This window comes from Telmatherina bonti (genome assembly GCF_933228915.1).
Source record: "Telmatherina bonti genome assembly, chromosome: 24".
NCBI lineage: Eukaryota > Metazoa > Chordata > Actinopteri > Atheriniformes > Telmatherinidae > Telmatherina > Telmatherina bonti.
The window spans coordinates 27,283,681-27,355,769 of NC_136633.1; the positions used below are offsets into that span (position 1 = coordinate 27,283,681).

General features: G+C 46.7%; 3 protein-coding genes across 3 annotated transcripts; 2 read left to right on the plus strand and 1 right to left on the minus strand.

Moving 5' to 3' along the window:
- Positions 1 to 2,956: 2,956 nt before the first annotated feature.
- Positions 2,957 to 19,561, minus strand: map3k2 (mitogen-activated protein kinase kinase kinase 2). Its single transcript, XM_079263875.1, has 17 exons — positions 19,232 to 19,561; positions 12,716 to 12,788; positions 11,654 to 11,772; positions 11,505 to 11,545; positions 11,326 to 11,425; positions 11,105 to 11,218; positions 10,553 to 10,649; positions 10,348 to 10,478; positions 9,838 to 9,917; positions 9,693 to 9,757; positions 9,231 to 9,323; positions 8,916 to 9,152; positions 8,687 to 8,835; positions 8,477 to 8,608; positions 7,358 to 7,487; positions 7,113 to 7,290; positions 2,957 to 6,133 (listed from the first exon to the last, which is right to left on the minus strand). The coding sequence occupies exons 2-17, from the start codon at positions 12,768 to 12,770 to the stop codon at positions 5,914 to 5,916; spliced, it is 1,941 nt and encodes a 646-aa protein (XP_079120001.1). The 5' UTR covers positions 12,771 to 12,788; positions 19,232 to 19,561; the 3' UTR covers positions 2,957 to 5,913.
- Positions 19,562 to 20,417: 856 nt separating this feature from the next.
- Positions 20,418 to 29,939, plus strand: sumo1 (small ubiquitin like modifier 1). Its single transcript, XM_079263876.1, has 5 exons — positions 20,418 to 20,505; positions 20,857 to 20,931; positions 23,805 to 23,882; positions 23,969 to 24,040; positions 27,577 to 29,939. The coding sequence occupies exons 1-5, from the start codon at positions 20,494 to 20,496 to the stop codon at positions 27,643 to 27,645; spliced, it is 306 nt and encodes a 101-aa protein (XP_079120002.1). The 5' UTR covers positions 20,418 to 20,493; the 3' UTR covers positions 27,646 to 29,939.
- A 19,994-nt stretch (positions 29,940 to 49,933) lies between these two features.
- On the plus strand, positions 49,934 to 65,245 carry LOC306774164 (protein Shroom2-like; the record flags this gene model as incomplete). Its single annotated transcript, XM_079264144.1, has 9 exons — positions 49,934 to 50,028; positions 50,875 to 50,997; positions 51,425 to 53,573; positions 53,795 to 53,856; positions 56,410 to 56,838; positions 56,930 to 57,385; positions 57,746 to 57,920; positions 57,999 to 58,271; positions 64,973 to 65,245. The coding sequence occupies 9 exons, from the start codon at positions 49,934 to 49,936 to the stop codon at positions 65,243 to 65,245; spliced, it is 4,035 nt and encodes a 1,344-aa protein (XP_079120270.1).
- Positions 65,246 to 72,089: the final 6,844 nt, after the last annotated feature.

The window sequence follows — 72,089 nt, forward strand, 5'->3', positions numbered from 1 at the left end:
GTCTCTGAATTCATTGTTTCACTCAACGCTGAAAAGGCCTTTGACTGTGTTCAGTTCAGTTTTCTCTTTGCTGTTCTTGATAAATTCTTCCAATTTGGTCCTAACTTCTCCTCATGGATTAAATTAACGTACTCACACCCTATTGCATGAATTCGCACCAATAGCCAGCAATCAAAACCCTTCAGTCTACATAGAGGAACCCGTCAGGGATGCCCTCTGAATCCTATGCTCTTTGACCTAACCATTGAACCACTTGCTGCAGCCCTCAGAAGCTGTAAAAACATTCTGGGTATCTGAAGAAACAGTACAGAACATAAAGGTTCCCTCTATGCTGATGACCTTCTTCTCTTCATTTTGAACCCTCAAACCTCACTGCCTTTGGCATTATCATTGCTCAGTCAGTTGCTCACTCAGGGGATTACACAAATTTACCTTTCAGGGTTGTAGAGAATAAATTCACGTACCTGGGGATATCAGTCACAAGAAAACACAGAGACCTATTCAAAGAAAATTATACTCCTTTACTAAATCAGTATAAACACTTGCACAATGGTCACCTCTATCTTTGCCTCTTGTAGGGTGCATTAATTCCATTAAGATGAATGTCCTGCCCAAGTTTTTATATCTCTTCCAGGTCTTGCCTGTCTTTATACCCATTTCTTTTTTCAATCAGCTCAACTCAATTTTCTCGTCTTTCATTTGGCAGGGTAAGCGTCCCTGTCTTGGCAAAACCCACCTAAAAATACTTGGGCTAGTGGCGGTTTTGCCCTTCCAAATCTCTGTCTCTACTACTGGGCCGCAAATTTACGTTGTTTAGCATCCTGGTCTTTTTACACCAACTGTCCAAACTGCCATGACTGGGTAGAGATGGAAATACACTTGGACAGACCAATCTCCACTCTTGCAATCCTTTGCTCCCCACTCCCTCTTCCCACCACGTCCATCGCCAACCCAGTGGTTAAACATTCTTTAAGATATATGGGCACAGTTCAGGGCACACTTGAGTCTGTACGATTTCTCCCTTTTAAGCCCGGTGGCTTCTAACCACCTTTTCAGGCCCTCCCTCACTGACTCTGGTTTTCTGGAATGGCACAAGAAGGCCATCACCAGTTTCAAAAATCTGTTTATAGACAAAACATTGGCCTCATTTGACCAGTTGGGTAACGTTTTCGGACTTCTCAAATCTGATTTCTTTAGATACCTGCAAGTTAGGCACTACTTGTATTCCTTAAAGCCCGGCCTTGTCACTCTTCCGGACCCAGCAATTATTGAAACAGTTCCCTCTATAAATCTGTCCCAGAAAAGACCCATATCAGCCCTCTACAACCTCCGCTCAAACCTAAAACCACCTCCAGTGACCCAGATCAGGGCTGCATGGGAGGAGGACCAAGGCTTGTCTCTGTTGCACAAAACCTGGAATTTAAGATTTAAAAAGATCAATTCATCCTCTCTCTGCGCCCGCTACTGCTTAATTCAGTTTAAGGTAGTCCACAGGGTTCACCTTACTAAATCCAAGCTTTCACACATCTACCCGAACATCAGTGCATTCTGTGATAAGTGCAAAACCTCTGAAGACACACTCACATATGTTCTGGTTTTGCCCCAGACTTAACAAACTCTAGTGAGAGCTTTTCTCTACTTTATCTCTAAATTTAAAAGTTAGACTATGGCCGAATCCCCAGGGAGGTGATGCCCTTATCCTCAATAAAACATCATACCCTGTCCTTTGCTTCTGGCTAGACGCTGTGTTCTGCTCAAATGGAGGGACACTGTAAGCAATGGCTAGTGGATCTGATGTCCTGTTTGAAGCTTGAAAAGATTAGAAGGCAGCGCAAGAGAAGGAGGTTTGAGGACACATGGGGATCCTTTTTAAATACTTTCCAAAAGACATGGGAGCAGGATTTCTAGTGCAGCTTTAGGTTTACAACACAAACTATTATTTTACAAGTCTTGTATTCACTCTTTTTTCGGTTTAATATCAGCAACATGAGTAAAACTAAAACTCCTGATCCAGACTGTTAGAGCCATGTAAAAGTTATGTACAAAAAACATACAAAATAAGCATAACATTATAATGGAACCATATTTTGTTGTAATAAGTAATGTAGTATTTATCCTGCTATGGAAAATTTAGCTAGGTATTGTATAGTTTTAATCATATTTTTGTCTTTATATGTTATAGTTAAATTGACTATTTTAGGCTCCTTTTAACCATGAAGAGAGAGTGCGCGTGTTCAGTGGTTTTAGTAAATGGAGCAGGACGAGGAGCTACAGTTTTTCTGACCGTATAGAGGAAAATCATTTTCATATTTTTGTTTGTTAAAGTAATTGCAGTAGTTTTGTTGATGCAACACGCAAGTTTTTCTTTTTTATTGCTTGGAGATAATTTTGTATCCGTTTGCTTCGTTTTTGTCACGAGGCAGAAACCTCACGTCCTGCAAGAGTGGCCAGAACAGGTTCTATTACGTTTAAGTTACGTTGTCACTACACAGACGTTACGGAAAAAATCTAAGTTTCTGATAGTTTCGGAAATTATTTACCTTTCAGGTTGTTTTAGAAGAAACTGTCACCATAAATGTGCCGTTTTTACATATTAAAATATAAGTATGATGCCAACACGCGTGTTAGAAATGACAGATTTACTGAACAATGTTCAGAAATTTTACTTCCTTCTGAGTGTTCACAGTAAATATAGTTTGAAGTGGTATTTTTCTGGTTTGCAGATTAAAAGGAAATAACAGATTTAAACTGATTTTCTTCTAATTTTTCTGGTTTCTGTGGAGAAAAGAGGTCCGCTGGACTTGGTATGAAGACAGGACGTCTGGAGATGAAATAAATATCTTTTATTGGTTCCATCGCTCATAATCGTTGCCATTATGAACACAGCTGTTACTACGGCAACCATTCAACGGCACCGCTGCGTCTCTCAGGCCCCAACCATGCATAAAATCTCCCATAAAAAAAAGGAAAATAAAAAATATATATTAAAAAACTTATGCGTACCACTGATATACAGATCTGATATAAACAGACATGTTGGTCACAAACCAATCAGAATTATAAACATGGCTTCTGTCACATCACAGACCGAAGAGCAACGTGTCGCAGAGATTTAAATTAAAAAGAAAGGCCCATATTTTATTTTACAGATTTCTACACGTGTACAGCCTCGCATACAACACACACACACACACACACACACACACGCACGCACGCACGCACACACGCCAACATCCACCTGCAGGTCACAAACGCTGGAAACTAAGGGTTAATCCAGCCGGCGGTAAAAACAACACGTTACATTCAGTAGCGGTGAAGTGGACCTGCAAAACACACACACACAGTAAAAAAAAAGTTCTTTAAATGTGCAAAGAAAAGGTGGAGCTGCGGCGGCCGGCGAGGAGGCGGAGAACCATGGGAGTGGTGGATCCTAGTCGTGGTTTCCAGCTGTACCAGACAGTTCACCGCGAGCCGCCACAAACTCGCCATCTCGTCCTCGTAGCCGCGGTCGGACACCAGGAGTAACGGAGAGAGGAGGTGGAGTTTCCACAACCAGCGTGGATCCGCCGACGGACGTACCACAGAGCAACCAAGCTTCCCGCTAAGTGCCTTCACCTCCAGGCCGAGCGGCCAATCAGGAGCCGGGAAGATTCCTCCAACCGAAAACCAGCTTCCTACGAAGCATCGCCGACACATTTCATCATTCTGAAGCAAATAAAAAGCCTGAAACGAGCCAATAAATCAGCCGACTGGACCTTGAAAAGTCAGAAATCCTCTTTTGCCTACAGGTGGAGGGAAGAAGGTCCTGTCTTGGTCCGGCCCGGTTCCTCAGAAAGTTTCTGGAGCAGGTTCGGTGCTAGCCGACGACGACTGCGTGACGCTGCAACCGGCCAGGACTACGAAGCAGGATTGTGTGCAGCTGGCTTGTTGCCATGGCAGCAGATGCTACAAACCTATCATGTAGCAGTAAAAACACGTGAATTTATATTTCTTGAAGCTTATTTAATATTTAAGTATCTAATTGAAAATTTATTTATTGGTTTATATTTAGCTTCTTAACTTGCTGTGATCAGGTTTTCATGGCGGCTTGTTTTTGTACATACAAGCCAGACGGGATGCGTATTTTCTCTCCTGCTTGGACCTTTAGGAAAAACCGTCCCCTGAATCTTTAAAGCAGATTTCCCGCCAGCAGTCGACTCAGAGGGAAGTCGAAGCATCTCTGGGTTGCCTCTAAGACCTCCAGAAAGCACCTGAACACGTTCGACTAGCTGGAAACATCTCGTCTACTCGGACTCGGAGAAGTTTCTAATCCATCTGAAGCCTGGAGTCCAGGTTCAAGACGGGTCCTCCCGGTCCACTGTAAGGGCTGACTAGCTTAGCAGTGTGGATCCTGCTTCATAATCCCGGCTTCAGCCCAATGTGCACAATGTGCAGAGGGAGAAGGCGTTTGACTAAAGTGACGAGTTTTGCTGGATTTTCACTCGGCTGGAAAGCGGACAGCAGCACCGACTCCTACACCACATCCTGTAAACTTCGACAGGAGGAGAAGGTTAGATGCTGCAGATCACATGCTGCTCTCCAGCTTCAGAGGGAGAAGAACCAGGATCAACCTCCATCTTCACCTCAACGTTTGCAGCTTGTAGAAGCTCCAATGTCCTCCATCACTAGGATGCACCAGTTACCATGACGATAACAGGATCAGAAGAGATCCTCCATCACTAGGATGCACCAGTTACCATGACGATAACAGGATCAGAAGAGATCCTCCATCACCAGGATGCACCAGTTACCATGACGATAACAGGATCAGAAGAGATCCTCCATCACCAGGATGCACCAGTTACCATGACGATAACATTGCTGAGCTGCTTGAAATAATTGGTTTTATCACCCAGGAAGAGGAGGAGAACAACTTCATGTGATGAGCTGCAGCAAATCTAGTAAATCCTCTTTATTCAGCCAGACGGGACCCTGGACCAGAGGATCCTGGACCAGAGAATCCTGGTCCAGAGAATCCTGGACCAGAGAAATCCTGGACCAGAGAAATCCTGGACCAGGGAATCCTGGACCAGAGAAATCCTGGACCAGAGAAATCCTGGACCAGAGAAATCCTGGACCAGAGAAATCCTGGTCCAGAGAAATCCTGGACCAGAGAAATCCTGGTCCAGAGAAATCCTGGACCAGAGAAATCCTGGACCAGAGACTTGTGATAGAGAAAAGGCATAAAGTACTGCTGAGCTGATATCAGCTAGTGTGGACCAACGGTGAGAAGGCAGTTAATCTAGGAGGCTGAATAAGCATGGAAGTCCAGACTGGTTCTAGACTGGTTCCAAACCAGTTCCAGTCCAGTTCCAGAGTGGTTTCGATACTGTGTTTATAAACAGAAAAGGCACACGGCTCAGACCGAGACAGAAGAGGAGGGACGATGAGGTGAAGATGAAGTCAGGGGAACGTCAGGGGGACGGGTTCTCTTCAGGTTCTTCTTTAGCAGCGTGTCTAGGTCTTCACCGCCACTCGGGGTTTTGGCAGGTTACATTCTGGGGTCGGTTCAGCGGGGCAGTAAGGTTGAGATGGGGGGACAGCGGGATGGGGGGCAGCCGGGGACAGCTCTGAAAGGTTTGAAGACAGAAACCAGACAGACATAAAAACGGAGACATTTGTCCAACAAGTTTTCGGGGGGAAGAGCTCCACTGCTCCACCGTCACAAGTTAAGGTGCACGTAGCGGAGGAAAATAAAAAGTCATGTCCTCTATGGACGTCTCAGACAAACAGAGACAGGAGAGCAACTATCCCGCCCCCCCACTGAAAACCTTCTTCTCCTTTGTTCAGGTCCAATGTGGAGAAGGCAGATTGGGGTCTGTGGGGGACGGGGGACACCTCCAGGTAAGGCCGTATCTGGCAGTTTTTTTTAGGTTAATGGACAAAAACATGTCTCAGCAGGTCGTCTGCAGATGGACGCTGCCTGGTCTCCACAAAGATCCTCTTCAGGAACTCTCGGCAGTGGTCCGACACGTGGGGCGGGAGGACTGGATTTGTGGGCTGAGTCGCAATTTTAAAAATGGCCGCCATGGCCTCAAACTCCGCCCAGGGGGGCCGCTGAGTCAACATCTCCACCACGGTGCAGCCCACACTCCTGAGGACAGAACAGAGTCCAGATCAGTCCTCTCTGGTTTCACCATATGTGGACAATGTCTTAATTCAAAGTTCTAGACCCTGGTCCCAATCTAAAACTGGCTCACCTTGTCTGACTCTAAAACCAGGTCCCCTGGTAAGACTCTAAAATCAGGTCCCCTGGTGTGGCTACAAAACCAGGACCCCGGGTATGGCACTAAAACCAGGACCCTGGGTATGGCACTAAAACCAGGACCCCGGGTATGGCACTAAAACTAGGACCCCTGGTATGGCACTAAAACCAGGACCCCGGGTATGGCACTAAAACCAGGACCCCGGGTATGGCACTAAAACTAGGACCCCTGGTATGGCACTAAAACTAGGACCCCTGGTATGGCACTAAAACCAGGACCCCGGGTATGGCACTAAAACCAGGACCCCGGGTATGGCACTAAAACCAGGACCCCGGGTATGGCACTAAAACTAGGACCCCTGGTATGGCACTAAAACCAGGACCCCGGGTATGGCACTGAAACCAGGACCCCGGGTATGGCACTAAAACTAGGACCCCTGGTATGGCACTAAAACCAGGACCCCGGGTATGGCACTGAAACCAGGACCCCGGGTATGGCACTAAAACTAGGACCCCTGGTATGGCACTAAAACCAGGACCCCGGGTATGGCACTGAAACCAGGACCCCGGGTATGGCACTAAAACTAGGACCCCTGGTATGGCACTAAAACCAGGACCCCGGGTATGGCACTGAAACCAGGACCCCTGATATGGCACTAAAACCAGGACCCCTGGTATGGCTCTAAAACCAGGACCCCTTGTATGACTGTAAAACCCAGATACCTAGTATGGCTCTGAAACCAGCACCCCTTGTATGGCTACAAAACCAGGACCCCTGGCTGTAACCTGGATGCTGTTAACGGAAAACCTAACCGATGACCCACTAGCGTCCACAGGAGCACTGAGACCTGTTGGATGGGTTCCTCACCAGATGTCGGCCTTCCTCCCGTACCCCTCTCCACTGATCACCTCTGGACTCATCCAGTAGGGGGTCCCTGTCACCGACTTGATGCCCGTTCCCGACAAACAGATGGTCTGCAATCGCCTGCTGGCTCCGAAGTCTCCCAGCTTCACGTTTCCGACCGAGTCCCGCAGGATGTTGGCCCCTGAGGAAACAACATGGTTCAGGTTCTTGTTCGAACGTCTACAGCTTTCATCACTCATAAAACCAACCTTTAATGTCCCTATGGACGATCATGTTGCTGTGCAGGTAGGAGACCCCCTCCAGAATCTGCCTGGTGTAGCGGCGCGTCACGTTTTCCGTCAGCGCTCCGTAGGACTTCAACTGGTCCTTAATGGAGCCCTGAGAGACCAACATGGACAACAACCAGATCAACGACAGAAGAATGGACCTGAGAGTGACCGCCAATACCATTCAGTCCTTTGACCTTCGACCTTCACTTCACTTTGACCTGGTAGGGCAAAACTGGTCCTGGATGGACACTGTTCTGGAGGTTTCAGATGTTTCCATCTCCAACACACCTGATTGTAATTAAGAGTGGATTCACATTGGGTATTTACAAAGTCCCTTTCTTTGACCTGAATCGGAATTCGTTTGCCCATTCACATTTACCCAAACAAAGCGGACATTTCAAGTTTGCCCATTAATCTGGTTATTGTGTGCTGAAGCAAGAAACCTCTAAAAACTTCAGGACAGCATCCCTCTAGGACAGTATCTCCACAGGACAGGATACCTCTAGGACAGTATCTCCATAGGACAGGATACCTCTAGGACAGTATCTTCATAGGACAGGATACCTCTAGGACAGTATCTTCATAGGACAGGATACCTCTAGGACAGTATCTTCATAGGACAGGATACCTCTAGGACAGTATCTTCATAGGACAGGATACCTCTAGGACAGTATCTTCATAGGACAGGATACCTCTAGGACAGTATCTCCACAGGACAGGATACCTCTAGGACAGTATCTCCATAGGACAGGATACCTCTAGGACAGTATCTTCATAGGACAGGATACCTCTAGGACAGTATCTTCATAGGACAGGATACCTCTAGGACAGTATCTTCATAGGACAGGATACCTCTAGGACAGTATCTTCATAGGACAGGATACCTCTAGGACAGTATCTTCATAGGACAGGATACCTCTAGGACAGTATCTCCATAGGACAGGAGCAATTCAGGACCTAACCCTTCCAGGCCCTCGTCCCTTGAGGACCTCGTCTCTGCAGGATGTAACCCCTCTATGACCTTGCCTGTGCCCCTCTCTGACTGGAGGCTGTCCTCACAGGGTAAAATCTGAACAGTTGCATAAAAGCCAGACTCACTCCAGGCATGTACTCCATGAAGATGGACAGCGTCCTCTCCATGGTGTCCCGCAGGCAGCCGTAGTACTGGACGATTCGCTCGTGACATAAGTTCTTCAGGAGCTGGATTTCACACTCTAATGCACTCACCTCCTGCAGGAGTTGAGGGGAGGGAGCCATTAAAACCAAATATCTACACAATGTCAACATGAAACACAACCAGACACTCACCTTGCTGGTCTCCGGACTCTCTGGATCAAACTGGACCTGCTTGACGGCCAGTTCCCGTCCAGTATCTGCGTCGTAACAGAGGAAAACCCGTCCGAAGGCTCCCTGACCCAGAAGCTTCCCCAACCTCCAGTTGGTGGGAGCTCGAGGAGCTGCAGAGACACAGCAGACCCCGTCAACAGGACATCGTGGTGTCCCTCATGCTGGCTTTGTTTCAGACAGGAGGACTCACAGCGGCTGGGTGGACTGATGTCCATGACGGACAGGGTTGGAGCAGTGGGCGGGTTGGAGTTGGGCTCGATGTCGCTGCCCCTCCGTCTCCTGGTGGGTCCGGGAGCGTCCTCCAGGTCGGGGGTGAAGACGCTGCTGCCGCTGCTGGTGCTGGGGGACTGCTCAGTGGGGCTAAAGTTGACCGGAGAGCGGAAGCCATGGACCTGCGTCCTCCGAGCTCGGGGGAAGGTCTTCCTCCCTACAGGTTCAGAGAGACAGAAGATGCATCACAGCCGAACAGGAAAACTGGAAGGGTTTCAGGAAAAGCAGGACCCACCGTCCGTATAGTCCTGAAGGCCGAAGGGAATGCCGTATCTGCGAGGATATGTTCCTCCTTTCCCCGACTTCTCAAACACAGGGATGTCGTACTCTGAACAGAACAACGACTAGTCAAGAAGGAACAAAACAGAGCCTGGAGACTGGTGGACAGATGACACGAGGTCTAAGGACAAGATCCTGCAGAATCAGTGATGCTGGTCCTCCAGTAAAACAGTCCTGTAGGTTTTAGATGTTTCCAGACTTGAACACATCTGCTGTGTCCAACCAGCTCATCAACAAGAAGTCCATTAATATGACTCAGGTATGTTGGAACATCTAAAACATGCTGGTCAGTGTTTCTGGAGGACCAGAAAGAGGAACTTCAGCTTGTAAGACATTCCTCTGGGGTCCCTTCCAGGGGCCAGGGGTTGGTGACCCCAGGGCCAGGGCTTTTTCCAAAGCTGTGTTGTGTGAAACGTACCTGGGAAGTCCTGGTGGTTGTCGGGGTAACTCTGTGCTCGGGGCATCCTGGACTTCGGGTAGTCACTGGAAGTAAAACAAAGGAAACCAGATTAATCTGAGGTAGTCTCCAGAGTCGTCCTGCACATCCTCAGCTGCGTTCCCACCTATCGAGAGGACTATCTAATGAGGGACAGCTCCCAGAAGCCGAGTTCTCCGGACTGCTCATAGACAACGGGTCCAGCATCTAGAAGACGACAGAGTTTATGTATATTTCAGGTATTTGTTTTTATAAGTATTTTATGTTATTTGTATATAGCAGTCACACATTTATTTTATATTAGTATTTTATATTATTTTTTGTAATTATGTTCTTATGACGTACATGTGCAAACATTATGTATTTATTATATGTTATGTATATATTTATGTACACATGTATATGCACACAATATGAATGTATTTGTTTTCAATTTATTTATTGATTTATGTGTATACTACTTCAGTATGTATTACTATATATATATTAGATATATACTATTTATTAATTCGGACATATATTAATAGATGTATGTATGTACTATTGATGATTTTTTTGATATAATATGTATTGATGCATATAGTAATATATTTATTTTTTAAATGGTTTATGTATATATAATTTATGTGTGTAATACCTGATCCATGCTTTCAGGGATGAACTCCCCCTCACTGTTGATGCTGGTGAAGGATCCGTTCCTCGCCACCTGCTGGAGAGCATCAGGAATGTATCCTGGAGGAGGAGAGCTGCGGTCGGTGGAATGGGAACCTGAGGTCAGATGGAGAGCAGGGTTAAACTCTGCTGAATGGACGAGAAGAGTTTGATCTGGACGTATTATCCACCTATGAGAGCCAGCATGCTCTTCTTGTCGGTGACCTTGAAACCGGTGTTGTCCAGTTCCTCTTGGGATGGCAAGAGATCCATGTTGGAGGACAAGTTCTGGAGAGACATAACAGAAAGCTGATATTTAAAACCATCCCCCACATGAGGAAACACACCTGCAGCTTGTAAGCAGGAAAATTTCTGCTAACAACTTTGGTTTGAGGATTATCTTGACATGTTAGTTCAGTCTAAAGTCTCTGGTTTCACAGGACATCTTGTTTTTGTGGACAAATGATCAGAAGTTCATGGTTTCTGCTAGCAGTTTCAGCTGTGTTTGGTTTAGATGCAAATGCTTGGTAGTTATGTAGCTATGCATCATCTTAGCATTGCTGCTAATATGCCGTTATGCTACATGCTAGCATTTCTGCTATGCTAAATGTTAGTGTTGATAATGTGTTACTATGCTACATGTTAGCATTGCTGATAACGTGTTGCTATGCTACATGTTAGCATTGCTCCTAATATCTTCTGGACTGCTAAATCACTGATCTGAGACAGAGGAGAATGTAGACCTGAGAGGGGATCTGGAGCACCAGGAGAATCTTCAGGCTCTTCATGTGAACACTTCGGTCCAGCAGCTCCACAGCCTTGTCCAGATCGTCCTGAGTGGTCAGTGGAATCACCAACTGCAAGAGGTAAAAGCAGCCATAAAAATCTCTTTAGTTCTTCAGTGGACACCAGTCTCACAAAGATGTGCTGTTCTGGCCCGAGAAGACATTTTTCATCTTTGTACCTCATTGTTTGTGTAGTGAAGGTCCATCGTCTGACCAAAAGCCACCTTAGCTTTGGCTCTCAGGTCTTCCAGCTTGACGGGTCGAGGGAACTGTAAGATCCTGTAGAGAAGAAGAAGGGTCAGAAGAGCTTGAGGCCCACAAAGACCAGGTTTTATCATGGACCAGAATGAAAACTCACCTCTTTTCCCCTTTGAACTCAAACTTCACTCTCACGTCATTCTGCAGGAGAGAAAGTCAGATTCAGCAACAGACCGAAGACAGACAGAAGATTATCAGAAAACAGTTTCACCCCATCTCATGTCCACCTTCACAGTCCTGGGCCATTACCTGGTTCTTGGGTGAGGAAGCTTTGGGTTTTCCCAGGTCTGACAGGAAGGAAGCAGGACGGCTGGAGCGATGCAGTTCGGCCAAGTCCTGCATGATCGAGTTCAGGGCCTCCTGCTCATCTGTCCAATAACACCATGTAGCGTAAGCACATCGCAATTTACTTTTTGATCTTACTGAAGAAAGTAAACCCGATGGACCGATACAGTTGCATTAAGGTTTCTGTTCTTCTTGCTAATAAGCTAAATTAAGAGAAGCTGAGGTAAGCTAAGCTAACAAGCTAAGATCAGCTTGGCTAATAAGCTAAGCGATGTGACTTAATATAAGCTAAGATGTAACAAGATAGGCTTACTAAGACAAACTTATTTTTAATAAGATAAGCTATGTAAACTAATATAAGCTAAGATATCCTAAAATAAGCTCAAATTAAGAAAAGCTAACCACAGGCTAAGCTAATGAGCTAAGCTAAAGAAAAAAAGCTAAGTTGATAAACTAAGATGTAATATGTAAACTAATATAAGCTGAGATGTAATAAGATAAGCTAAGAAAACCTTCCACTAATAAACGCAGGTAAGATAATCTAATAAACTCTGATAAGATAAGTTCATTAACTAAGAAAACCAAAAAATTAAGAAAAGCTAACCACGGGCTAAGCTAATGAGCTAAGCTAAGAAAAGATAAGTTGACAGACTAAGATTTAATAAGATAAGCTAATTTTAAAAAGCTAACAAAAGCTAAAACTAAGCTAAACTAATCAGCTTAATGTTGGGTGAAAAGGTGCAGGTACATAGCTAAGCTAATAAAATAACATAACAGTCTTTATGACACATGACAATCAGTCTGTTTACATGTTACTTTGTGCCCATCATTGTACCACATCGGATGTACACAGGTCCTAATATGAAACCACCTGCATACACCTGCTGAGGACTGTACCAACCCAAAATGTTCTCCATCTGGGACATGCTGCATGCACTTCTTCCTGCTCACGTGTATGTAAATGGTAGAACAGTGGATCCATGTAATGGTGACTCTATCTCAAAGTGCGCACATGCACACACCTACCCATCATCATGGTACGGTGATTGACCCAGGAGGCCAGGAAAGAGGACTCTCCCATCAAAGAGACTCCTTCCTCCTGCAACAGCAAAGAGACAAACACATTTTTATTTTATTTGTTTTCGTTTTATTGTCCTGTTAAATGTCTCGTCTACCTGGATGTGATGATATATCACCACTAGGAGGACTAAGTATAACTAAAGGTTTTTAGCTAAGAGCTCCTCTTCACGAAGCTGCTGATGTAGCTCTTACTAAGGAACTGGAAGAAAACTTAAGAGGGAGGTGACACCGATGCGATGGATGATGTCATGTTTCCTGTGTTGGCTCTTTGGTAGTTCAGGTCTCCTGTCCGTAAATTAATGATAGAGCTACCCCAAGCCAAGGAGCTACCACCAGGAGGCCTCGTGGCTATCCAGACCATTTTCAGGTTTTGGAGGGAGTTCAGGAGTCCTAAATTTTGGACCAAAACGTCCACTTTTCCTAGGAGTTAGTCCTGAATATGAAATGATGGGTCTGTAAAGTACCCTGAGACAACACTGTTGTGAAGTGGCACAGAACAAATAAAGTTGAATTAAATTAAATCAGCAGGTTTGGAGCTATATGGCCTCAAACTGGATGGAAGATGGAAATTCCCATTTTCTATCCATCAGTGAAAGCACCAGAAGCAGTTGTACCATTGCTGTCATGAAGCAGAAAACGGCTCAGTAAAGCAACATTTTACCAGTAAAAGCAAGAAAAAAAAACTGTCTGCACAGTCCGGGGTCTATGAACCTGAAAATGCCGTCATCTTCTGCACTAAATGGTAAATGGACTTGTACTTCTATAGCGCTTTTCTAGTCATACAGACCACTCAAAGCGCTTTACACTACTTGTCACATTCACCCATTCACACACACACTCACTCAACACACTCATACCCCGATAGGCACATCGGGGGGCAGTTTGGGGTTCAGTGTCTTGCCCTAGGACACTTCGGCATTTCAGGGGAAGCCTGGAATCAATCCCCCAACTTACCAGTTGAAGGACAACTGCTCTTCCTCCTGAGCTACAGCCGCCCCACTACGTAGTTTCTATCGAATATAAAACTGCATGTAAGAGCTGAGGGGGCTGAAATAATCAGTTTAATCGCAGTTTAATACATTGCCATAAGCAAAGTGCGCGATTCATGTAACATGGCGTCTGATCCAGGTTTTACAGCTGAGTATAGATCAGATCATGTTTACTGGTCACCTGATCCAGCTACTGAAGTTTGGACTCGCTGGACTTGATGAGTAAATTAGTCCAAACTTCTGACTGGAAGTGTCCCTGTTGGAATTTAAAACATTAATTTACAAGATTTACTCAAAAAATCATTAGTTTTATTGTCTGTAACATTCTAAACTACAGACCAGAAGCCAGATAAGCCACCAATCGCAGACCAGGGGCCTCATTTATGAACCTGTACGTAGCGACGATGACTACAGGTGGCGTACGAACGCAAAACAGGAAATGCGGCGCAAAAAAACTTCCCGATTTATAAAGCAGCACGTCCAACACCAGTTTCCTCTATAAATCAGGATCAGCAGTAAATTTAGCCATGTGAGGCAACATTTGGCCACGCCCCCATGATGGCGACCCAAAGGTCAGGCGAACACCCTGAGAAATATTAATCCATCTCATTTCCATGATGGTTCTGCAGGGAAAAAAAGAGGAATTTTCTAGAACATGAGGAAGAAATTCTAATCTAATTCACTGTTATGCTGATGACATTCAGATTTATTTCCCGTTAACGGCCGTTGGATGCTTCCAGTAGTCCCGAGGACTCGACTTGTGACTTGTGGAGACTTTTCTGCAGTAGCCCCCAAAGTCTGGAAGAGTCTCCCTCTTTCGGTGAGGTCTGCTGGGACTTTAAGTGGTTTTAAATCTCTTTTGAAAACTCATCTTTTTATGTTGGCTTTTAACTCCAGAGAGCAGCAGCACTAGGTCTTTTCTGTCTTATTTTGTCTTTTTAACCATTATGTTGTCTTTATTTTAGTGCTTTTAATATTCATTTATTTTATTTTACCTGTACAGCACTTTGGTTACTTTGAGGTATGTGAAAGTGCTCTACAAATAAAGTTTTGATTGATTGATAATGTAGTAAAGTGTAAAAATATTTTACACGGGATGGACATGACGGGATGGACATCACCACCACCAGAAAGGCAGAGGAATGTCAGCAGGGGACAGATGCTGTCAGCGTCTCATCAGCAACCGGACTTATCCAGGAAGTAAAAATAAAGTGGTCAGACAATAAAATGTAGGGAGAGAGCGCATCTTGGTCCACAGGAGGAGGAAGGGGGGGCGCTGCCCACTCCCACAGATTAGAAGCTGGCGGGAAAATGAAGGAGTCCAGAGATACGCTGGAACAAAATGCTCCAGATGATGCTGGAAGTGGTTCATTCCTTTGTTTCAGATTATAAAATGAACGGACATAAATGAGACGTCTCTGACTCCAGTTTATTTACTGGGAACATACTGGTGTTCGTTCATGTCCCAGCTGGGTTGCAGCGCTGCAGATGTGGTTGGAGAGGGGGGGGGCAGTGGTTCCACCTTGTGCCCCCCAGCAGGCGTGTCCTGGCAGAGGAGGAGGTGCAGGAGATGGAGAGAAATAAACACCACCCTGACACAAATGAGATTAAAAGATAAACTTGTGAATAAATCAGAATTCTCCACCTCTGATGTGTTGCATCACTTCTAGACGTTTGGCAGCAGTTTGGTTCCAACAGGATGGTTGGATGTCGGCGCTGGTCGCAGCTGAACGGGACACGTTACCATTTAGTACCATGTTATGTAGCGTCTCTACTATCTGCACACATCTGCAGCTGTACAACATAAGGAGCGGACCCGACCTGTCAGTCCCTTCCCTTTGGAAGGTGCCGGACTCGAGTCCAGAGTCTCCATGTTCCATGTCCACCAGCAGGGACAGATAAGCCACTGTGCGCCTTTACGCATTGGGGAGCATTTTATATCCATCACTTCATGTTCTGTATCTGCAGGTGGAGGAAACACCCGGATCAGCCTGATGATAGGCTGTTGTCATGGCGACCAAATCATTTTAACTGCAGTTCTTCATTTAGAGCTTTATTAGTACGGAAGCTTCTGTACGACTTATTAACTGTGTGATCTGGCTTTTATAACATGTAGAACTGCTTCGTTTCAGAACAGATGTTGTTCAACATTCTGTGTGAAAGTTTAGATTTGATTTGGAACAAATGTCTCAAATTTTACACCATTTCTTTGGTTTTATTTTCTGCCTTAGGTGTCACCGTTTCCCATTTCTCCAGATGTTGTGCGTACGCTGGGGTCAGAGTTGGCGTGGAGGTAGGGACGTTTTACCGCCAAGTCGTGGTTTATTAAACCCCAGAAGTTGACTAGAACTGACGTACGCCGGGTTTGGTGTGATAGCTTTATAAATGAGGCCCAAAATTATCCACCAATCACAGACCAGAAGCCAAATAATCCACCAATCACAGACCAGATCCTAGATAATCCACCAATCGCAGACCAGATCCTAGATAATCCACCAATCGCAGACCAGATCACAGATAATCCACCAATCCCAGACCAGATCACAGATAATCCACCAATCGCAGACCAGATCACAGATAATCCACCAATCGCAGACCAGAAGCCAGATAATCCACCAATCGCAGACCAGAAGCCAGATAATCCACCAATCGCAGACCAGAAGCCAGATAATCCACCAATCGCAGACCAGATCACAGATAATCCACCAATCGCAGACCAGAAGCCAGATAATCCACCAATCGCAGACCAGAAGCCAGATAATCCACCAATCGCAGACCAGATCCTAGATAATCCACCAATCGCAGACCAGATCCTAGATAATCCACCAATCCCAGACCAGATCACAGATAATCCACCAATCCCAGACCAGATCACAGATAATCCACCAATCTCAGACCAGATCACAGATAATCCACCAATCTCAGACCAGATCCTAGATAATCCACCAATCGCAGACCAGAAGCCAGATAATCCACCAATCGCAGACCAGATCACAGATAATCCACCAATCGCAGACCAGATCACAGATAATCCACCAATCGCAGACCAGAAGCCAGATAATCCACCAATCGCAGACCAGATCACAGATAATCCACCAATCGCAGACCAGATCCTAGATAATCCACCAATCCCAGACCAGATCACAGATAATCCACCAATCGCAGACCAGATCACAGATAATCCACCAATCTCAGACCAGATCCTAGATAATCCACCAATCGCAGACCAGAAGCCAGATAATCCACCAATCGCAGACCACATCACAGATAATCCACCAATCGCAGACCAGATCCTAGATAATCCACCAATCCCAGACCAGAAGCCAGATAATCCACCAATTGCAGACCAGATCCTAGATAATCCACCAATCCCAGACCAGAAGCCAGATAATCCACCAATCGCAGACCAGATCACAGATAATCCACCAATTGCAGACCAGTAGCCAGATAATCCACCAATCGCAGACCAGATCACAGATAATCCACCAATCGCAGACCAGAAGCCAGATAATCCACCAATCGCAGACCAGATCACAGATAATCCTCCAATCGCAGACCAGATCACAGATAATCCTCCAATCGCAGACCAGATCCCAGATAATCCACCAATCGCAGACCAGATCACAGATAATCCACCAATCGCAGACCAGAAGCCAGATAATCCACCAATCGCAGACCAGATCCCAGATAATCCACCAACTGAAGACCAGATCCCAGATAAACATGAAGCAGCTTCCAGTTTATTTGATCAGATAGTATCATCATGTCTTCCTGACAACATACAGTCTTTGTTTGTAGTGTAAACAAACATAAACTTGGATTCCAGAGATAAAAAATAAAAGACTTTATTATGAGTCATTTCACATCAGTAGATTAAAGACATCTGCAGATGTGGGTGATGGAAACAAACCGGATCAGAGCATCAACAGGCTCCATGTCTAGTGGCGGTTTGAAGGCCCACCCTCATCAATACAAGCTTCTTAATTCAACTGGTGGGATTGATTTGTCACCTGTCAATCATTATACTATCATATTACAATTAGAGAAAAATGCCAGTAACAGCAACAGTAGTCCAGAAGCAGAACCTGCATCAGGATCAGATCCAGATATCCTGTTCCACTGTTTATAAACCACCTCTCAACCATCTTCATCTACTGGTCTGCATCAGTCTGCACATTACCTGAGGAGGATTTACACATTTACAATATGGAGACATTCACATATGAGAAATAAAACAAAAAGTCTGTCATTAAAAAGTTCTCGAGCTTCATAGCAGGACTGCAGACACCTGCTGCAAACATCTGCACAGATGCAGAAACAACACACAGAAACATCAACCTAGAAACCTTGCAAAGACACCTGGAGACATTAATATCATTCAGACAATAAGTACGTAGTAGAATAACCCTATTAGTCTATTGTCACTGCTGATTAATTATCACCAATCGATCACTGCAAGTCACGATATACAGTTGTGCTCATATTTATTCATACCCTTTCATTAAAAAAGGGAAAAAAAACATCTGCCTGTAAAAAAAAAAAGCTGAAATTGACTAAAGTAATAATAAATAAAACATTTATGAAAATCATTACATTATTTTCTAATTCTGGTTCAACAGAAATATTTTTTTTTAAAGGAAACAAATAAGATAATTTATTACACATTACATCACTCCTAAACTAATATTTAGTTGAACAGTTCTTTAATGTTTCCACTACAGTCAGGTGTTTTCTGTTCCTCTCAGACTTCTGCACCTGTTGACAGGTATTTTGTCCAACTGTTCAACAGAAAAGTGCTCTCATTTATCCCATACCAATTTGTTTGTTTGTTTGTTTTTTTCCTTTCTTCAACTCAGTTAAATGAAAAAACAGTCTCTTAAATTACTAAATTATATTTTTGCAAAATTTTAGTTATTGTTCCTTTTTTTAATTCTCCAGTTATTGGAGTGACTGTTGTAAATTCAGCCTTTTCTTTAATGAAAGGGGATGAATACATGAATTCATATTCATACATGAATACACAACTGTATGTATGTAGCATTTGCAGAGCTTTTATAACAGATAGAGTTAAATAATCTGGCTAAAGAGAGATCCAACCACCCACCCAAAAGCTGTCAAAGCAGAACAGATAACCAGCAGATAACTAGCTGGAAGTTAACTAGTTCACTGAGCAGCTCCCGGAAGCTAACTGTTGCCAGCTCATTTTTGATCAAAGATCGTGCAAAATGTTGTTGAAAATCTAGTTTCCATGTCGACATTTAGGACAAGATCGTGTTTAACTACATGTTCATTGCAGATTTTGGAGAGATTTGCGCAGAGTTGATTAATCAGCGAGCTGTCAGGCCAGGGAAGTTGGAAAGCTAAGCTAATGCTAAGCTAACTGCTAGCCCCGCAGCTAATCAATGCTTATCTGTCCGCGCGACCGTAAAAACAGACCGCTGATCGAGTAAATCAATTATCCGAGGTGTCTCACCTGCGGGTTATCTAGATCTGCATTCACTTCCTCATCCACAGGGCCGGTGACAGGAGCCCCGGGCCCCGCGGAGAGCCGCTGCAGGAAGCAGAAGTTTGACAGTCCGCTCCCAACTTCACCCGAGTCCTGCTGGGCCACGACGACCAGGCCCGGTGTCGGTCCGGCCCGCAGGGTCCCTCCGGTGGGAAAAGGTCCAGATAAAGGCTCGTCCGGAGCAGGTTGTCCGGGTCCAAGCAGCAGGAAAAGAAAACAACCTATTTAATCCTCATCTTTCATTTTGTGGCACTTTACACCCTGGTTAACGGGAGCTTCGCTCGATGTTGACGCTCATGTGCGTCAAGTTAGCGTCAACAAACGTCACCGGAAGCAGTTTTAGTTGTCTAACAAAACAAAGGCACCGAATGACTCGTTTACAAGTAAAGACTAAGTATTTTATTGAGACAAGAATAAACCAGAAGTGTTATTGATAATTTTACTGGACTTGATAGGTCTCAAAATACAAACCGAAAAAAATTAAACAATTTGTTTGGGATGAAAAAAAAACAATATTTAAAAGAGAAGAAAAATAAAACAAAAAATCAAATGGATTTCAAAAATAATTGTTTAAATCAAACATTTATTATCTAGCTGTAAAACTAACCCGTATGTTTAGAATTATCTCGCAACAAAACAAATCTGCAAGACAAAAGTGTCTAATGTTCACAAAAAATTGTCTGACATAATTTAAATAAACCAGTATCTGGTAGTGGCTTCATTAGTTTTTACTCTCAAGTTTAGCCCAAACATTTCAGAAACAGAAATACAAATGTATTTGTTTTGTTGCGAGTTTTTTTTTTCTTTTCTTTTTCTTTTTTCTGTTTTTAGTGCTTTTTTGTTGTCATTTTTTGTATTGCTTTTTAGTGCATTTTTGTTGTTGTTTTTTGTTGTAGTTTTTTTATTTTGTTTCGTTTGTTTGTTTGTTTTTGTTTTTTAGTGCTTTTTCTTGTTTTTTGTTGTAGTTTTTTGTTTTGTGTTTGTTTTTGTTTTTTTAGTGCTTTTTGTTGTTTTGTTGTTATTGTTTTTTTTGGTTTGTTTTGTTTTTATAGTGTTTTTTGTTTGTCTGTTTGTTTGTTTTTTGTCGCGAGCGCGTCTTGTTTTGAAGTCACCCTTACGTCACTTCCTGTTAATGTCGCCTTCTCCTCACATCAAACCCGGGCTCCTGCGACTGCTGCGAACGGTGCATCTTTTATAAGGGAATTCTGCTCAGTGCGAGTAGAAGAATCATGTCAGACACGGTAAAATCTGATCTTTAAAGAGCCTCTCTTGTTTTTCCGTCCCAACAACGTGAAACCGGATCAGTGTGTTTATGTGCAGCTTGTGTGTGTTATCTAACGTGCTAGCTGCTAGCGGCTAGCTGATGTAGCTTCAGGCCCGAAACTCCCAGCTGATCTTTAACCTTTTAGATGTTAGAGTTCCTTCTAGTTCCTCATAAATCTTTCCTTAAAACACCTGCAGGGCCACGTGCGTAAACATCCAGGTGTTAGAGGTATTACTGGAAACAGTCAGGCCTACTTTCTGTATGTGTTATGTTCTGCCCGAAGGGGTCGATGGGAAACAAACATGTTTGTTTGTTTGTTTGTTTTTAGGAGACAAAACCTTCCAGTCAGGATGGAGGAGATAAGAAGGATGGAGAGTACATAAAATTAAAAGTGATTGGTCAGGTGAGTTTCATATAAAATGTTATTGCTGTATTATGGACTGTTTTTGACTAACACAATGTTTTTGGTTTTTGGTTTTTATTTATTTATTTATTTTTATTTATTTTTTTATATTTCATTTTTATTTTTCATTTTATTTTATATTTCATTTTATTTTTATTATAATTTTTTAAAAATATTTAGTTAAAGTTTTGTTTCAGTAATATCTTTAAAAAAAAAAAAAAAGAGTCTAAACAGGAAACTGTATTATCCTTTTATGTAATCCATCTGAAATTGAAAAAGCAGCTCTGGAAATAATCTGACAATTAACTCAGTTTTTTACTTTATTATGGTAAATTTTCAAACATAATGGCAAACAAAGCCAAAAGAAACAAAACAAGAAATAAAAGTTCACACTCGGTACAGAAACTAATTACAATTTCCAGAAATTTCTTTTAGATAATGGTGGCTTCAAAGAAGGAGGGATAAATAAAAGCTTTTCCATTCCAATATTGTGTAAACGAACATTTACTGGATTGCATAAACTAACAGGCAATCACTGGATTGCATAAAACTCTGTAAATATACACATTAATTCACGTCGCATTCATGCTGTTGCTGTTTGGGCCGCCTTACCCGGAACTGACTGCTGGAACCGGACCATGGTCCAGGAGGTTTGAGCCGCTTCAATTCAGTGCAATTTAAATACACTCCAAAGGAAATACGTCCAACAAGATAGAGGAACAGTAGCAATAAACTCAGGACTAGGTTTTTGTAGTGTGTGTAGGGACATCATGTCCCTACACATCATTTCTGTTCCTTCTGTGGTTCCTGCCGTGGTTCCTGTTGTGGTTCCTGCTCTGGTTCCTGTTGTGGTTCCTGCTCTGGTTCCTACCGTGGTTCCTGCTCTGGTTCCTGTTGTGGTTCTTGTTGTGGTTCCTGCTCTGGTTCCTGTTGTGGTTCCTGCTCTGGTTCCTGCCGTGGTTCCTGTTGTGGTTCCTGTTGTGGTTCCTGTTGTGGTTCCTACCGTGGTTCCTGCTGTGGTTCCTGTTGTGGTTCCTGCTCTGGTTCCTGTTGTGGTTCCTGCCGTGGTTCCTGTTGTGCTTCCTGCCGTGGTTCCTGCTCTGGTTCCTGCCGTGGTTCCTGCTCTGGTTCCTGTGGTGGTTCCTGCTGTGGTCCCTGCTCTGGTTCCTGCTCTGGTTCCTGCCGTGGTTCCTGCTCTGGTTCCTGCTCTGGTTCCTGCCGTGGTTCCTGCTCTGGTTCCTGTGGTGGTTCCTGCTGTGGTCCCTGCTCTGGTTCCTGCTCTGGTTCCTGATGTGGTTCCTGCTCTGGTTCCTGTTGTGGTTCTTGTTGTGGTTCCTGTTGTGCTTCCTGCTCTGGTTCCTGCTCTGGTTCCTGCCGTGGTTCCTGTTGTGGTTCCTACCGTGGTTCCTGCTCTGGTTCCTGTTGTGCTTCCTGCCGTGGTTGCTACCGTGGTTCCTGCTGTGGTTCCTGCTCTGGTTCCTACCGTGGTTCCTGCTCTGGTTCCTGCTGTGGTTCCTGTTGTGCTTCCTGTTGTGGTTCCTGCCGTGGTTACTACCGTGGTTCCTGCTCTGGTTCCTGTTGTGGTTCCTGCCGTAGTTCCTGATGTGGTTCCTGCCGTGGTTCCTGATGTGGTTCCTGCTGTTGTTCCTGCTGTGGTTCCGGCCGTGGTTCCTGTTGTGGTTCCTGCCGTGGTTCCTGCTGTGGTTCCTACCGTGGTTCCTGCTGTGGTTCCTGTTGTGGTTCCTGCTGTGGTTCCTACCGTGGTTCCTGCTGTGGTTCCTGTTGTGGTTCCTGATGTGGTTCCTGCCGTGGTTCCTGCCGTGGTTCCTGCCGTGGTTCCTGCTCTGGTTCCTGTTGTGGTTCCTGCCGTGGTTACTACCGTGGTTCCTGCCGTGGTTCCTGTTGTGGTTCCTGCCGTGGTTCCTGATGTGGTTCCTGCCGTGGTTCCTGATGTTGTTCCTGCTGTGGTTCCGGCCGTGGTTCCTGTTGTGGTTCCTGCCGTGGTTCCTACTGTGGTTCCTGCTGTGGTTCCTGTTGTGGTTCCTGTTGTGGTTCCGGCCGTGGTTCCTGCTCTGGTTCCTACCGTAGTTCCTGTTGTGGTTCCTGCCGTGGTTCCTGTTGTGGTTCCTGTTGTGGTTCCTGTTGTGGTTCCTGTTGTGGTTCCGGCCGTGGTTCCTGTTGTGGTTCCTGCCGTAGTTCCTGTTGTGGTTCCTGTTGTGGTTCCTGCCGTGGTTCCTGTTGTGGTTCCTGTTGTGGTTCCTGCCGTGGTTCCTGTTGTGGTTCCGGCCGTGGTTCCTGTTGTGGTTCCTGCCGTAGTTCCTGTTGTGGTTCCTGTTGTGGTTCCTGCCGTGGTTCCTGTTGTGGTTCCTGTTGTGGTTCCTGCCGTAGTTCCTGTTGTGGTTCCTGCCGTGGTTCCTGTTGTGGTTCCTGTTGTGGTTCCTGCCGTAGTTCCTGTTGTGGTTCCGGCCGTGGTTCCTGTTGTGGTTCCTGCCGTAGTTCCTGTTGTGGTTCCTGCCGTGGTTCCTGTTGTGGTTCCTGTTGTGGTTCCTGCCGTAGTTCCTGTTGTGGTTCCTGCCGTGGTTCCTGTTGTGGTTCCTGCCGTAGTTCCTGTTGTGGTTCCTGTTGTGGTTCCTGCTGTGGTTCCTGCCGTAGTTCCTGTTGTGGTTCCTGTTGTGGTTCCTGCCGTGGTTCCTGTTGTGGTTCCTGTTGTGGTTCCTGCCGTAGTTCCTGTTGTGGTTCCTGTTGTGGCTCCTGCTGTGGTTCCTGTTGTGGTTCCTGTTGTGGCTCCTGCTGTGGTTCCTGTTGTGGTTCCTGCTCTGGTTCCTGTTCTGGTTTTGATGTGATGAAATAAATTGTCCTTTCTCTGGTTGCAGGACAGCAGTGAAATCCACTTCAAGGTGAAGATGACGACACATCTAAAGAAACTTAAAGAGTCCTACAGTCAGAGACAGGTAGGGGGGACGCGTGGGGAATGCGGGACCAGCTGTCTGCATGAAGCATGTGAACACGTATGACCAGGTCTCTGTGGTGTCTGCAGGGTGTCCCGGCCAGCACGCTACGGTTTCTGTTTGAGGGACAGAGAATCGCAGACAACCAGACTCCAAAAGAGGTAAACACGTCTTCTTCTACTCATTGTGTCTCGTATTGGACATAAGATCCAGTCCTAGTTTTATTCCACACCAGTATGTCCAGTTCAGGCCCGTTTTATTCCAGACCAGTATGTCCAGTTCAGGCCCGTTTCATTCCAGACCAGTATGTCCAGTTCAGGCCTGTTTTATTCCAGACTAGTATGTCCAGTTCAGGCCTGTTTTATTCCAGACCAGTATGTCCAGTTCAAGCCCGTTTTATTCCAGACCAGTATGTCCTGTTCAGGTTCGTTTTATTCCAGACCAGTATGTCCTGTTCAGGTTCGTTTTATTCCAGACCAGTATGTCCAGTTCAGGCCCGTTTTATTCCAGACCAGTATGTCCAGTTCAGGCCCGTTTTATTCCAGACCAGTATGTCCAGTTCAGGCCCGTTTTATTCCAGACCAGTATGTCCAGTTCAGGCCCGTTTTATTCCAGACCAGTATGTCCAGTTCAGGCCCGTTTTATTCCAGACCAGTATGTCCAGTTCAGGCCCGTTTTATTCCAGACCAGTATGTCCAGTTCAGGCCCGTTTTATTCCAGACCAGTATGTCCAGTTCAGGCCTGTTTTATTCCAGACCAGTATGTCCAGTTCAAGCCCGTTTTATTCCAGACCAGTATGTCCAGTTCAAGCCCGTTTTATTCCAGACCAGTATGTCCAGTTCAGGCCCGTTTTATTCCAGACCAGTATGTCCAGTTCAGGCCCGTTTTATTCCAGACCAGTATGTCCAGTTCAAGCCCGTTTTATTCCAGACCAGTATGTCCAGTTCAGGCCCGTTTTATTCCAGACCAGTATGTCCAGTTCAGGCCCGTTGTATTCCAGACCAGTATGTCCAGTTCAAGCCCGTTTTATTCCAGACCAGTATGTCCAGTTCAGGCCCGTTTTATTCCAGACCAGTATGTCCAGTTCAGGCCCGTTTAATTCCAGACCAGTATGTCCAGTTCAAGCCCGTTTTATTCCAGACCAGTATGTCCAGTTCAGGCCCGTTTTATTCCAGACCAGTATGTCCAGTTCAGGCATGTTTAATTCCAGACCAGTATGTCCAGTTCAGGCCCGTTTAATTCCAGACCAGTATGTCCAGTTCAGGCCCGTTTAATTCCAGACCAGTATGTCCAGTTCAGGCCTGTTTTATTCCAGACCAGTATGTCCAGTTCAGGCATGTTTAATTCCAGACCAGTATGTCCAGTTCAAGCCTGTTTTATTCCAGACCGATATGTCCAGTTCAGGCCTCTTTTATTCCAGACCAGTATGTCCAGTTCAGGCATGTTTAATTCCAGACCAGTATGTCCAGTTCAGGCTTGTTTTATTCCAGACCAGTATGTCCAGTTCAGGCATGTTTTAATTCCAGACCAGTATGTCCAGTTCAGGCATGTTTTAATTCCAGACCAGTATGTCCAGTTCAGGCCCGTTTTATTCCAGACCAGTATGTCCAGTTCAGGCCCGTTTTATTCCAGACCAGTATGTCCAGTTCAGGCCTCTTTTATTCCAGACCAGTATGTCCAGTTCAGGCCCGTTTTATTCCAGATCAGTATGTCCAGTTCAGGCCCGTTTTATTCCAGACCAGTATGTCCAGTTCAGGCCCGTTTTATTCCAGACCAGTATGTCCAGTTCAGGCCCGTTTTATTCCAGACCAGTATGTCCAGTTCAAGCCCGTTTTATTCCAGACCAGTATGTCCAGTTCAGGCCCATTTTATTCCAGACCAGTATGTCCAGTTCAGGCCTGTTTAATTCCAGACCAGTATGTCCAGTTCAGGCCCGTTTAATTCCAGACCAGTATGTCCAGTTCAGGCCCGTTTAATTCCAGACCAGTATGTCCAGTTCAGGCCCGTTTTATTCCAGACCAGTATGTCCAGTTCAGGCATGTTTAATTCCAGACCAGTATGTCCAGTTCAGGCATGTTTAATTCCAGACCAGTATGTCCAGTTCAGGCCCGTTTAATTCCAGACCAGTATGTCCAGTTCAGGCCTGTTTTATTCAAGACCAGTATGTCCAGTTCAGGCCTGTTTTATTCAAGACCAGTATGTCCAGTTCAGGCATGTTTAATTCCAGACCAGTATGTCCAGTTCAGGCCCGTTTTATTCCAGACCAGTATGTCCAGTTCAGGCCCGTTTTATTCCAGACCAGTATGTCCAGTTCAAGCCCGTTTTATTCCAGACCAGTATGTCCAGTTCAGGCCCGTTTTATTCCAGACCAGTATGTCCAGTTCAGGCCCGTTTTATTCCAGACAGATAACAAATTGGGAAGACTGGAGACCTGGTAGGACTGGGTGAATTCGGAAGACTGGAGACCTGGTAGGACTCGGTGAATTGGGAAGACTGGAGACCTGGTAGTACTGGGTGAATTGGGAAGACTGGAGACCTGGTAAGACTGGGTGAATTGGGAAGACTGGAGACCTTGTAGGACTGGGTGCATTGGGAAGACTGGAGACTTGGTAGGACTGGGTGAATTGGGAAGACTGGAGACCTTGTAGGACTGGGTGAATTGGGAAGACTGGAGACCTGGTAGGACTGGGTGAATTGGGAAGACTGGAGACCTTGTAGGACTGGGTGAATTGGGAAGACTGGAGACCTTGTAGGACTGGGTGAATTGGGAAGACTGGAGACCTGGTAGGACTGGGTGAATTGGGAAGACTGGAGACCTGGTAGGACTGGGTGAATTGGGAAGACTGGAGACCTTGTAGGCCTGGGTGAATTGGGAAGACTGGAGACCTGGTAGGACTGGGTGAATTGGGAAGACTGGAGACCTGGTAGGACTGGGTGAATTGGGAAGACTGGAGACTTGGTAGGACTGGGTGAATTGGGAAGACTGGAGACCTTGTAGGCCTGGGTGAATTGGGAAGACTGGAGACCTGGTAGGACTGGGTGAATTGGGAAGACTGGAGACCTGGTAGGACTGGGTGAATTGGGAAGACTGGAGACTTGGTAGGACTGGGTGAATTTGGAAGACTGGAGACCTGGTAGGACTCGGTGAATTGGGAAGACTGGAGACCTGGTAGGCCTGGGTGAATTGGGAAGACTGGAGACCTTGTAGGACTGGGTGTATTGGGAAGACCGGAGACCTGGTAGGACTGGGGGACCCGGTACGACTGCAGGCTCGTTATAACTGGGGGACCTTGTAGAACTGGAGACCCTGTTCAGTTGAGGATAATTGTACTGGTCCACCTGTGAGACATTTAACTGGACGACATGATCGTAGAGATGGAGAGTCCAGTTACTGTTCACCATTACTAGTAACTGGTTGATAATGGGTTTTACAAACGTCCTACATGTACGCAGCTTTTAGTCGTGTTTACCCACTAAAACGGACTGAGATTGATGTTGGACCGAGTCGTCTACGTTGATCCGGATCAGAGTTAGGTTACCTGTTCAGGAAGGGGACGAAGACTGGACCCGGACAGACTGGTGTGAATGCAGACATACCGGTCCAGGAAGGATGCACGAGGAAATGATGGAGTTTGCACTGTTTGTATTTTAACCGATCAGAGGGCGGGAAGTAAAGCATGTGTGTTGTCGTTGTCAGCTGGGGATGGAGGACGAGGACGTCATCGAGGTGTATCAGGAACAGACCGGAGGACTTTGGAACCATTAAATGTCCCACATCTCTGTCTTTTTTTTATTTCCTGTCTTTTGGTTTTTATTTTGTACATGTGTATTTTTTATTCTGGGTCAAACCATCTGGATCAAACATGGACATGTTAGGGCTTCCATGTGGGGTGTGCAGGATGGACCTGGACCTGGACAGCGGCGGTCTGGGACCATCGTGTTGTTGTGGACTCCAGAAACGTCTTTCATTTTCACACAAACTTCTCTTTGTTTTCCCTTTCATGGGGAAATACTGCTAGGGGGAGGGTCACCCAGAACTGGACCGGCTCTGATCCAGTTTTGGGTTTGACCATGGTCTCAAGGAGGGAGGGGTTACCCAGAACTGGTCCGATCCAGTTCTTTCTGGAAGATTTGAGTTGTAATAAACCAGAACTTTTTGCTGTTTCCACTCAGGGTCCAGACATCACATCAGTCTTGTGGTTCTGATCAATGAGACGTAGTTTCTAGGTTCCAACCAGGACGTGGTCTTCAGTCTGGACCTGGACACAGACTCTGTTTGACTTTACATCCGACTGAGTCGACAGGACTTGGTCCCCTGGTCTGGACCCCCCCACCTTGCCCCGCCACATGTTAATTTCCACACGTATGTGACGAACCGGACAGTGAGTTTGTGTCCACGCCGCCATGTTGGAAGAACTGCATCAATCTTGAGTTTTTATTCATCCGTCTTCCGTCTTCCACACCGCTGAGTCCAGTTCAGGAACACAGAGGACCAGGAATCAGTCCAGGCTGGTAGCAGGTGAGGGACAGGTCCACCAGGACAGGTCCTACTGGACAGGTTGCCGGTCCATCACAGGTCCAACCCAGGGAGACAAGTAACCACTTAGATCCACTTTTTTTTCGTAAACATCATGTCTCTGTGTGGCGGGAGAACCCAGGACAAGTTTATATTGAAAGAATATGTAACTGGATCCATGTTTTTTTGTTTTTTTCTTAAGAGGAAAATTGTTCTGGTAAACGTGTTCAGTATTAGCGTGTTGAAGATATGTAGTGTATAAATGTTAACATGTATACATGGATAATATCTGCAGCATTGTCTTTAGTTTCTGTTTCAGTTTTTCTGTTTGTGTCTGGAGGAAACATGTTGAAATACTGAAAGAGAAGCAGGAAGTCCAGAGACTGACCCGAGACCTGCCGTCACGCATCAGGACTGACCCGAGACCGCCCGTCACGCATCAGGACTGACCCGAGACCGCCCGTCACGCATCTGGACTGACCCGAGACCGCCCGTCACGCATCTGGACTGACCCGAGACCGCCCGTCACGCATCTGGACTGACCCGAGACCGCCCGTCACGCATCTGGACTGACCCGAGACCGCCCGTCACGCATCTGGACTGACCCGAGACAGCCCGTCACGCATCTGGACTGACCCGAGACCGCCCGTCACGCATCTGGACTGACCCGAGACAGCCCGTCACGCATCTGGACTGACCCGAGACCTGCCGTCACGCATCAGGACTGACCCGAGACCGCCCGTCACGCATCTGGACTGACCCGAGACCGCCCGTCACGCGTCTGGACTGACCCGAGACCGCCCGTCACGCATCTGGACTGACCCGAGACAGCCCGTCACGCATCTGGACTGACCCGAGACCTGCCGTCACGCATCAGGACTGACCCGAGACCGCCCGTCACGCATCTGGACTGACCCGAGACCGCCCGTCACGCGTCTGGACTGACCCGAGACCGCCCGTCACGCATCTGGACTGACCCGAGACCGCCCGTCACGCGTCTGGACTGACCCGAGACCGCCCGTCACGCGTCTGGACTGACCCGAGACAGCCCGTCACGCATCTGGACTGACCCGAGACCTGCCGTCACGCATCAGGACTGACCCGAGACCGCCCGTCACGCATCTGGACTGACCCGAGACCGCCCGTCACGCGTCTGGACTGACCCGAGACCGCCCGTCACGCGTCTGGACTGACCCGAGACCGCCCGTCACGCGTCTGGACTGACCCGAGACCGCCCGTCACGCGTCTGGACTGACCCGAGACCTGCCGTTCCGCATCCGGACTGACCCGAGACCTGCCGTTCCACATCCAGACTGACCCGAGACCTGCCGTTCCACATCCAGACTGACCCGAGACCAGGTCTTGTTCCAGGAAGTTCCTAAATGGCGCTGGTGTAATGGTCCTCGCCCAGACTGGTTTAGAACTTGCTGAACCTGGTGGTTCTGGTGGACAGGGTTGGTCTCAGGTGAGGACTCGCCTGAGGAACATTGATGCAGATGGTTTGAAGTCCAGGAGGTCTGATATTTGCTTTTTTTGAATAAAATATTTAAGAAAAAAAAAACATCTCAAGTTTTTCTTTAAACCCAGAATTTTCCTTCCAGCAGGAGTTAGTCCAGACCAGTTCCTGTCCAGTCCTCGTGCCAGACCATTTTCCAGGCCAAGTGGTCGTCTTCATGTCTTCAGGACATGTACTGATGTCATTAAGGTCTTACAGATCATTAAAGTCGTCCATCCTCCCGAATCCACCGCCACGATTTTGTGCATTCGTCCAGTTCCTATGCTTCCCTCCTCGCCTCAGGTCTCCAGGTCCTCAGGTGGAGACTACTGTGTCTGAGGAGTGGAGGTTTTTCTGGTCTGGGTTAATAGAGACGTAGTAACCAGCAGGGGGCAGCAGAGTTTAATAGTTTTAAACCTGCAATGAAAATATTTTAGCTTGAGTTCTTCAGGTGTTTTATCAATGTGGAAGCCCATTCACATTATTTGGCCATTTTTATTATTCCGCCAAACGTTGGCGTGCTACTCCTTCAAGTCTCTTCAACCATTCAGATCTTAAACCATGCAGCTTCTTCAGGAGAGTGTGCTATGACTTTTGTCATTTAAAATCTTTGTAGTTTTTGAGATATTTACCATTTTGCAAAAATTAATTCAGCCTTGTGATTGGATGAAACTCTTTCAAATCAACTGTGCATTGGACATTGCAACATTTCAGCTCTGCGATTGGTCGGTTTTTGCATAATGAGCTGAAAACAGCTTCAACAGGGTTTCGGAGCTCTGCACCAGTTTGCAGAGTCCGGTTCATCAAGTTCCCATCCCCATTGTCTTTCCTGCAAAATGTTTGGCACGCTACTCATCCTACATCTTTTGTCTCACTTCAACCATTTAAATATCAAACTGTTCAGCCCATTCAGGAGATATGTGTTATGACCTTTGGTCTTTCTAACATGTAAACTTTTCAAGTTATTCACATTTTTGCCAAATGTTAAAATCCTCTCCAGTGATTGGACAAAACGGAAGTCAGCTCAGCAATTGGTCCAATTTTTGCACCGGGACACAGGTACACATACAAGGCACGGGTTCAAATGCAGCATTTAACATCTAGCTCCATTGTCATTTGTTGGCTGTTGTTTGCGTGACGGCATGCAGTTCTGCAGGCTGCTTGATGCGAACTATTGGTCTCAGCTGAGCACTTCAAGGAACAAAGGGATTTATTTCCAAATGTCACAGTTAAATATGAAGGATTTGTTCCAACAATGCTCCCTGCAACATATCAATATGTTGATAAATCTTAAACACATTAAACAAAGTTTTTCACATCGAACAATAAAGTCTGTCACATCTTTACTGGAGTTTAGTTCAACCGTGCATGAGTTTTTGCAATGGCACTAATTACACTCTGCTGGAAGTGAAAAAGAAAGTGGTGTAGTAAGTAAGTCAATGTGTTTTAATACTGGAGGTCAAGGGTTCAAATCCTGATGCGGGCCAAGTAGAAAAATAGGACTGATATATTTTTTTCAATTTCTTATACTTATGCAATTTCATTTCCGTCGTTCAGCATAGTTCAATAAATGGGCATTCACATTTGCTATTATTTCAATAATAGCTAGTTCTAGTTTCTATTTAAATATATCTTTGAAACGCTACTCCTCCTACACCTTTTGTCTCACTTCAACCATTCAAGTATCAAACTCTTCAGCCCATTCAGGAGATATGTTCTACAACTTTTGGTCTTTGTAACATTTAAACTTTTTAAGTTATTCAAGTTTTTGTCAATGTATTGAAATCTGTTCCTGTGATTGGACGAAACGGAATTCAGCTCAGTGATTGGTCCATTTTCTGGACCGGTACACAGGTACGTAATGGTATACAAGTGGGTATACAAAGGTTCAAATCCCATATTAAACATTGTGCTGCATGGTGGTATGTCAGTTTTTCACCCAGAGTGTAATGTACTGGTTCATCAAAAAGCATCAGCTTTAGATGCAAACTGTGCAGTTAAAGTGTGGGCAGTTGGGACATGTAAGATAACATCTGTGCAATGCCAGTCTTAAAAAGTTAAACACTTAATACAAAGTGTTTATATATAAAAAGGAAAAGGTTGAACTAAACTGCAGTGAAAACAAAACCAATGATCTTTTGATCAACTGAAAAGCACCATAGAATGAAAAGCGTGGAGTTTTTAAAAAATTCTTTAAGGTGCCATCAATTGGTACTACTAAGAAGGTACAGAGCTGACTTGATATAAAACACTCTACTTTGTTTAAAAAAAAAAGAGGAGTAGAATGCCAAAGTTATTTTTACAAAATGCTAAATATCTCAAAATCTATAAAAGTTTGCTTCGACAAAAGTCATAGCTTCATTCTCATGAATGTACCGAAGAGTTTAATATTTGATAGGCTGAGATGACACAAACGCGATGAATTGCATTCACACTGATTAAGTTGTGTATTTTTCTGTCAAGAGGGGGGAATGTTGGGAGTTTCAGTTGTTATAATATTTTCAGTTCATATTATGATAATCTTTTATTAATCTTACATTGATGTTCTTCATTAATCCTCATGTACAAGTTAAAAATTTTCCTCTGTGTGCTGTTTGGATAAGCAGGACATTCCAGTGACGTGCAAGGTCAGAGTGGTCTGACCAAATTTGATAAACATTCGGTTCCTATCAGAATGGTATTTTTAAGAAGAGCACACATACGCATTGTCCTATCAGGCACATACGCATTGGATTTTTGAACCAAGCAAACACCCCCCCACACACACACACACTGAACTGTATCAACTGGTATGAATGTCACGTGGTATCTTTCAATAAATGGCTTGGAGGTTTTTTTAAGCTCAGGCTTCTGAGATGAGCCTCCTTGCAAGTTGAACAAGATCGTCTCGTCTGGCTTCCTCCTTATTTAATGGTAATTATGTTAAGATGTTAAAGGTTTAAACCTAACATATTTGGTCCTTCTGAAGCCGGATTCCAAGGTTGGTGACAGCTGAGGATGGGAGGGAGACACGTTGTTTAGTCTGTCGACAGCTGGGGCGTGAGTGCGTCCTGTAACAAAGTCCTGTGGTGTGAATGTGTCACTTGGCCGGTGGTGTACCCAACTTTCCTCACTGGACATCAGTCGACGGAATTTCGAAGATCTGGAGCCAGATGACGCAAAGAGGTGAGACAAGGGTTTTCTTTTCTTTCCTTCTTTCTAAGTGAGGCATCTCTGCCTAGAAGGAGGTTGGTTAACTAGTTCTGGCTTCCTCCTTCTTTAACGATAATTATGTTAAGATGTTAAGGGTTTAAACTTAACAATAAAACACTTCCTGCAAATTGTTTGAAACTCTGCACCTCCCACAGTTTATTGCCTCACTTCAACCATTCAAATGTAAAACTCTTCAGCTCATTCAGGAGATATGTGCTCTGACTTTTGGTCTTTGAAACATGTAAAAATTTTCAAGTTGTCAGGTTTTTGTCAATTTTGCAAATCAAAGAAAATGCAGCTCATCGATTGGTCTATTTTGAGCACCGGTACACAAGAACGCATTGGTGTATAAGGGATAGGGATATGCCAGATGGTGCACACAGAGTACTGCATACTGTTCCATGAAAGTGCTTAAATTTCACTGCAAGCTTGCAGTTGAAGTGGGGATTCTGCACATACAACATGCAATGCCTGTCTTGAAGAGGTGTACAACTAAAACAATGTGTTGATTCAAGTTAAAATAAACTCTGGGCAATTAGTTACATACTAAATTTTGATTGTTAAAATGCTTCAAATGGAACAAAGTTGTTTTTCCTGCAAAATGTTTGAAATGCTACACCTTTAGTTTCACTTTAATAACCATTCAAGCATCAAACTCTTCAGTCAATTCAGGAGATTTGTGCTATGACTTTTAGTCTTTGTAACATTTGAACTTTTCCAAGTTATTCAAGTTTTTGTCAATTTTTAAAATTCGTTCCTGTGATTAGACAATACAGAAAATACAGCTCAGCAATTGGTCCATTTTCTATACCAGTACACAGATATGCATTGGTACACATTGGACGGTTTCAAATCCAGTCTTGAACATTGCACACTGTAATGGTATGTCAGTTTTGCACACAGAGTGTGCAGTGGACTGATCTGATCAAAGAGCTTTGACTTTGACTTTGTTTTTGACTGAAAACTATTCAATTAAAGTATGGGCTGTCTGCACAAATAAGATATATCCTGTCCAATGTCTGTCCTCAAAAGTTGTGCAATTAATACAAAGGGTTAGTTCAAGATAAAAAATAAATAAACTGACAGTTAAATATTACAGTTTTGTTGTTAAATTGCTTAAAATGAAACAACATTGCTCACGTTGAACAATAAAGTCTTTAACTGATTACACTAGCAGTTCTAAATGGTTTTCTGCAATGATTTTCTGCAATGATTGATGTAGTTTAACTACTGACTTTAGAATTTTAGTTGTATTTATAAATTATTTAAAATAATCTTTGGTGTCTTGACAGCAGTTCAACGGGGGTTCGGAGCTCTGCACCAGTTAGCAGTGTCCAGTTCGTCTTGGTCCCGGAAAAGATGGCATTTCTGTTTTTTGTTTTTTTTTTCAATTTCTTATACTTATGCAATTTAATTTCAATCAGTCAGCATTGTTCAATAAATGGGCATTCACATTTGCTATTATTTCAATAATAGCTGGTTCTAGTTTCTATTTAGATATATATTTTTCCTCTTTTTTTAATATCTAGTTTGTTTGTTTGCTTTGTCTCCATCCTAAGAACTGATCTGGGACTTTTCAATGTTTTTCCATTTCTGTTTGTGTTAAAATTTTAAATCTTTCTATTGATGAAAACAACCCAATGTGACCCGCATGTGCAGAGAAAACGTGATGTTAGATGGAGCGCGCTGTGTTTACAGAAGTAAACGTTGATTCTACATATTAGCACGTGTCTGTTTGGTTTTTATGCATGTTAAAGTTGTGGTGCAGTCAGAATCTAAATAAATAAGGAAATAATGTTCTATTCGATGATTACATTAGATTCAACAGCGTTCATTTATTTCTTTAACATTTTTATTTTTTTAGGCTGGCGGCGACTAATTGCTCTGCTTTAGTCTCCTAGCAACCAGTCTACTAGCAACCAAATGTCTTGTGCATGCGCACAGTGGCGAAAAATCGAAAAAACGTGATAAATGAAAGTCAAGCAGCCAGTGAAGTTTCTGGTTTTATAGTTATTCCAGCACAAGTGTGTGTGCGTACTAGTTTTACTCCTGAGCACGAGACGATTCAGCCTGAACTATTTAATCAGAGTTTTTATAAATTGTTTCCCATTTCATTTATTCAACAAGTCGGGTGGACTTAATGAGGAGAAACTGCTTCTTTATCATCATTATCATAGTGTTTTCAGTAAGTTTACATCCTGGTTTTCATTATCTGAATGTTTGTTAAAACAGCCATTAATGTCTAAATAAAAGATTCAGCTTTAGAACTTAAATCATTTAAACTATTGAAATTAATTTGGTTTATTCTGATGCCACATATGTATGATGTAGGAAACATGATCAATATTCACTTGTATTCTTGTTAATCGTGTATATTTGTTAATAATGATCATTATGTATAAACTGCAGTCTGTAAAACTTCTGTTATTACATAGAAAAGCTGTCAAATCAGGACATTATTAGTAAGTTTGAATAAAGCTGCAGAACTTCATCTTCGTCTTCATCCAGATGTGTCCTTCTGACCACCAGAGGGTCTCTGCAGACAGGACGAGGTAGTCTGGGGGGGCTTCACACTTAGGGGGGGAACAAAGTATGAAGACCCTCTCCTCACCATCAAGGTATAAATGTTCTGGTCCGATGATTCAGGATCTGGCATATTTATCAGTTAGAGAAACTAGAAAACCTGAACTCACATCATCTGTGTGATGTCATCATATCAGCTGTTTTAATTATGTGTGATGTCATCATTTCAGCTGTATTAGTGATGTGTGATGTCATCACATCAGCTGTTGCTGTGTGAGGATGGTTGACTTTGTGTGGTCCTGCGAGCCTCAGACCACATCCCCTCCTGCGAACAACAACACAGCTTTAAGCTTGAATCCAATTACAGGCTGGAAAGCCAGAGTGGTGATCTGAGCCGTGCAGGGAAGCTCTGGTCACCGTGGTGACGAGGGGCAGCTGCGGGGGCCAGTAAGGTGATGGGGGAACAGGTCCATGTTGAAAAAGTTTGTTTCAGGAGGTTTAAGATGAAACGGCGGAGCTGGAAGGAGAAGGAAATGTTGGAACTCCCTCTGAGAGTTCACCATGTTGTTTACAGACTGCTAGGTCCCCCCACCCCGTTACCAGGGGAATGGTATGGTCCACGTTGCCTAGGTGAGCCAACACTGCTTAGTGGGACAGTCCGATCAGCAGATCTGCTACCTCTCTGGACATGTTGGATGGGTAGGGCGCTCAGACATTTCATCCACTGGTAATTCCGTCCTCTACTCTTCTCCTTTCCGACTTCTACTCATTGTCTCTTCTACTTTTCCTGTCCACGTCCCTCCTGATGTTTCCTGTCCACGTCCCTCCTGATGCTTCCTGTCCACGTCCCTCCTGATGTTTCCTGTCCACGTCCCTCCTGATGCTTCCTGTCCACGTCCCTCCTGATGCTTCCTGTCCACGTCCCTCCTGATGTTTCCTGTCCACGTCCCTCCTGATGCTTCCTGTCCACGTCCCTCCTGATGCTTCCTGTCCACGTCCCTCCTGATGCTTCCTGTCCACGTCCCTCCTGATGTTTCCTGTCCACGTCCCTCCTGATGTTTCCTGTCCACGTCCCTCCTGATGTTTCCTGTCCACGTCCCTCCTGATGTTTCCTGTCCACGTCCCTCCTGATGTTTCCTGTCCACGTCCCTCCTGATGCTTCCTGTCCACGTCCCTCCTGATGTTTCTTGTCCACGTCCCTCCCGATGTTTCCTGTCCACGTCCCTCCCGATGTTTCCTGTCCACGTCCCTCCCGATGTTTCTTGTCCACGTCCCTCCTGATGTTTCCTGTCCACGTCCCTCCCGATGTTTCCTGTGTAAGTCCCTCCTGATGTTTCTTGTCCACGTCCCTCCTGATGCTTCCTGTCCACGTCCCTCCTGATGTTTCTTGTCCACGTCCCTCCTGATGTTTCCTGTCCACGTCCCTCCCGATGTTTCCTGTCCACGTCCCTCCTGATGTTTCCTGTCCACGTCCCTCCTGATGTTTCCTGTCCACGTCCCTCCTGATGTTTCCTGTCCACGTCCCTCCTGATGTTTCCTGTCCACGTCCCTCCTGATGTTTCCTGTCCACGTCCCTCCTGATGTTTCCTGTCCACGTCCCTCCTGATGTTTCCTGTCCACGTCCCTCCTGATGTTTCCTGTCCACGTCCCTCCTGATGCTTCCTGTCCACGTCCCTCCTGATGTTTCCTGTCCACGTCCCTCCCGATGTTTCCTGTCCACGTCCCTCCCGACGTTTCCTGTCCACGTCCCTCCTGACGTTTCCTGTCCACGTCCCTCCTGACGCTTCCTGTCCACGTCCCTCCCGATGCTTCCTGTCCACGTCCCTCCCGATGCTTCCTGTCCACGTCCCTCCCGATGTTTCCTGTCCACGTCCCTCCCGATGTTTCCTGTCCACGTCCCTCCCGATGTTTCCTGTCCACGTCCCTCCCGATGTTTCCTGTCCACGTCCCTCCCGATGCTTCCTGTCCACGTCCCTCCCGATGTTTCCTGTCCACGTCCCTCCCGATGTTTCCTGTCCACGTCCCTCCTGATGTTTCCTGTCCACGTCCCTCCTGATGTTTCCTGTCCACGTCCCTCCTGATGTTTCCTGTCCACGTCCCTCCTGATGTTTCCTGTCCACGTCCCTCCTGATGTTTCCTGTCCACGTCCCTCCTGATGTTTCCTGTCCACGTCCCTCCTGATGTTTCCTGTCCACGTCCCTCCTGATGTTTCCTGTCCACGTCCCTCCCGATGTTTCCTGTCCACGTCCCTCCTGATGTTTCCTGGCCACGTCCCTCCTGATGTTTCCTGTGTAAGTCCCTCCTGATGTTTCTTGTCCACGTCCCTCCTGATGCTTCCTGTCCACGTCCCTCCTGATGTTTCTTGTCCACGTCCCTCCTGATGCTTCCTGTCCACGTCCCTCCTGATGTTTCCTGTCCACGTCCCTCCTGATGCTTCCTGTCCACGTCCCTCCTGATGTTTCCTGTCCACGTCCCTCCTGATGTTTCCTGTCCACGTCCCTCCTGATGTTTCCTGTCCACGTCCCTCCTGATGTTTCCTGTCCACGTCCCTCCTGATGTTTCTTGTCCACGTCCCTCCTGATGTTTCCTGTCCACGTCCCTCCTGATGTTTCCTGTCCACGTCCCTCCTGATGTTTCCTGTCCACGTCCCTCCTGATGTTTCCTGTCCACGTCCCTCCCGATGCTTCCTGTCCACGTCCCTCCTGATGTTTCCTGTCCACGTCCCTCCTGATGCTTCCTGTCCACGTCCCTCCTGATGTTTCCTGTCCACGTCCCTCCTGATGTTTCCTGTCCACGTCCCTCCCGATGTTTCCTGTCCACGTCCCTCCCGATGTTTCCTGTCCACGTCCCTCCCGATGCTTCCTGTCCACGTCCCTCCCGATGTTTCCTGTCCACGTCCCTCCCGATGTTTCCTGTCCACGTCCCTCCTGATGTTTCCTGGCCACGTCCCTCCTGATGTTTCCTGTGTAAGTCCCTCCTGATGTTTCTTGTCCACGTCCCTCCTGATGCTTCCTGTCCACGTCCCTCCTGATGTTTCTTGTCCACGTCCCTCCTGATGCTTCCTGTCCACGTCCCTCCTGATGTTTCCTGTCCACGTCCCTCCTGATGTTTCCTGTCCACGTCCCTCCTGATGTTTCCTGTCCACGTCCCTCCTGATGTTTCCTGTCCACGTCCCTCCTGATGTTTCCTGGCCACGTCCCTCCTGATGTTTCCTGGCCACGTCCCTCCTGATGTTTCCTGTGTAAGTCCCTCCCGATGTTTCTTGTCCACGTCCCTCCTGATGCTTCCTGTCCACGTCCCTCCTGATGTTTCTTGTCCACGTCCCTCCTGATGCTTCCTGTCCACGTCCCTCCTGATGTTTCCTGTCCACGTCCCTCCTGATGTTTCCTGTCCACGTCCCTCCTGATGTTTCCTGTCCACGTCCCTCCTGATGTTTCCTGTCCACGTCCCTCCTGATGTTTCCTGTCCACGTCCCTCCTGATGTTTCCTGTGTAAGTCCCTCCTGATGTTTCCTGTCCACGTCCCTCCTGATGTTTCCTGTCCACGTCCCTCCTGATGTTTCCTGTCCACGTCCCTCCTGATGTTTCCTGTGTAAGTCCCTCCTGATGTTTCCTGTCCACGTCCCTCCTGATGCTTCCTGTCCACGTCCCTCCTGATGTTTCCTGTCCACGTCCCTCCTGATGCTTCCTGTCCACGTCCCCCTGATGCTTCCTGTCCACGTCCCTCCTGATGTTTCCTGTCCACGTCCCTCCTGATGTTTCTTGTCCACGTCCCTCCTGATGTTTCCTGTCCACGTCCCTCCTGATGTTTCCTGTCCACGTCCCTCCTGATGTTTCCTGTCCACGTCCCTCCTGATGCTTCCTGTCCACGTCCCTCCTGATGATTCCTGTCCACGTCCCTCCTGATGTTTCCTGTCCACGTCCCTCCTGATGCTTCCTGTCCACGTCCCTCCTGATGTTTCTTGTCCACGTCCCTCCTGATGTTTCCTGTCCACGTCCCTCCTGATGTTTCCTGTCCACGTCCCTCCTGATGTTTCCTGTCCACGTCCCTCCTGATGTTTCTTGTCCACGTCCCTCCTGATGTTTCCTGTCCACGTCCCTCCTGATGCTTCCTGTCCACGTCCCTCCTGATGTTTCCTGTCCACGTCCCTCCTGATGTTTCTTGTCCACGTCCCTCCTGATGTTTCTTGTCCACGTCCCTCCTGATGTTTCCTGTCCACGTCCCTCCTGATGCTTCCTGTCCACGTCTGTCCCCTGATCCTTCCTGATATCAGGTTTATGGTGCATTTAAAGGACTAGGAGATCTCTGTATTGCTGTGGTGCCTTCATGTAACTGTTGCAGGTGTTTTCAGTCTGGAAGCTGCAGCTGTTCCTGCTCTCCATCAAATTTCATGCTTTTTGTTGTTGGCAAGGCGGTGATGCTCCCATAAGCCCGGCTGTGATGATGCCGGCACTTTCTATTGTATTGGGTGCGTTCAGGGCTCAGCAGGGTGCGCTCGGCCCCCCCAGGCCTCCACATGAGTCCTCCCGGAGCTAGAGTTGAAGGCCAGAGGTGGAGAGAGGGGTATGTGAGGTCTAACTAGTGAGTCAAGGTTGTGTTTTAACTGGTTTTACTTATGTAAAACAGGTTCGTTACAGATCTATCCATGGAAAAGAATCTGGACTCTGGAGATTAAAGGCTAACTTTAGTGTCTGATGTGACATTCTGCTTCAGTTCTTCTATGTTCCATCATCACAGTTTAGGCCTTTTGTTTCACCGCATTTTATGCAAAGGATAAAAATGGAGGCTGGTTCATGAAGCCTGATAACCAGAGACCCCTTACATTAGCACCCAACACTAAGACAGCAGGCTCTCACATTAGCAGCTAACCCTTACACAACAGGCTCTCACATTAGCAGCTAACCCTTACACAACAGGCGCTCACATTAGCAGCTAACCCTTACACAACAGGCGCTCACATTAGTAGCTAACCCTTACACCATGGATTCTTACCATAGCTGCGAAAGCAAAGACTCTGTACTCTCACGTTAGTAGCTACGCTTATATTGTGGACTCTCACAGTAGCACCTTATGCTAAGACTACAGACTGTCACATTAGCAGCTAATTCTTACACCATAGGTTCTTGCCAAGCGGCAACCTCTGGCGGTTAAAAGCGAAGTCTATGCGGAAGTGCATAAAACTGCAGTTCCCCCTTCATCCACTAGGGGCTCCAAAACAGAGCAAATCCCCATAGACTCCCATGTTAAAAAGACCAACTTCGAAGCAGAAATAAACATGTTTACAGCAGGAATAAACATGTTTACAGCATGGTACAAAAGTCCATTTTAGGTTTAATAGGTCAGGTTTACCTTCATGACAACTGTGGGGGAAGTGAATTTTTTCCCAACTCATCCGTTTAAAAGTAATCTTATCTTGAAATTGAGCATATTTAGGGGTGTGTCCTTTAAATTGACAAGTACTCGATCTCCCGCTTCATGTAAGAAGAACGTAGAACTACCACAGTTTTTAGCTGGTTAACAACGTGACTTAGCTTTAGCCAGCTTACCTCCATTAGCTGGTTAGCTCCTGTTATCTCCGGTTTAGCTCGGTTAGTTCTTAACTACAGAAAGCTCGGAGTTTGCTTGTTAATCAACCACCATATTCACAGCCCCCCTCTCAGCTCCACCTCTTTGCCCATATTTGTGTTTTCTGGGCAAGACGACAAACATGCCCCTGCCAAGATGGTGATGGTAGGAACCACCCACCGAGCTTCAGTTCAGCTCTTCAGAAACCTACGGGGGACATCACCGAGGTTCCGCCCATCTCTTTTTATACAGTCAGTGGTTCTCACATTAGTAGCCAATGCTGACACCATGGATTCTCACAGTCATGGCTAATGCTAAGACTGCAAACTCTCACATTCGTTGCCAACACTTTCACTGTGGACTTTGACCTTAGCAGCTAATGCTTGTACTGGGGACTCTGGCATTAGCAGCCAATGCTTGTACTGGGGACTCTGGCATTAGCAGCCAATGCTTGTACTGTGGACTCTGACATTAGCAGCTAATGCTTGTACTGTGGACTCTGACATTAGCAGCTAATGCTTGTACTGTGGACTCTGACATTAGCAGCTAATGCTTGTACTGTGGACTCTGACATTAGCAGCTAATGCTTGTACTGTGGACTCTGACATTAGCAGCTAATGCTTGTACTGTGGACTCTGACATTAGCAGCTAATGCTTGTACTGTGGACTCTGACATTAGCAGCTAATGCTTGTACTGTGGACTCTGACATTAGCAGCTAATGCTTATACTGTGGACTCTGACATTAGCAGCTAATGCTTGTACTGTGGACTCTGACATTAGCAGCTAATGCTTGTACTGTGGACTCTGACATTAGCAGCTAATGCTTGTACTGTGGACTCTGACATTAGCAGCTAATGCTTATACTGTGGACTCTGACATTAGCAGCTAATGCTTATACTGTGGACTCTGACATTAGCAGCTAATGCTTATACTGTGGACTCTGACATTAGCAGCCAATGCTTGTACTGTGGACTCTGACATTAGCAGCTAATGCTTGTACTGGGGACTCTGACATTAGCAGCTAATGCTTATACTGTGGACTCTGACATTAGCAGCTAATGCTTGTACTGTGGACTCTGACATTAGCAGCTAATGCTTATACTGTGGACTCTGACATTAGCAGCTAATGCTTGTACTGTGGACTCTGACATTAGCAGCTAATGCTTGTACTGTGGACTCTGACATTAGCAGCTAATGCTTGTACTGTGGACTCTGACATTAGCAGCTAATGCTTATACTGTGGACTCTGACATTAGCAGCTAATGCTTATACTGTGGACTCTGACATTAGCAGCTAATGCTTGTACTGGGGACTCTGACATTAGCAGCTAATGCTTATACTGTGGACTCTGACATTAGCAGCTAATGCTTATACTGTGGACTCTGACATTAGCAGCTAATGCTTGTACTGGGGACTCTGACATTAGCAGCTAATGCTTATACTGTGGACTCTGACATTAGCAGCTAATGCTTATACTGTGGACTCTGACATTAGCAGCTAATGCTTGTACTGTGCACTCTGACATTAGCAGCTAATGCTTGTACTGGGGACTCTGACATTAGCAGCTAATGCTTGTACTGGGGACTCTGACATTAGCAGCTAATGCTTATACTGTGGACTCTGACATTAGCAGCTAATGCTTGTACTGTGGACTCTGACATTAGCAGCTAATGCTTATACTGTGGACTCTGACATTAGCAGCTAATGCTTATACTGTGGACTCTGACATTAGCAGCTAATGCTTGTACTGTGGACTCTGATATTAGCAGCTAATGCTTATACTGTGGACTCTGACATTAGCAGCTAATGCTTATACTGTGGACTCTGACATTAGCAGCTAATGCTTGTACTGTGGACTCTGACATTAGCAGCTAATGCTTGTACTGTGGACTCTGACATTAGCAGCTAATGCTTGTACTGTGGACTCTGACATTAGCAGCTAATGCTTATACTGTGGACTCTGACATTAGCAGCTAATGCTTATACTGTGGACTCTGACATTAGCAGCTAATGCTTGTACTGGGGACTCTGACATTAGCAGCTAATGCTTATACTGTGGACTCTGACATTAGCAGCTAATGCTTATACTGTGGACTCTGACATTAGCAGCTAATGCTTGTACTGGGGACTCTGACATTAGCAGCTAATGCTTATACTGTGGACTCTGACATTAGCAGCTAATGCTTATACTGTGGACTCTGACATTAGCAGCTAATGCTTGTACTGTGCACTCTGACATTAGCAGCTAATGCTTGTACTGGGGACTCTGACATTAGCAGCTAATGCTTGTACTGGGGACTCTGACATTAGCAGCTAATGCTTATACTGTGGACTCTGACATTAGCAGCTAATGCTTGTACTGTGGACTCTGACATTAGCAGCTAATGCTTATACTGTGGACTCTGACATTAGCAGCTAATGCTTATACTGTGGACTCTGACATTAGCAGCTAATGCTTGTACTGTGGACTCTGATATTAGCAGCTAATGCTTATACTGTGGACTCTGACATTAGCAGCTAATGCTTATACTGTGGACTCTGACATTAGCAGCTAATGCTTGTACTGTGGACTCTGACATTAGCAGCTAATGCTTACATCGTGTTCTCTGATGTTAGCAACTGACGCTTAGATCTTGGCTCATACAGTACCAGGTAACACTAAGGCCAAAGACTCTCATATTTGCAGCTAGTGCTAAGACCATCAGATCTTACGTTAGCAGCTAACACTAAGATTTAAGGCTTCTTCTAATGTGAGAACATTGAAAGTTAATGCTGATGCTAACACCAGCATGTTCTTACGAACAGACAGCACAGGATTCATCCAATACAACAATCCAGGGAAGCTAGTTGTTTGCCTCTGCAAAAGTAACATACATCAGGGAAAACAGACGAGCCAGTCAGAGACGAGCAGGAAAGATCTTTCTTTTTGCTGTCCTGGACTCTGACCTTTGACCCTCCATGGCACTGATTCATTGTGCTTTCTAAATGAAAAGTGTTTATATTCTGCTTTGTATGATGTCTGTTTTCATGAATTTAACTGTACTTTATTCTGATAGGCGACATTTAGTTTCCTGTAAAGTGCAATTTGGACTCAGTTCTACATGTTTACATATTTGACATGTTTTACATGTCATGTTTTTAAATGTTTTATATGTTTTACATGTTCTCCGTGTTCTACATGTTTACATGTTTCCTTTATTTAATGCTGGTAACATGACAGTCCTGAAGCAGATTGAATTATTCATGCCATCCCACACATGCCTGTTATAGAAAAGAGAAGCTGCCCCCTGCTTCAGGTTGTGTTGAATAACTCGCTGCAGCTGGATGGTCCAGTGTGAGACTCTCTGCTGTTAGTTCACCCCGGCTGGGGATGTGTTATTGCACAGGGAGTGTAAATAAGGACCAAGTTTGTGTCCTGCTCTCGTGCCAGGAGGAGTTGGCCTGATGTGGGCTGCTATTTGAAAATGTTCCTGACTGTCTCTGACCTAGACGTCTCCAGAGCTACAAGTGAGACCCTTGTCTTTCTGGAGCATCCATCAGGAGGTTGTATGGGTCCTTTAAACAGTGGCGATGAGGTAGATTGTGTTTCCTCCAGGCTCTGCAGGCCACTTCCAAGTAGATTACTGAAGGACAGGACAATAACTCCTCCCCCTTGTCTGAAATCCCCCCTGTAATCCCAGATGAAATCTCCTCAGCAGCAACTTGTTTGTGTTGGTGGCAGGTTGCAGGACTCCTCAGAGGAACCAGCTCCTCCAGACCGATCAGAATCCTGATCCTGGAGGGTTGTAGAGGAGGAAGACTAGGAAGGGGAGGAGGAGGAAGAGGAGGAATGAGGGTCGGTCAGAAAGAGCAGGGGGTCAGATCACTGGTAAGTCTACCTACCCAACCACCCATGGTTAGTTAGTTCTGTAGGACTAGATAGTAGGGTTGGGGGATAGAACAGAAAAAAAAAATTTTTTTTTAAATCTGGATTTTTTTTTTGCTTCACAATTTTGAAATTATTATTTTTGTTTTTAAAAAAAAAAATGTTTTTCAAAATATAGAAACAATCCATTGTAAAAATTTTTTTGTAATTTTTATTGTTTTTATTGATGTTTCTACTTGTCTATTGGGCATTATAGCAGCAGAACGATGGTCCGGCCACTGTGTTGTTTTTTCCTAATTGAAATTAAGAAAAATGACAAGCAGAAAAAGTTTTGCACATTCAAATCAAATCGGCCCAAATAATTTCTCAGTTCTAGAAGAATGAAGTTACTTGGGAAATTATATATGTATGTATATATGAAAATGGAAATCAAAGAGTAGGTCCTGGGAAATGTTTTTCCGTGGTGAAATGTTTGTTGCCGTTGCATCTTCACCCGTCAATCCTTGAGGTTCATCTCTGTCTCAGAGACGTGTCTAGGCCTCATACGGCTCCCGTCTCTGCCACGGTGGAATATCCAGCTGGATCGCCTGACAATAGTCTCTCGCGGCTTTAGAAAACGGGACATTTGCATTTCCATTGTGCCGCAGCTTGTTTGGCTTGATGAGGGAGGGAGGGGAGGTTTTAGATAACAGCTCTATGTGTGCTTCGCAAAAGCTGCCTTCTCTGCTTTCCTGCAATTTTTATTTCGCATAAAGTAGAAAACTACATGCTGGTGGTACTTCTGGAAAGGAAGGAGGGGAAATCCATAAGTGTGTCAAAGAGTTTTTAGGGTTTATGAATAAGAAATGAATTGATAGATTTAGGATGTTGATGTTGGTAACAGACTTTGAAAGGCTTTAAAAACTGATTCAGCATCCAGATATTTGACTTTTATCATTTTATAAAGCATTTAATTTTTTTGTTTTTGAGAAAAAACAACAAAGCAGAGCTGAAATGCATCCAGTTTACTAGTTGAACTGGAAATCTGCTGCTTTTTTTCCCATTTGTCATCACTAAAATATGATACCATATTCTAACATATTGTACTGGACTGTAACGTATCATACCGTATCTTAACGTACCTTAACGTACCATCTTATCCTTGTGTATCATATCATATCATATCATATCATATCATATCATATCATATCATATCATATCATGTCATGTCATGTCATGTCATGTCATGTCATGTCATGTCATGTCATATCATATCATATTGCACTGTATCGCATCATATTGTTTCATAAAATACCATATCATATTGTACCCTACCATGTTGCATCATATCATTCCGTACTGTATTGTACCCTAACAGACTGTACCATATATTACAATATTGTATCCCATTATATTGTATTGAATTGAATTGAATTGTAGCATAAAATATATAACACTATATTCTATCATACGTACCGTAAAATATTGCATTATGTTATACTGTTTATTTACTGTATATTACTGTATCAAAATGTATATTACTGTAATGTACTGCATCGCATCATGCCATATCGTATCATGTCATATAGTATTATGTCATACTGGATCATGTCATATCGCATCATGTCATATCGCATCATGTCATATCGTATCATGCCATATCGCACCACCATGCCATATCGCATCATGTCATATCGTATCATGTCATATAGTATTATGTCATACTGGATCATGCCATATCGCATCATGTCATATCGTATCATGCCATATCGCATAATCATGTCATATCGCGTCATGTCATATCGCATCATGTCATATCGTATTATGCCATATCGCACCATCATGTCATATCGCATCATGTCATATCGTATCATGTCATATAGTATTATGTCATACTGGATCATGTCATATCACATCATGTCATATCGCATCATGTCATATCGCATCATGTCATATCGCATCATGTCATATCGTATCATGCCATATCGTATCATGTCATATCGCATCATGTCATATCGCATCATGTCATATCGCATCATGTCATATCGTATCATGTCATATAGTATTATGTCATACTGGATCATGTCATATCACATCATGTCACATCGTATCATGTCATATCGTATCATGTCATATAGTATTATGTCATACTGGATCATGTCATATCGCATCATGTCATATCGCATCATGTCATATCGTATCATGCCATATCGTATCATGCCATATCACATCATGTCATATCGCATCATGTCATATTGCATCATGTCATATCGTATCATGCCATATCACATCATCATGCCATATCGCATCATGTCATATCGTATCATGTCATATGGTATTATGTCATACTAGATTATGTCATATCACATAATGTCATATCGCATCATGTCATATCGTATCATGCCATATCGCATCATCATATCGCATCATGTCATATCGTATCATGCAATATCGCATCATGTCATATCGCATCATGTCATATCGTATCATGCCATATCGCATCATCATGTCATTTCGCATCATGTCAAATCGTATCATGCCATATTGCATCATCATGTCATATCGTATCTTGTCATATTGCATCATGTTACACCGTGTCATGTCACATCGTATTATATCATATCGCATCATGTCGTGTCACATCATGCCATATCGCATCATGTCATATCGCATCATGCCATATCGTATCATGCCATATCGTATCATGCCATATCACATCATGTCATATCGCATCATGTCATATCGCATCATGTCATATCGTATCATGCCATATCACATCATCATGCCATATCGCATCATGTCATATCGTATCATGTCATATGGTATTATGTCATACTAGATCATGTCATATCGCATAATGTCATATCACATCATGTCATATCGTATCATGCCATATCGCATCATGTCATATTGTATCATGCCATATCGCATCATGTCATATCGCATCATGTCATATCGTATCATGCCATATCGCATCATCATATCGCATCATGTCATATCGTATCATGCAATATCGCATCATGCAATATCGCATCATGTCATATCGCATCATGTCATATCGTATCATGCCATATCGCATCATCATGTCATTTCGCATCATGTCAAATCGTATCATGCCATATTGCATCATCATGTCATATCGTATCTTGTCATATTGCATCATGTTACACCGTGTCATGTCACATCGTATTATATCATATCGCATCATGTCGTGTCACATCATGCCATATCGCATCATGTCATACCGCATCATGTCATATCGTATCATGCCATATCGCACCATCATTTCATATCGCATCATGTCATATCGTATCATATCATATAGTATTATGTCATACTGGATCATGTCATATCGCATCATGTCATATCGTATCATGCCATATCGCATCATCATATCATATCACATCATGTCATATCGCATCATGTCATATTGTATCATGCCATATCGCATCATCATATCATATCATATCGCATCATGTCATATCGTATCATGCCATATCGCATCATGTCATATCGTATCATGTCATATCGCATCATGTCATATTGTATCATGCCATATCGCATCATCATGTCATATTGCATCATGTCATATCGTATCATGTCATATGGTATTATGTCATACTAGATCATGTCATATCTTATCATGTCATATCGCATCATGTCATATCGCATCATGTTATATCGTATCATGTCATATTGCATCATGTAACATCGCGTCATGTCACATCACATCATGATGTCATATTGTATCATGCCACATCGGATCCTGTCACATCGCATCGTGTCATATTGTAACATGTCATATCGCATCATGTCATATCGCATCATGTCATATTGTATCATGTCATATCGTATCATGTCATATCGTATCATGTCATATCGCATCATGTCATATCGTATCATGCCATATCGCATCATCATGTCAAATTGCATCGTCATATCGCATCATGCCATATCGCATCATCATGTCATATCGCATCATGTCATATCGTATCATGCCATATCGCATCATCATGTCATATTGCATCATGTCATATCGTATCATGCCATATTGCATCATGTCATATTGTATCTTGTCAAATTGCATCATGTTACACCGTGTCATGTCACATCGTATTATGTCATATCGCATAATGTCGTGTCACATCATGTCATATTGCATCATGTCATATCGCATCATGTCAAATCGTATCATGTCTTATCGTATCATGTCATATCGTATCATCATGTCATATTGTATCATCATGTCATATCACATCATCATTTCATGTCGCATCATGTCATATCACATCATGTGATTTCGTAACTTGTCATATTGCATCATATCATATTGCATCATGTCATATAGCATCATGTCATATCGCATCATGTCATACCACATCATGTCATATTCAAATTAAATCAAATTAAACTTTATTTGCACAGCACTTTTCATACAGTACTTAATTACATAAAAACAGTTTAACACTTACAAAAACAGACGCACATAACACACACAACACAACACAACCCTTCCCCACAAAAAAACCCAAAAAACTTCAGGATTCTATCTCTGCATTAAATTTCATCGTGCTAAATCTTACAGTCCGTTTAAGAGGTTGGAAAGAAGCGGACCATATTGAATATGATTGGGACGTTGGATATAAGTGAAGCAGCTGGAATGTTATCATTTAATTGGACGGTTGTGTTTCTTCAGATGTCGTCTGATGTCATTGTTCAGGAGTTTATTTGGAAGCAAAAACTGATTAATTAACTGGTTAATTAACTAACTAGCTAACTACCCTTTTTTCTCTTTACCTGGTCAGAAATAGGGAAAATGAAAAATTATTTTTAATGATGCTACATTACTCCTCTTCATCTCCTTGTCATTTCTTCTTCTGTTCTTCCTTTTCTTCTTCTTCCTTCTATCAGGAGTAAAATGGTGGATTTAGTTTCTCCTCCAACAATGCCGTCAGAGACTGAAGTTCACGTTGCAAGAAGCTTCCTCACCAAGATATTACGAAGTTCTATGAGGTACCGTCTGATGTCTCCTTGTGGTTCCTTGGTGTCTCCTGGTGGCTCCTTGGTGTCTAATGGTGCCTCCTTGTAGCTCCTTGGTGTCTCCTGGTGGCTCCTTTTGGCTTTTTGGTGTCTCCTGGTGGCTCTTTGGTGTCTCCTGGTGGCTCTCTGGTGTCTCCTTGGTGCTCCCTGGTGTCTCCCTGTGGCTCCCTGGTGTCCCCTAGTGGCGTCTTGGTGTCTCCTGCTGTCACCATGGTAGCTCCTGATGGCTTCTCTTGTCTCGTTGGTGCCTCCTGCTGTCTCCTAAGGGCTCCCTGCTGACTTGTTAGTGATTTTGGTCCATTGCCTGGTGTGTTTTGATGGTGTTAGTCCTGATTTAGATATTTATGATGATGTTCTGGTGATGATTCTCCAGATTGTTTTTTTTCATGTGAGCCAGATGACTAGATCTTTATGTGATCGTCTATTTCTAAATCTCAGAATTTATATAGTCCACCATCTTTTGTTCCTGGTGGTACTAGATCTGTGAGCTCTGATGGATCTGTCATCAGACCTGATGGATCTTCTCTGTTTTCTTGTTGACATGCTCTCCAGGAAAAACCGTTTCAGATGGTGGGTTCATCTTGTATCAGTTCCACAACCAGCAGTGGTTCTTAACACAATAAATGAGCTATTTATCATCTGTTCGCATAAGAAAATCTAGAATTTCTAAACTCCAGAAGTAAAACGTGATTTTTATTGTCAGATCTGCTTTAGTGGTAAATTAAAACCAGACTTTTCTCTGCAATGAGACTTAACTGGATCTGGAGGAATCTACCTGATTTCATGCTGACTTTGGAAACTTTCTCTTCGGCTTTGCAGGAAAAATGATCCAAGCTCGCGGCCTCATTCCTGGCATTCCTCCAAGCTGACGGAAGAGGAGTCGGACCCTGCTGGCAGTGAGGCTGTCCCAGCAGAAATCTGGCAACCACAACATGAAGCATGGTGAGCACCCAATAAGAAAGCTTTCATTTGTCACATGACTCTTAGGACACATTTACTTTACTAATTTACGCAACCGAAAGGGTCTAAAAACGTGTCTGTCTTAAACGAAAAATATTTTCCCTACAACAGGAGTAAATCTTTATTTCTGATGCTTCAATGCCACTTATTTACTAATTAAGAATGGAAACTTGTCCTGATGGGAAGTTGCAGCTGTGTTGGAACCAACATGGCTGCAGAAAATGTTGCTGATGGGTATTTGGGTTTGTTTAGTGTTTCTGGTCCATCACAGACAACAAAACTCGAAAACTGAGAAAGAAAAGTGTAAAATTTCTTTAGATTCTGTTTGTTCTGAAACAAAAACACTCCAAACACAGAAACCAGAATTGCATAATTATTCCAGATTTGTCTTTTTTCTGCATTGTGGCAGGCCAAAGGAATCTTGTATTCGGGGGGACCAGGAGACTGAGGAAGGTCCAGGTCCAGTAAGCATCATGGAGAGGCTGGAGCGTCCCTCCCATCTATACCCTCCGGCTCGTCTTTCGCCTCCTAAATACATGAGTGGAGGCGAGCATCTGGCTGGAGGCGAGCATCTGGCTGGAAACAAGCGAGACTCGGGGTTCAGCTGTCTTTCCGGAGGCTCCAGTCCTCCCATACCTGGAAGGAAAAGCTCAGAAAACATTTTCTTTAAAGGCCTGCAGAGTGACAGATCCCAGCAGAGCGAGAGACTCCGATACCTGCAGACCCCTCTTGCGAACGGAGGGTGGGACAGCTCGCTGACTGAGGACCGGCCTGCATCTCAGAGTTCTGCTGCCGGGAGGCCGAGCGTCGGTTCAGTGTGGCAGGTACCAGAGAAGAAGTCCCAGTCTCCTCCACCGCCCCCTCCCCCCCTTCGCAGTGACAGCTTTGCTGCCACGAAGGTGTTTCCATACTCTGAAGGGCCGTCAGGTTTGGCGAAGAGCCACGGCCGATCGTTGGAGAAACTGACAGAGAGCGAACGGACCTGCCTCCCATCCCAGAACCATAACCACCCAAACAAACTCTTCTCCCTGTCCAGCAGCGATGTCAGACAGTCTTGTCATGCTCTGCCGCCCCACCAGAGGCAGTACAGCGATGAGGGCCCCTTCTACATTCAGACCAGGATGGCCCCCCCCAAGACTCAGAGTGTAGGAAGCTACTACCCCAGTCTGCAGGACCTGCCCACCAATGCCTTCAGCCGGAAACACCTACGCCACTCCACGGCGTCCATAGCCAAGCCCGGCCTAGATGGCAGGTACTACGGCCCGGCAGGGAGGCATCCAGTCCATGCTGCCGAGCACAAGACCAGGCCAAGTAAAACTGAGAGCTGGAGGGGGGAGATGGAAAAACCCCACTGGCTAAGCAGCAGCGAAGCTGGTTTCCAGACTTTCAAGGCAAAGTTCTCTGTACCTCAGTCCCAGATCCCTCACGGTGAAAATACAGAGCGTAGTTCCCATCTTGGGAATGGTCTACACTGTGACCACCAGACCTACGAGGTTCCTGTCCGAAGCCACAGTCAGGAGGATCCAAAGACGACAGAGGGACACTCTCATGATATAAAATGCCTCTTTCCAGTCCAGCAGAGTACTGATCATAAGGTTAGTCTCTCCAGGCTCCAGGATCCCTGGCTCCCCCAGGAGGACCACCGAATATCCCCCTTAAAAACTCCCCTTCTGCACTCTTTGGCCCAGGAGAGTCGGAGTCTGACTGAGAGGCAACCAGCAGCTACTCCCACCTCCGTCTCGCCCCCTCAGGATGCCACGGAAACCATGGCCACCAGCAGCGGGAAGGCGAATCGTCGTAGCGACCGTTACGCCACCACTCTCCGTAAGGAGATCCAGCAGAAGCGAGCGCAGCTGCAGAAGAGTCGCAGCGCTGCCACACTGACGTGTGATGCAGAAGATGAAGAAGCTGAAGACTGGCCATCCATGGAGGCGTCTGCATCTTCAGGACTTTCCTTCTCAAACACCTACAAGGACCATCTAAAAGAGGCCCAGGCCAGGGTCCTGAAGGCCACCTCCTTCCAGAGACGAGACCTGGAGCCCCTCGGACCGGAGGAGCCGGCACTCAGAGACTCCAATGATCGCATCCGGAGCCGTAAGCGTTTCCACCCGGCAAAGAGGACACACTCCTTTTCGGAGCCTGATAAGATGGATAAGGTGGGAGTAGAAGGAGACCCCCAAACTGGCTCAGAGGAACCCAAACCGACCTTTCCCGGACCTGTGCTGAGGTCCTGCTTCACCACAAACCTGAATATAAACCCCAATGACTCAAGCAAACCCAAAGACAGGCCCCCATCTAGAGGATTCAACAAAGCTGCCCTACCTGCAGACCCCAACAACCTAAGTCCTGGGGATAATCAGGTCTCCCTGGACCAGCAGAGGCTTGGGACCTTCGCCGAGTACCAGGCCACATGGAACAAACAGAAAAAATCCCCAGAAACCAAGGTGCAGGGGAGGTATCACTCTGCAGAGAATATCCTGGATCCAGGTGCTGAGGAGAAGACCATTTGCATCCACGAGCGGTCCAGGTCATCCCCGTCTGCAGACTTCTACACCCAGGTGAGCTCAGCTATACCTGGTTCCATCATCTGGGACTTGTAGTTGGCAGGGACAGGTGTGAAACAGCTGGAATATCTTCAGTAGGTATGAGATGTTCATTCAGTCCTTGTCCAGTCGCCAGCAAGCATGTGCAGGAGGCCAAGGTGGAAATTAGGACTTGTATGATGTATGATGGAGCAGCATTTGGTCAGAAACTCTTCATGACGTTGTTTGTCTTGCAGAATATCCTGAATATCCAGCCTCCATGGAGAGATTCCGAGTCCCAGCAGGGCAGCTCAGCCAGGTGGGATTCACCTTTCCACCACATAACCACCTTCCTTCGCTTCAAGTCAGGGTCGCGGGGCAAACAGAGCTCATAGTTTCCTTTTCTGAGTTGAGTTAAAATCCCTTTCCCTACCCCAGACCCTTGGACCTGGACTCAAAAGTTTAGCTCAGTAAAAACCTAATAAAACAGAGACATAATGGAGGAATGTCTGGAAGGTTCTTAGAATGTTGTTGATCTGTAAGTAGGAGCGGATCAGGTCTCGGTTTTCCTGTTGGGTTTCTAACTTCACTTGGATGTTCCTCTTGGACTCCAGCTATACCTAAACCCAGATTAGTCCTGCTTATTTGCAACCCGACATGATGGGATCAGTTACCCTGGAGATCAATAACATGTGGACATGAATCCACAACACAACAACTTCTCATTGTCCTGAACACACTGGGACTCTGAGAGGTAAAGCCTTGCTCAGGCTCTTGCGGTCCGATCTTAGACCTCTCAGGCTCTTCTGGTCCAGTCATAGGCCTCTCAGGCTCTCCCGGTCCAGTCTTAGACCTCTCTGGCTCCGTTCTTCGACCTCTCAGGCTCTTCCGGTCCAGTATTTGACCTCTCAGGCTCTTCCGGTCCAGTATTTGACCTCTCAGGCTCTTCCGGTCCAGTATTTGACCTCTCAGGCTCTTCCGGTCCGGTCATAGACCTCTCAGATTCTTCCGGTCCGATCTTAGACATCTCAGATTCTTCCGGTCCGATCTTAGACCTCTCAGGCTCTTCTGGTCCAGTCATAGACCTCGCAGGCTCTTCCAGTCCAGTCTTAGACCTCGCAGGCTCTTGCGGTCCAGTCTTAGACTTCTCTGGCTCCGTTCTTAGACCTCTCAGGCTCTTCCGGTCTGTTCTTAGACCTCTCAGGCTCTGTTCTTAGACCTCTTAGGCTCTTCATACAACCATAATAGAATTTGGTTTAAGTTGCTCCTCCTTTCCCCCAAGATTCTCCATTGTTACCCAGTCTCATATTTCTGCTGTGTCAGTCTTATATTTCTACTCACGGGACTTCATTTTGTAACCTGATCTCGTATTTCTACTCACAGGACTTTGTTTTGGAACCTGATTTCGTAGAGTTTTTTTAAAATCCCTTTTTTGTTCATTTTTCTTTTTTTTTTTTTCAAAGTAAGCCTTGGGAAGGGGAAAAGAAGCGCAACCAACAAGTGTGAAAACAGTTGACCATTCACACAAACAAGTCCCTGTTACAGCCTGATAAGCAATTTTATTCATACAACTATGCAGCAATTAAATCCAAAAATAATTCTTGTACAAATGACCAGATTCTAATTTGGAAAGATATACTTCTCACCAGATAAATCAGCAAGTGCGTGGAGATCCCGCCATGATCGTCTGGAACCGTTGACTGTGGCCCTCGTCACTCTTAAGGCCTATTCAAGGTTTTAAGATGAATCTGTTTGGATAAAGGTCACCTGCCGCTCAGTCCGGTACCGGCAGAAACACATGAGATCCCACTTCTGACACCAAACTGTCCTGGAATTTATCTGATGAGAAATAAATATAGAAATCAATTGTGCTCTGTCCACTTTATTGACAATGCCCAGAGAGCTCTCCCCGTGCTCAGGGTGTTACAGCGACCTTTAAGCATACACAAATAACATTTGCCTGGCAGCACTAGTCAAAACAACTGCCAGCTTGAAGATAACAACATTCAAAGGTGAAACAGGCCTTGAACAGAACATTCAGTTTTATGCATGAACCTACAAAAGCAAGCTTTTTGAACTACTCTAAACCATGCAGAATATATATTTTGTACTACATAAAAGAAGTTTTATAAAGGAGTAACATCTTAAAACTACACTATGTGCATAATTTCCACCACAACGGTCCTGTCTTAGACCTCTCAGGCTCTTACGGTCCAGTCTTAGGCCTCTCAGGCTCTTACGGTCCTCTCTTAGACCTCTCAGGCTCTTCTGGTCCGCTCTTAGACCTCTCAGGCTTTTCAGGTCCGGTCTTAGACCTCTCTGGCTCTTATGTCCAGTCATAAACCTCTCAGCCTCTTCCGGTCCGGTCTTAGACCTCTTAGGCTCTGCTGGTCCAATCTTAGGCCTCTCAGGCTCGTCCGGTCCTGTCTTAGACCTCTCAGGGTCTTACAGTCTGGTCTTAGACCTCTCAGGCTCTTCCGGTCCAGTCTTAGACCTCGCAGGCTCTTGCGGTCCAGTCTTAGACCTCGCAGGCTCTTGCGGTCCAGTCATAGGCCTCTAAGGCTCTTCTGGTCCGTTCTTAGACCGTTCACCTGGCTCAGACTCTTCTGGTGTCCATGGTGACAGAGGAAGGAGGACAACAATCATGGCTGGAAGGAAAAACTGCTTTATGTCTTCCTGTAACTGTAAACTGGGTGTGAGTATGTCCCATCTTTTGTGACACTCCTGTCTCCAAGTCTTCCATACACTGAGAGTCCGGAGTCCAAAGTCCTGAGGCCAGACTACATCTATGTTGTCTGGGGACTAGCAGGAAAACCAGGACAGACATGAATCCAGGAGTGTCCTTCTCATGCAGGACGTATTTCTGTTGCAGGATGAAGTCAGAAGGCAGTTTCTCAGACCACAATCCAGATGTGGTCCTGCAGATCCCCATCCTGGGTTCTCCTGGCCACAGCCCCAGACCAGACGCCACCAGTCCCACCCAAACCACGCTTCCCCCCGGCTGTCGCAGCATCAGCCCTGTCTCCAGCACCAGGCCGCCACCCAGGCCGCATTTGGGTCTAGAAACCGGATCCTGTCACCAGGAATCCCCAGCTGGATCCCAGTCACCTCACACCATCTCAGAGTTCCTCTCCACCGTCGCACCAGAGGACGAGGAGCCTGCGCCACCTTCATCTTCCTCCACAGCTGCTCTGCCTCTCCCCGGGACCGATGGAGGACGCTCTCCATCCCCACAGTTCTGTCCTCTGAGGCTGACGGACAAACCGCCTGCCTTGTCCACGAGGGACGTCTCAGCGCTCTGGTGAGACCTCCTGTTCCAGCAGGAGTAACCATGGAAACGTATACAGGGAGTGAATTAATAGGCATATTGATGACATCAGTTTGTCCTCCAGGTCGGGGAACGACCCTTCCCCAGTGATGGACATCAGTGGTCCAGTGAGGAAAGTCCCTGTAAAGATTGTTCACGCTGAGGACGGCTCGGAACGGGGGGGCCGAGCCTACCTGCCTGAAAGCAGCGACAGCTGCAGTGAGACCGATTCTCCGCCCTGTCCTCCGTCTCTAGGCGGAGCTGAGCGGCCAGCATCATCCCTCTTCACCGCCTACACCCGTCAGGAACCAGGACGTGTCCATCACCTGGAAGACGACGCCAAGAGGGAGGAGCTGGCAAGGGACATCATGGGGAAAGATAAGTCTCTTGTGGACATCCTGAACCCGAGTGGCAGGAAGACCACCATGGACCTGATGGAAGGACTCTTCGCTCCAGAGGACAAGATCCTGGAGGGCCTGGAGCGCAGGAGGACCTCTGCCGGCTCCAGACTGCCCGCCTCGTCCCCCAGGACCACCAACAGGTGGGACAACTACCCCCTTACTGTTTTTCTCTACCGGTATTGATCTGTTCAGTTATCAGGTTTTTGTGTAAGTGACCCTTCAGACTTCCAGGTTTGCAGTCATGTTTTACAGCCAATCAGGAGCTAAGAAAGGTACAAACTTGTCCCTCTCAGAGACTCTCTTTGCCTTACGAGTCACATGCTCTGCATTAAGGCGTCTGATTGGCTGGGGAGACAGCGTATACAAAGCATTTAAATGAGATATAAACAAACCAATAAACGGTGATGAACTTAAACTCGTGTTTTTAAATGAGACTTGTTGTGATAAACCAACCTGCCAGAAGGGGGTGCTGAGGCTCTGACTGTGTTTGTGTCCATCAGGAGGGAAGAAGACGAGGTCTGTGCATCAGCAGCAGCCTCCCTGGTCCCCAGCTCCTCCTACTACAACACATCAGCTCCCAAAGCTGAGCTCCTTATCAAGATGAAGGACATGCAGCAGCAGTTGGAGGAGCAGGACTCCGAGGATGAGCTGGACGTTGACCTTGCCAGCAAAAAGGTAGAATTTTCGTCTCAGACAGATGAGGACGGCGTCGGGTTCACTCAGAGTTGCTGACATGATCTTCATCCTCTCCAGCAACAGCTGATCTCCAGCCTAGCGAGGAAGCTGGAAGTGCTGCGGGAGGCGCGGCAGAGCTTGCAGGAGGATGTGGACGACAACGAGGCTCTGGGCCGGGACGTGGAGTCCACCGTCCAGCGTCTTTGCCTACCCAACCAGCTCGACAAGTTCCGCATGTTCGTAGGCGACCTGGACAAGGTGGTGAGTCTACTGCTGTCGCTGTCGGGGCGACTCGCCCGGGTGGAAAACGCGCTCAACAGCCTGGAGGAGGAAGCTCCGCCTGAGGAAAAGGTAACACGCATCCTTGACTCCCTTACCTGACCATACCTACTGCTCCTGACCCCTGAATCTACCTGTACCTGACCCTACCTACTGCTCCTGACCCCTGAATCTACCCGTACCTGACCCTACCTACTACCTCCTGACCCCTGAATATACTCCGTACCTGACCCTACCTACTGCTCCTGACCCCTGAATCTACCCGTACCTGACCCTACCTACTGCTCCTGACCCCTGAATCTACCCGTACCTGACCCTACCTACTGCTCCTGACCCCTGAATCTACTCCATACCTGACCCTACCTACTGCTCCTGACCCCTGAATCTACCCGTACCTGACCCTACCTACTGCTCCTGACCCCTGAATCTACTCCATACCTGACCCTACCTACTGCTCCTGACCCCTGAATCTACCCGTACCTGACCCTACCTACTGCTCCTGACCCCTGAATCTACTCCATACCTGACCCTACCTACTGCTCCTGACCCCTGAATATACTCCGTACCTGACCCTACCTACTGCTCCTGACCCCTGAATCTACTCCATACCTGACCCTACCTACTGCTCCTGACCCCTGAATCTACTCCGTACCTGACCCTACCTACTGCTCCTGACCCCTGAATATACTCCGTACCTGACCCTACCTACTGCTCCTGACCCCTGAATATACTCCGTACCTGACCCTACATACTGCTCCTGACCCCTGAAATTACCCGTACCTGACCCTACATACTGCTCCTGACCCCTGAATATACTCCATACCTGACCCTACCTACTGCTCCTGACCCCTGAATCTACCCGTACCTGACCCTACATACTGCTCCTGACCCCTGAATATACTCCGTACCTGACCCTACCTACTGCTCCTGACCCCTGAATCTACCCGTACCTGACCCTACCTACTGCTCCTGACCCCTGAATCTACCCTTACCTGACCCTACCTACTGCTCCTGACCCCTGAATCTACCCGTACCTGACCCTACCTACTGCTCCTGACCCCTGAATCTACTCCGTACCTGACCCTACCTACTGCTCCTGACCCCTGAATCTACTCCATACCTGACCCTACCTACTGCTCCTGACCCCTGAATCTACCCGTACCTGACCCTACCTACTGCTCCTGACCCCTGAATCTACCCGTACCTGACCCTACCTACTGCTCCTGACCCCTGAATCTACTCCGTACCTGACCCTACCTACTGCTCCTGACCCCTGAATCTACTCCATACCTGACCCTACCTACTGCTCCTGACCCCTGAATCTACCCGTACCTGACCCTACCTACTGCTCCTGACCCCTGAATCTACCCGTACCTGACCCTACCTACTGCTCCTGACCCCTGAATCTACTCCGTACCTGACCCTACCTACTGCTCCTGACCCCTGAATCTACTCCGTACCTGACCCTACCTACTGCTCCTGACCCCTGAATATACTCCGTACCTGACCCTACCTACTGCTCCTGACCCCTGAATCTACTCCGTACCTGACCCTACCTACTGCTCCTGACCCCTGAATCTACTCCGTACCTGACCCTACCTACTGCTCCTGACCCCTGAATCTACCCGTACCTGACCCTACCTACTGCTCCTGACCCCTGAATCTACTCCGTACCTGACCCTACCTACTGCTCCTGACCCCTGAATCTACTCGTACCTGACCCTACCTACTGCTCCTGACCCCTGAATCTACTCCGTACCTGACCCTACCTACTGCTCCTGACCCCTGAATCTACTCCGTACCTGACCCTACCTACTGCTCCTGACCCCTGAATCTACTCCGTACCTGACCCTACCTACTGCTCCTGACCCCTGAATCTACTCCGTACCTGACCCTACCTACTGCTCCTGACCCCTGAATCTACTCCGTACCTGACCCTACCTACTGCTCCTGACCCCTGAATCTACCCGTACCTGACCCTACCTACTGCTCCTGACCCCTGAATCTACCCGTACCTGACCCTACCTACTGCTCCTGACCCCTGAATCTACTCCGTACCTGACCCTACCTACTGCTCCTGACCCCTGAATCTACTCCGTACCTGACCCTACCTACTGCTCCTGACCCCTGAATATACTCCGTACCTGACCCTACCTACTGCTCCTGACCCCTGAATCTACTCCGTACCTGACCCTACCTACTGCTCCTGACCCCTGAATCTACTCCGTACCTGACCCTACCTACTGCTCCTGACCCCTGAATCTACTCCGTACCTGACCCTACCTACTGCTCCTGACCCCTGAATCTACTCCGTACCTGACCCTACCTACTGCTCCTGACCCCTGAATCTACCCGTACCTGACCCTACCTACTGCTCCTGACCCCTGAATCTACTCCGTACCTGACCCTACCTACTGCTCCTGACCCCTGAATCTACTCCGTACCTGACCCTACCTACTGCTCCTGACCCCTGAATCTACTCCGTACCTGACCCTACCTACTGCTCCTGACCCCTGAATCTACCCGTATCTGACCCTACCTACTGCTCCTGACCCCTGAATCTACCCGTACCTGACCCTACCTACTGCTCCTGACCCCTGAATCTACTCGTACCTGACCCTACCTACTGCTCCTGACCCCTGAATCTACTCCGTACCTGACCCTACCTACTGCTCCTGACCCCTGAATCTACCCGTACCTGACCCTACCTACTGCTCCTGACCCCTGAATCTACCCGTACCTGACCCTACCTACTGCTCCTGACCCCTGAATCTACTCGTACCTGACCCTACCTACTGCTCCTGACCCCTGAATCTACCCGTACCTGACCCTACCTACTGCTCCTGACCCCTGAATCTACCCGTACCTGACCCTACCTACTACCTCCTGACCCCTGAATATACTCCGTACCTGACCCTACCTACTGCTCCTGACCCCTGAATCTACTCCGTACCTGACCCTACCTACTGCTCCTGACCCCTGAATCTACTCCGTACCTGACCCTACCTACTGCTCCTGACCCCTGAATCTACCCGTACCTGACCCTACCTACTGTTCCTGACCCCTGAATCTACTCGTACCTGACCCTACCTTCTGCTCCTGACCCCTGAATCTACCCTTACCTGACCCTACCTACTGCTCCTGACCCCTGAATCTACCCGTACCTGACCCTACCTACTGCTCCTGACCCCTGAATTTACCCGTACCTGACCCTACCTACTGCTCCTGACCCCTGAATCTACTCCGTACCTGACCCTACCTACTGCTCCTGACCCCTGAATCTACTCCGTACCTGACCCTACCTACTGCTCCTGACCCCTGAATCTACCCGTACCTGACCCTACCTACTGCTCCTGACCCCTGAATCTACCCGTACCTGACCCTACCTACTGCTCCTGACCCCTGAATCTACTCGTACCTGACCCTACCTACTGCTCCTGACCCCTGAATCTACCCGTACCTGACCCTACCTACTGCTCCTGACCCCTGAATCTACTCCGTACCTGACCCTACCTACTGCTCCTGACCCCTGAATCTACCCGTACCTGACCCTACCTACTGCTCCTGACCCCTGAATCTACCCGTACCTGACCCTACCTACTGCTCCTGACCCCTGAATCTACCCGTACCTGACCCTACCTACTACCTCCTGACCCCTGAATATACTCCGTACCTGACCCTACCTACTGCTCCTGACCCCTGAATCTACCCGTACCTGACCCTACCTACTGCTCCTGACCCCTGAATCTACCCTTACCTGACCCTACCTACTGCTCCTGACCCCTGAATATACTCCGTACCTGACCCTACCTACTGCTCCTGACCCCTGAATCTACTCCGTACCTGACCCTACCTACTGCTCCTGACCCCTGAATCTACCCGTACCTGACCCTACCTACTGCTCCTGACCCCTGAATCTACTCCGTACCTGACCCTACCTACTGCTCCTGACCCCTGAATCTACTCCGTACCTGACCCTACCTACTGCTCCTGACCCCTGAATCTACCCCGTACCTGACCCTACCTACTGCTCCTGACCCCTTAATCTACCCATACCTGACCCTACCTACTGCTCCTGACCCCTGAATCTACCCGTACCTGACCCTACCTACTGCTCCTGATTCCTGAATATACTCCGTACCTGACCCTACCTACTGCTCCTGACCCCTGAATCTACTCCGTACCTGACCCTACTTACTGCTCCTGACCCCTGAATCTACTCCGTACCTGACCCTACCTACTGCTCCTGTCCCCTGAATCTACTCCGTACCTGACCCTACCTACTGCTCCTGACCCCTGAATCTACTCCGTACCTGACCCTACCTACTGCTCCTGTCCCCTGAATCTACTCCGTACCTGACCCTACTTACTGCTCCTGACCCCTGAATCTACTCCGTACCTGACCCTACCTACTGCTCCTGACCCCTGAATCTACTCCGTACCTGACCCTACCTACTGCTCCTGTCCCCTGAATCTACTCCGTACCTGACCCTACCTACTGCTCCTGACCCCTGCATCTACTCCGTACCTGACCCTACCTACTGCTCCTGACCCCTGAATCTACTCCATACCTGACCCTACCTACTGCTCCTGACCCCTGAATCTACTCCGTACCTGACCCTACCTACTGCTCCTGACCCCTGAATCTACCCTTACCTGACCCTACCTACTGCTCCTGACCCCTTAATCTACCCATACCTGACCCTACCTACTGCTCCTGACCCCTGAATCTACTCCGTACCTGACCCTACCTACTGCTCCTGACCCCTGAATCTACCCTTACCTGACCCTACCTACTGCTCCTGACCCCTTAATCTACCCATACCTGACCCTACATACTGCTCCTGAACCCTGAATCTACTCCGTACCTGACCCTACCTACTGCTCCTGACCCCTGCATCTACTCCGTACCTGACCCTACCTACTGCTCCTGACCCCTGAATCTACTCCATACCTGACCCTACCTACTGCTCCTGAACCCTGAATCTACTCCGTACCTGACCCTACCTACTGCTCCTGACCCCTGCATCTACCCCGTACCTGACCCTACCTACCGCTCCTGACCCCTGAATATACTCCGTACCTGACCCTACCTACTGCTCCTGACCCCTGAATCTACTCCGTACCTGACCCTACCTACTGCTCCTGACCCCTGAATCTACTCCGTACCTGACCCTACCTACTGCTCCTGACCCCTGAATCTACCCGTACCTGACCCTACTTACTGCTCCTGACCCCTGAATATACTCCGTACCTGACCCTACCTACTGCTCCTGACCCCTGAATCTACTTCGTACCTGACCCTACCTACTGCTCCTGACCCCTGAATCTACTCCGTACCTTACCCTACCTACTGCTCTTGACCCCTGAATCTACTCCGTACCTGACCCTACCTACTGCTCCTGACCCCTGAATCTACCCGTACCTGACCCTACCTACTGCTCCTGACCCCTGAATCTACTCCGTACCTGACCCTACCTACTGCTCCTGACCCCTGAATCTACTCCGTACCTGACCCTACCTACTGCTCCTGAACCCTGAATCTACTCCGTACCTGACCCTACCTACTGCTCCTGACCCCTGAATCTACTCCGTACCTGACCCTACCTACTGCTCCTGACCCCTGAATCTTCCCGTACCTGACCCTACCTACTGCTCCTGACCCCTGAATATACTCCGTACCTGACCCTACCTACTGCTCCTGACCCCTGAATCTACTCCGTACCTGACCCTACCTACTGCTCCTGACCCCTGAATCTACTCCGTACCTGACCCTACCTACTGCTCCTGACCCCTGAATCTACTCCGTACCTGACCCTACCTACTGGTCCTGACCCCTGAATATACTCCGTACCTGACCCTACCTACTGCTCCTGACCCCTGAATATACTCCGTACCTGACCCTACCTACTGCTCCTGACCCCTGAATCTACTCCGTACCTGACCCTACCTACTGCTCCTGACCCCTGAATCTACTCCGTACCTGACCCTACCTACTGCTCCTGACCCCTGAATCTACCCGTACCTGACCCTACCTACTGCTTCTGACCCCTGAATCTACTCCGTACCTGACCCTACCTACTGCTCCTGACCCCTGAATCTACCCATACCTGACCCTACCTACTGCTCCTGACCCCTGAATCTACCCATACCTGACCCTACCTACTGCTCCTGACCCCTGAATCTACTCCGTACCTGACCCTACCTACTGCTCCTGACCCCTGAATCTACCCTTACCTGCCCCCACCTACTGCTCCTGACCCCTGAATCTACCCTTACCTGCCCCCACCTACTGCTCCTGACCCCTGAATCTACTCCGTACCTGACCCTACCTACTGCTCCTGACCCCTGAATCTACCCGTACCTGACCCTGCCTACTGCTCCTGACCCCTGGACCAGACCTCTGATCCAAACCCTACCAGAACAATAACAGAGTGTGTGCGTATGTGAGTGTGTATGTATGCATGTATGTATGCGTGTGTGGGTTTGGGTGGGATGTGCTAGTTTTGTGCTATAACTGTCAAGGTTGTGTAGAAACCTGGTGTTATCATTGTATTATGAGAGGAACGTTGTATTGACTCCAGGAAGAATAGCTGTATTACAACAGCTAATGGAGATCAAAATAAATACAAAAATACAAAATGCAAAATACCATCAGACACGTTCATCGTAATAAAGCTGATGATGTAATACTGATCACGTCTCTCTGTCAGCAGCCAATCAGCTGCTACTTGATGTGACCATATAATCTGTATTTTTCCGTCTTCCATCAGCGAACTCTGACGGAGAAACGTAAACTGTTGATGAGGCAGCACGAGGATGCCAAGGAGCTGAAGGAGAACCTGGACCGCAGGGAACAGCTGGTGTCCGGAATCATGGAGGTCCACCTGGACGCCGAGAGTCTGGACGACTACAGACACTTCGTCAAGATGAAGTCGGCCCTCATCATCGAGCAGCGAAAGCTGGAGGACAAGATCAAGCTGGGAGAAGAGCAGCTCAAGTGCCTGGTGGACAGTCTGCCACTGGAGCAAAGGACACTTCTCTGACACCTGCGGGTCAACCGGGACATCTGCAGAACAACTGGGATAACCGCAGCTCATCTGGGACAACCAGAGGACAAACTGAGACAACCAGAGGACAAACTGAGACAACCAGAGGACAAACTGGGACAACCAGAGGACAAACTGGGACAACCAGAGGACAAACTGGGACAACCAGAGGACAAACTGGGACAACCAGAGGACATTCTTCGAATCTGTTTTTTCCACACAGACTTCCAAGAATGTAATAATAGTCTGTAAAGGTTTAAATCATTAAATTAAGTTAGTTATCTCTGACTAGCTGGTTAATGAGGCGTTTGTTCCAGTGGAGAACAAGTAGGAATGAATAAAAAACAAACTGGACCAGCCGGATGTGAAGCTTTCTGAGGTCCTGAGGGGAACCTGAGTTTGAGTAGCCATGTGAGGACATGGAAAGGTTTTTGTGGTCTTAGAGAACCTATGTGAGGACAAAAAAAGAGTTATATGGTATTTGAGGACCTGTGTGAGGGCAAAGCTTTTTATTGTGTTTGAGGACATGGAAAGGTTTTTATGGTATTTAATGAGCTATATGGGAACAAAAAAATATTTATATGATACGTTAGGACAAAGAAAGGTTTTTGTGGTATTTGAGGACCAGTGTGAGGACGTGGCCTGGTTTTTATGGTATTTGAGGACCTGTGTGAGGACGTGGCCTGGTTTTTATGGTATTTGAGGACCTGTGTGAGGATGTGGCCTGGTTTTTATGGTATTTGAGGACCTGTGTGAGGACATGGACCATCGACTGTATAGAAAAAGATGAGCGGAGCATCCGTGACGTCACCCGTAGGTTTCTGAAGAGCTGAATTGAAGCTCGGTGGGCGGTTCCTACCATCACCATCTTGGCAGGAGCGTGCGTGTCGCCCTGAAAATACAAATATGGGCAAAGAGGTGGAGCTTAGAGGAGGGCTGTGAGCGTCATGGTGGATGATTGACATCGAGCGAACTCCGAGCTTTCTGTAGCAAAGAGCTAACCGAGCTAACCTGGAGATAACAGGAGCTAACCAGCTAACAGAGGTAAGTGGGCTAAAGCTAAGTCACGTAGTTAACCCGCTGTTTTTAGCTGGTTTACAACGTGACTTAGCTTTAACCCGATTACCTCTGTTAGCTGGTTAGCTCCTGTTAGCTTTGGGTTAGCTTGGTTAGCTCTTAGCTACAGGCAAGTCGGAGTTCACTCGATGTCAATCATCCACCATGACGCTCACAGCCCTCCTCTAAGTTCCACCTCTTTGCCCATATTTGTATTTTCGTGGCAAGATGACACGCGTAACGCCGCCAAGATGGTGATGGTAGGAACCGATAGCAGTTGTCCTTCCTGGTCCAGATGATCTGATAAAACCTGGCTTCCACCTGGTAGTTTTTCAGTGGTTCTACTCTTCGAATCCCTGACGAGTCCTCCAGAGCTGTGGACCCACATGTTCCTGGACCTGGTTCTGGCTGCAAATGGGGTCCTGTAGGAAGTTTACTCCTTCATGAAATAAAAACTGAACAACAGGCAGGATGTGGTTTCTGCTGGTTTTTATTCTGAATCTGTGGATTCACACCAAACTAAACCTGGTTGGTCTCATCGCGTCTATGGAGACAGAAACCAGAACAAAGTCGAGGACCAGGAGGGGATCATCCGGCCTTATCCACTGCAGGACCCAGACTCATCTTAGTCCAGGTCCAGGTCTGGTCTCCAGAGGGTCAGACTAGTAACTTGTAAATCTGCTGATACAGATAAATTAACGTGCTCTGAAGTTCCCTGCAGGCATGAGGCCTGTTAAGGTCTGGAAACCTTAAAAACCTCCAACTGCATGAGGACCAGGTAAAAAAAACAGGACTAAGATGACCCACAAGACACCTGGACCAGCTGCAGGTTTTTCTCTGGACGAAGACGGAAACATCCAGGAAATAATCTGAGATGAGGAAGAGAGAGGTAATGTAAGGTTCAAGCAGTTCTCCAGATGACCTGTATCTTAAGTGGTCTTACTGGAAGGACAGATCTGGATCAGTCTAACGGTTTCAATGATGATAACATGACCAGTGTTTCACAAGTTACATGACAGTCTGATCATATAAAACAGGGAAGCACAGTCCTGGTCCTGGAGGTCTTGGTCCTGGAGGTCCTGGAAGTCCTGGTCAGGGAGAACTTGGTCCTGGTAGTCCTAGTCCTGGAGGTCTTGGTCTTGGAGGTCCTGGTCCTGGAAGACCTGGTCCTGGAGGTCTTGGTCCTGGAAGTCTTGGTCCTGGAAGTCCTTGTCGTGGAAATCCTGGTCCTGGAGGTCTTGGTCCTGGAAGTCTTGGTCCTGGAAGTCCTTGTCGTGGAAGTTCTGGTCCTGGAGGCCTTGGTCCTGGAGATCCTGGTCCTGGAAGTCTACTCCTGGAGGGTCTGGTCCTGGAGGTCTTGGTTCTGGAGGTCCTGGTCTTGGACGTTCTGGTCCTGGAGGTCTTGTTCCTGGAAGTCCTGGTCCTGGAGATCTACTCCTGCAGGGTCTGGTCCTGGAAGTTCTAGTCCTGGAGGTCTTGGTCCTGGAAGTCCTTGTCCTGGAAGACCTGGTCCTGGAGGTCTTGGTCCTGGAAGTTTTGGTTCTGGAAGTCCTTGTCGTGGAAGACCTGGTCCTGGAGGTCTTGGTCCTGGAAGTCCTTGTCCTGGAAGACCTGGTCCTGGAGGTCTTGGTCCTGGAAGTCCTTGTCGTGGAAATCCTGGTCCTGGAGGTCTTGGTCCTGGAAGTCTTGGTCCTGGAAGTCCTTGTCGTGGAAGTTCTGGTCCTGGAGGTCTTGGTTCTGGAGGTCCTGGTCTTGGACGTTCTGGTCCTGGAGGTCTTGTTCCTGGAAGTCCTGGTCCTGGAGATCTACTCCTGCAGGATCTGGTCCTGGAAGTTCTGGTCCTGGAGGTCTTGGTCCTGGAAGTCCTTGTCCTGGAAGACCTGGTCCTGGAGGTCTTGGTCCTGGAAGTTTTGGTTCTGGAAGTCCTTGTCATGGAAGACCTGGTCCTGGAGGTCTTGGTCCTGGAAGTCCTTGTCCTGGAAGACCTGGTCCTGGAGGTCTTGGTCCTGGAAGTCCTTGTCCTGGAAGACCTGGTCCTGGAGGTCTTGGTCCTGGAAGTCTTGGTCCTGGAAGTCCTTGTCGTGGAAATCCTGGTCCTGGAGGTCTTGGTCCTGGAAGTCCTTGTCGTGGAAGTTCTGGTCCTGGAGGCCTTGGTCCTGGAGGTCCTGGTACTGGACGGCAGGACTCAGGATTTCTGGTCTGATGCGGGTTCATCCAGTCGTGGAGAAGTTGTCCAAATGCTGAAGAGCAAACTGGTCTCTGAGAAAAGTCTCAGAACCGAACATCCAGAACCGAACAGAAACAGTTCTTCAGTCCTGCAATGTCTTCCTCCATCCACCAGGTGTCACCGGAGCTCTGTGGTGTGAGTGGAGTCTCAGAGCTTCACCAGGATCTGGTCAGGACCAGCACACACCAGCAGTTTGAACTCTGACAAACCTGAAGACCAGGACCAGGTGGTGTCATCAGCTATCATGAAGCAGCACAGCAGACTTTTCAGAATAAAACAGGAAGTAGGATGAACCAGCATCTAAATCAATTCAACACGATCGACTGGAGACACAAGTCCTGAAGAGCTTAAACCAGAAACCGGGTCCTGATCCTGGTCTGGTTGTCCAGATGAATGATGGACGGGGACTTCCTGTCCTCACATGCTCCCTCATTCCCAGAAGACTCCAAGGGAAGTTAGATCAGGAGCCGCTTTAGAGGCGAACTCGAGGATTCAGACCTTCATCCGACGTTTCTGATGGATGAAGTGAAAGATTAGATTTCATATGAAAGTCAAAGCGTGACAGAGATGTCAGGAGGTTTCTGGAAGCCGAGATAAAAGCAGGATTCAGCCTGTTAGCGGACCAGCAGGCCTCAAGGCTGGAAACCAGCTCAGACCAGACTCTTGGACTGGTTTCCAGGAGCGTCCCCTCAGAGGAATGTTCCGGTGGAGCCTCATTGTTAACAGCTGAATTCCTGACAAACAAAAGAGCAGCAGACACTCTGTGAACCAAAGATCAAATCAAATCAAAGATACTTTATTCATCCCCAAGGGGAAATTCAAAGTTCAAGCCAGCCTGTCCAAGGTTTAACATACAGACGTGTAACATTAATGACAAAAGAATAATACAGAACCAAACTGAACTTAGAGAGACTTAGCACATAGCACAAACTGAGATAAGACACACACAGTCCAGGGAGGCAGTGGATCATGTGGGAAGGGCGGGGGGTGGTTGAGGAGGGGGACAGAGCGTCTCTTCTTCCATTGTCAGGGGGGGTTGCACCAGCCCAAGGCTGCTGGGAAGCCAAATCCAGATACGATTGTTGTTTGAGTTCCAGGCCAGGAAAACAATTTGGCCTTGGCCTTGAGTCCATAGCAGGTCTCAGGCTGACAGCTCTAGACAGCTGAATGGGGGGTCAATTTCCACCGATCCTAGCAGACATCTTCTCATTGTTGTTATCGATTCTGCGTACCAGATCTGGGACCGATGAAAGAATACCAGTCTGGGCTAAACTGGTGTCTTGCTTATGGTCGAGTCCGGTCAGCGCAAGAGTCTGTGCACTGCTAGCTCGGCACATACCATTGCAGAATTCAGGCAGCCTGCCAGTTGTTTCCAGAATCTCATGGGTCTTGAGGTAGATCAGAACTCCACCAGCGCCAATCAGCAGAATCCCAATCACCAATAATCCAAAGATGTAAACATCCTCTACGTCCTCAGATGACAGAGCTACCAGACACATCGGTCTCCATCTGGCCCATGAGTCCTGAATGTATCCAGCCGGAAGCGTCTCCTCAGGACATGTCCTCTGCCCGATCTCCGGGATGAGAAAATTTGATTGAATGTGTTGAGAGACCAGCTGATCAGATCCATGATGTAAACATTTAAGAAAAAGAGATGTAAGAAGAAGGTCCAAGTCAAGCCAGGACAAGTAGCGGGCCACGAGGGAGGGAGGGAGGAGAGAGAGCAAAGAAAAAAAGCGTCCGCCTTCGCTGAGAGCAGGAGTGGTAGAAGAAAAGCTGAACCCGCTGAGACAGTATTCCTCGACCTTCTCTCGGACCCAGGAGACCAGGAGTACCTCACACCCACAACCTCTGCTTCCAGGACCTCCAGGGGATCCCGAGGTCCTAGTGCTGCTGGAGGGAGGTGACGTTGCCCGCAGCTATGTAAAAGAAGCTGAAGACAGATGTGAAAATGAGCAGAGCTTTACCTGCTACTGCTTGGAATGATGTGTCTAACTGTATACCTCCCAGTCCCACTGGGTCCAGGTTTCTGTTAGACCTGAATGTGTGTGGGGGGACTCCCCGTCAGTCCTCCAGAACTCTGGATTTATAGATCCAATTAAAGCTTCTCATCCTGCACATCTAGATTTACTCTCCTTTGCTTTAAACGTGTCCCACATCTAGATTTCTGCCAGTCGAAGAAGTCCAGATGGAGACCAGAAACATCTGGATCTGGATGTCTGTCAGTCCCAGAACTACAGATGGAGACCAGAAACATCTGGTTGTCTGTCAGTCCCAGAACTATAGATGGAGACCAGAAACATCTGGATGTCTGTCAGTCCCAGAGGCTCAGGTGGAGACCAGAAACATCTGGATGTCTGTCAGTCCCAGAAACCCTAATAGACACCAGAAACATCTGGATGTCTGTCAGTCCCAGAACTACAGATGGAGACCAGAAACATCTGGTTGTCTGTCAGTCCCAGAAACCCTAATAGACACCAGAAACATCTGGATGTCTGTCAGTCCCAGAAACCCTAATAGACACCAGAAACATCTGGATGTCTGTCAGTCCCAGAACTATAGATGGAGACCAGAAACATCTGGATGTCTGTCAGTCCCAGAGGCTCAGGTGGAGACCAGAAACATCTGGATGTCTGTCAGTCCCAGAAACCCTAACAGACGCCAGAAACATCTGGATCTGGAACCAATCAACACATGGACAAGGAGAAAACCAATCAATGATATTGATTGTCATTATGCTCATCTGTGTCTGGTCGTTGTGGCACGTTTGCAACAGTCTTATCATGTAAAAATGTTCGCGCAACCTTGGTATAAAAAAGTTTCAAGTAAAAATATATATTATGACAGAAAACATTATTTTCAACAGTCAAAGTTTTTTTTAGAGAAAATATGCAGTAGATCGCTCTACTGTGGTTTTATTGTATTTTCTAATGGGAGCGTGTTATACTGGGCCTGTACGCTGTCACCCCGGAGCCGTGATGATGATCTCCATCTTCCATCATTTGTAAAAACCTGTTAGAGTCTCAGCTGAAGGTTGGAATCTGATGCATGTTAAATGACATTTAGATATTTTGGCGAGCAGGTTGAGCCTCTGGGCCATCAGTGAACGCCCCATGACCTCGACCATTTTCCTGCGATGTCGGCACATCAAGAGGAAAGCTGCTGCTTGACCTCAGTGCTCTCCTACCTGCGTGACTTTCCAAACCAGATGACGTTAGTCTTCTTTTTGTTTAGAAAACTGAACCTCATCCAGGTCTGACCCGGGCGTCGGCGCATTCCTGCTGCTCCTGCGGCGTGCACGTCATCATCAACACGCCAAAATGAAATGCTCTGCTTCCCATACAGGAACTAGCAGCAGTGGTCCCAATGTAGACCCCTGGAGAACCCGAAGTTCTTCAGTCCATGTTTCATTGTATTGATACAGAAATAAATAAAAATCTGAAAGTTCAAACATCTCACGAACAAATACAATAAATAATAAAATGACAAATAAGATGATTTGAAAAAGATAAAAAGGTTTTGGAGAGTTCTCAGGCGTGGGGTGAGGAAGGTTTTCTG

What these genes read in the sequence shown, in the direction of transcription:
- sumo1 (XM_079263876.1), top strand. An exon ending in AATTAAAAGTGATTGGTCAG is followed by an intron (nt 20,932 to 23,804) that starts GTGAGTTTCATA and finishes CTCTGGTTGCAG; the next exon opens with GACAGCAGTGAAATCCACTT. An exon ending in ACAACCAGACTCCAAAAGAG is followed by an intron (nt 24,041 to 27,576) that starts GTAAACACGTCT and finishes TGTCGTTGTCAG; the next exon opens with CTGGGGATGGAGGACGAGGA.
- map3k2 (XM_079263875.1), bottom strand. Translation starts at nt 12,770, where the DNA reads ATGGGAGAGTCCTCTTTCCTGGCCTCCTGGGTCAATCACCGTACCATG. An exon ending in TCACCGTACCATGATGATGG is followed by an intron (nt 11,773 to 12,715) that starts GTAGGTGTGTGC and finishes GTTATTGGACAG; the next exon opens with ATGAGCAGGAGGCCCTGAAC. An exon ending in CAACCACCAGGACTTCCCAG is followed by an intron (nt 9,324 to 9,692) that starts GTACGTTTCACA and finishes TGTTCTGTTCAG; the next exon opens with AGTACGACATCCCTGTGTTT.